The 57269-nt window shown below is 41.5% G+C and overlaps 1 protein-coding gene across 1 annotated transcript; it reads left to right on the top strand.

Annotated features, from left to right (window-relative positions):
- Nucleotides 1-25922: 25922 nt before the first annotated feature.
- LOC308046615 (rap1 GTPase-activating protein 1-like) lies at nucleotides 25923-51860 on the top strand (the record flags this gene model as incomplete). Its single annotated transcript, XM_080354596.1, has 17 exons — nucleotides 25923-25940; nucleotides 30283-30330; nucleotides 31389-31427; nucleotides 31507-31698; nucleotides 36451-36554; nucleotides 38018-38096; nucleotides 38384-38437; nucleotides 38520-38603; nucleotides 38851-38951; nucleotides 39589-39718; nucleotides 39975-40130; nucleotides 45236-45307; nucleotides 45590-45676; nucleotides 46348-46482; nucleotides 48032-48178; nucleotides 49415-49518; nucleotides 51743-51860. The coding sequence occupies 17 exons, from the start codon at nucleotides 25923-25925 to the stop codon at nucleotides 51858-51860; spliced, it is 1668 nt and encodes a 555-aa protein (XP_080210722.1).
- Between the last annotated feature and the right edge of the window lie 5409 nt (nucleotides 51861-57269).

Genomic DNA, 57269 nt, shown 5'->3' with positions numbered 1-57269 from the left:
AGCAATAATATTACTTTAGGTTCTATATATAGCTGGGGTATGTCTGTTTTTGCAAATTGTGGGCATGTATTTGAATATTTGCCAATAGCGTAAGGACTTTCTGTTGATGTGCTCTTTTGCACCATTCTCAAACATGAGAGCACCTCCTGTGCCCCATTCCAAACCCCATCTCTGTGAAAGAGACAACAGTTGTCATTGTGTGCAGTCAATATGCAGTGAATACCAGAGATCTGTGGCATTCAAGAAATATTAATGAGTCATCTTGCATGTGTTGCACTAAACTATATATATCCCACTGTTTTGATGAAGACCCCTTTGAAGAAAAAAAAGCATAAGACAATGGGCATATTTTTCATTAATATGCATCTCCAAACAAATATACAGTTTTATATAGTAGTTCTACGTTACATTGTGTGCTTTTGCACACTAAATGCTTTCCCTAGTTATAGCAAAAAATAGGTAAATGTATAAACTAATATACAAATGCCATAAAAATAAATATGTTCTTTTTCAGCTTATACTTACCAGAGAGAGGTTTTGGTAGGTAGGAGTAGTCATGTTTTAGCTTCTCTCTTCATCAGAAGGAAAAATATGCAAGCTCTTTCATGCCTGCTACTTCCCCTTCTGACCTGAGGATGGGACACCAGCAAAAACTCTCCTTTCCTCTTTTTTTCTTGTATGGAGGCACTGAAGGCTTCTTTTGAAACTAAAAGCCAGAAACTAGTGAATATCAGAAGCTACCGAACGAGTTTTGTGTGGGAAAGTAGAACTTCATTTTTCCAGGTTCTGAATCCAAAGCAATTTCTAGACCATCAAAGACCTTCTGTTCTTTTGCTACTGTTCTAGGTCTGTCCCACAAAAGCAGGAAACTCATTAGGAAAGAGGGCGGAGTAAGCAGTGGGGGAGTGCTTACCTGTGTCAGATCTGTTTGGTCTGCTTTACTTTAAGGAGAGAAACTCTGCCCTGAAAATTACGTTCTCCTCCCCACGTAGCAGAGGAATCTTGATCTCTGCCTCACAAAGCGGGATGGACTGCTGGCCCAGCCCACATCACATGGTCCACACATAAATCTATTTATGAGTTCTGTAGAGTGTAAATCTGTACATTTTCCTATCCTGATTGGGTGCTGTTTGTCAAATGTTGTTTTATGTCCTTTTCTATTTTACAAACAAAAAGAAAAAAGGAGGCAATGGTTCAATGGGTTATTATTTTGCAAAGTGGATTTTACAAACAAAAAGAAAACAGAGGGCTGGGTTAAAATCTTTTTTACTCCCTGATGTGTCTGGCAATGAGGACTACTCATAAGCAATGGAATATATACTAAATTACTTCATGATGTCTGTTATCATCTGAACCTTTAGTGTGTGTCTGAAAATAGCCTAGACTAGACTCAACTAGACCAGACCAGAATAGAATAGAGACCATTTCAGTTGGAAGGGACCTACAACAATTACGTAGTCCAACTGCCTGATCACTTCAGGGCTCACCAAAAGTTAAAGCATGTTATTAAGGTCATTGGCCAAATGCCTCTTAAACACTGACAGGGATGGGGCATTGACTACCTCTCTAGAAAGCCTGTTCCAGTGTTTGACCACCCTCTCAGTAAATAAATGTTTCCTAATTTCCTGTCTGAACCTCCTCTGATGCAGCTTTGATCCATTCTGACACATCCTATCACTGAATACCAAGGAGAAGAGATCAGCACCTCCCTCCCCAGTTCCCCTCTTCAGGAAGCTGTGGAGAGCCATGAGGTCACCCCTCAGTCTCCTTTCTCCAAACCAGACAAGCCCAAAGTCCTTGGCCACTTCTCACAGGACATTCCTTCCAGTCCTTTCAGCAGCTTTTATTGCCCTCCTCTGGACGCATTCAAGGACCTTCACATCCTTCTCAAATTGTGGGGCCCAGAGCTGCACACAGTGCTCAAGGTGGGACCGCACCAATGCTAAATGCAATGTGATAATCACCTCCTTTGACCAACTAGTTATGCTGTGTTTGGTGCACCCAGGATGCTGTTTACTGCCAGGGTGCACACTCCTGACTTCTACTGAGCTGATGTCGACCAGCAGTCTCACATCCCTTTCTGCAGGGCTGCTCTCTGGCCACTCCTCTCTCAGTTTGTACTTCTGCCCAGCGTTACTCTGTCTTAGATACAGAATCTGGCATTTCAGCTTGTTAAATTTCCTCCCATAAATCATAGCCGGTGCCCCAATCTATTAATATCTAGATCCCTCTGCAAGGCCTCTTGTCCTTCAAAAGAGTCAACAGCACCTCCCAGTTTGTTATCATCACCAAACTTGCTGATGGTGAATTCAACTTCTGCATCCAGATTGTTGATAAATATATTGAACAGAAGTGGCACTAGAATTGAGCTCTGAGGAACATAACTGGTGACTGGCCACCAGCCAGATATAGCCCCATTTACTAGAACCCTTTGAGCTCTTCCCTTCAGCCAGTTCTTCACCCAGTGCACCATGAACCTGCTTATCCCACAGCTGGACATTTCGTCCAGAAGGATGCTGTGAGAGACAGTATCAAAAGCCTCACCAAAATCCAGAAAAACTACATCCACTGCCTTCCCTTCACCTGCAAGGTGGGTGACATTATCATAGAAGGCTATCAAATTAGCTAAACAGGACTTTCCCTTTGTGAACCCATGTTGACTGTGCCTGATCATTGCATTGTTCTTTAAATGCCTTTCAATAGTATTCAGTATAATCTGCTCCATATTTTTTCCAGGAACTTAGGTTACACTAACAGGTTTGTTACCACACTCTACAACTGCCTAAAAGGAGGTTATAGTGAGGTGGGTGTCAGTCTCTTTTCTGAAGTAACAAGTGATAGGACAAGAGGAAATGGCCTCAAGTTGCACAACGAGAGGTTTAGATTGGATATGAGGAAAACTCCTTCATGGTAAGGGTTGTCAGGCATTGTAACAGGCTGCCCACAGAAGTGATTGAGTCACCATCCCTGGGGGTGTTTAGAAGATGTATATATAAGTTTCTCAGGAACATGGTTTAGAGGTAGATTTAACAATGTTAGGTTAATGGTTGGACTCAGTGACCTTAAAGGTCTTTACCAACCAAAACAATTCTATGTTTCTGTCACCACTGTGGCCAAGGCAGACACCTACCATCACATCCCACATGAATCGTTCTGTATTCAGAAATAGCTAATCTAGGAGGGCATCTTTCACAGTTGGCTCACTGAGTACTTGTGACTACAAGTTATCTCCTACAAACTTCAAGAATTCCAAGACCTGCTCATCTCAGCAGTATGATATTCACAGTTGATGTCTGGGAAGCTGAAAACTTCCATAAGGACAAGGGCTACTGATCCTGAAATTTCTCTTAATTGCCTGTAGAATAACTCATCAGTACTTCCATCACTGGAAGTAGCCAAACACAATACGAATTACCTCCACGAGCTGACTGCAGTTCATTTATGTCTGTGATACGAAGATGTACTACTACTAAATGCTTATTAAGAGTATTCAAGTGGGAAGATTGGGCCAACAAGAATTGCATGAGGTTTAGCAAAGATAAATGTAAAGTAATTTTTGGACAGAATAATCGCAAGCAGCAGTACAGGCTGGAGTCTGACTGGCTAGGATGCAGTTCTGCTGAAACAGACCTGATGGTCTTGAAGAACAGCAAGATCAAGAGGATTCAGAAGTGTGCCCTTGAAGAAATGAAGGCCAACAGCATACTGGTTTGTATCAGAAATAGTATGGCCAGCAGGACTAGAGAAGAGATATCCTACTGGGTTGAGGAGGGAATTAAAATATACTACAGACCCTGTCTGAGTGTTTTGTTTACTGAGCTATTGTAATAAAAGAGAATCCCTACTATAAGAATTATTTTCAAAGAAGATGGTCCTACTTTTTAAAATAGTGAGTAAAAGTGTGATTTGATGAGGCAGCTGAACCAACCTAATAGGTGAATGCTGCGGAATATGGTAGTCCTTCCTACCTCTTCTCCATCTCCCAGCTGTCAAAGCCTCTCCTCCTTGTGGTGATTCTAGTGCTCAGTTAATCTCTTGCTGAGCCACCTCAGCTGTCCCAGCTAGGGGGAAAGTATTTACATTTTTCCAGATTGAATTTAGTTAACTAAATCCTTCCAACAATCTGACTATTGTTGAATCCCCTTTGTAAGTACCTACAGAAGGTATGTAGGCTATGTAGAGGGAGCTGAGGCACTTTGCTTGTCTGCACATTCCCTTGTAGGGAGTAGGCACATAAAAACTGCTTTGGGGCTAGACCTTTTTGCTAAGTTAGGAGAAAGTCAGAAAGGTGAAGTCTTCATTATTTGGTGGAAAACTACCTCTGTGATTGGAAGCACTTTATTTGATTTGTAGATAGATAGATAAATAGATAGATATAGGTTTTGCGGAAACTTTCTGTTTTGATTGGTACACCCTTTTAAAAAAAATGTTTATAGACATAATTATGAAATACCAGGATGAGAAAGGTTAAAAATGATAGGTATCTCTGCTGCATTAGTTGTTGCTTGTATTACTTCAGTTGAAGTTCAGAGTCCAGTGAGTCCCCTAAATTTTACCCATGGAGATGCATGGATAACTGGGCTGAATCTTTAGGAGTTATTTTTATGCATTTATATGAGTTATACTTCGCAATGCAGCTGTGAATGCATTAGTTGAACATCTTTATTAACATGTTACTGACTGCTTTGTGGATCTAAAGATACAAAGCAGGATGAACTTCCAAGAACTAACCTTTGCAGTATGATTTCTAGCAACACAGTGCTTCTACGCAAGGCCTTTTAGCATTCCTGAAGGACTTCTGACATGTTTATGTGTCTGCCATAGTCCATAGTCTGTTTCACACTGTCATTGGTTACAGTGTCTGGGGAACCATAACAAAGAAAAATGGATCACATCGCTGCATGAAGAAGTTTTTGGTGATGACAAGATTAAGAAAATGCACCGAAGCTTGAGAAAGGCCTACGCAGTGTTTGTAGAATAAGGGGTAGAAGTCAGGGAAAGCAAACGAGGACATTTATACTGCTGTCCTAAACTGTCTCTCTATCATGTGCTGTGGAGATGCTTTTTATAGAAAGAACCATGCCATGAGGATCAGACTTCATTTAACAGCAGATTTCTTTAGTTAAGACTATAGATTTATTTTTCCTTTTTTTTTTTTTTTTATTTTCATTCTTTCTTCCAGTACCTCATTGTTAATCTTAATTTTTCATTCAGTCTCTAGGAAGCATTTCACCTTTCCCCTGTTTCATCTCATTATCTACCTCCTGCCCAAACTGCTACTAATTAACTTAGTACCTACAATAAGCTTGCTTATCAGCTCAGTATGCAGAGAAGCTTGCTTTATTCCCAAGGCCTTGTGACGAACATACCATGGCATGATTAATCTTTCTGTAATCACCATCTATTCTTCCCTATAACCTTGTCCTGAAGCAATTTCTGAGAGCCTGAGCAAGTACTGGGAACAAAGTGCTACTGAACTACCTTTTCCTGTCTTTTCTATCTCTGCTTTTGTCTCCCAGGCTTTGCTTAGTCACCTTTGTGAAATATGACTTTGATTTTTCTGTTCAGGAGCATGATTACATTGTATCTACAGAGGTCATGGAACAGCCCTTACCTGTGCTTGGTATGTTTCTGGTCAGTATAATGTCTTAAGCTGGAGAAAGCAAAACTCCAAGGAAGTTATGCCTGTGCTCAGATGTTCAAGATATATGTGTAAATTTCAAAAGAACAGTTGTGCTTGACTTGCCATAGCCGAATGTTCATACATTTCATGGGAGCTGTCTATCTCTTTTTGTCTGCCAGCTTATTCTAGTTCTTATAGGACAATGGTTTAAAGCTATCATATGTGTAGTCACTGTATGTTGGGTTTTTTTGGCATGGCTGTCTTCTACCTGCGGTGGCTTTTCTCTGTAGATCAGGCTTGAGATGTGTTCCCAGAAGGACTGATATTGCAAGGAGAGCTTCTACTGCTACCACTATTTCCTCACCTGTCTCAGGGATACCTGAAAAGCATACATCTACAGAGACTGAGTCAGAGACACTTGTTATGTTATGCAGAACTAATGGATTTCTGTTTTCTGATAGTGAGTCACATTTAACTCAGTGGAATTACAGTGAATAGTGCCTTGACAAAAGTTTGTAACTATATCATAAAACTTAACAAGACTTCAGTAACAAAACTCACAATGATATTACCCTTATGTGCCTAGAATAAAATTAGAGAGAAAAGAGAGATAGATTAAGATATCAGAAGAAAGGTAGGATTTCACCACTCCAAGGGTCCATTGATCCAGCGACAATCTTTGTAGCTCTCTTGGTGGTGGGTGCAACAAAACTTCACCACAAGTGTCCCAAGTGAGAAGTTTTTTTATACTTTAGTTCATTTGCCTGAGAGATAGGAGAGGGGAGCTCATCTCCTCCCTCTGCTCACTCCTCATGCTACGTAAGGAGATTGTTCCAGAAATGGGTTGATGGCCTCAGAAGTGCCCAGAAGTGAGTTGATTGGTCCTCTAGGGGTAGCTGGTGATTTGTTATTTCCCTTAGCTGGTCAGTGGTTGCTGAATGACCCTGCCTTTGTTCCAGCCCAATTAGTGAGACCTCAAGGAAGAGATACTATTAATGAAGCCTTCATTTTGCAAGGAATAGGTAGGCCTCAAGGAAGACATAAGTCCTGTCTCTACAGCACTTATCTATTCCTTGCTGCCAGAAATTGCAAAAAACAGCTGTTTAAGGCATAACGAGGTGCATACCATGTCCATCACAATATAGGATGAAAACTGGCAGGATGAAAACTGTTTATGTCCTTTTCAGGAAAGACAGGCCAGCCAGGTGTGATGGTGGAGTTTCTTTTTATGTGAGAGATCAACTACAATGTATTGAGTGTTGTCCAGGCACGGATGAGGAGCGAGTTGAGAGTCTGTGGGTGAAAGTTAAGGGGCAGGCTGGCAAGGGTGATACTGTTGTGGGCGTCTATTACAGGCCACCAGATCAGGGTGAGGAAGTTGATGAGGCCTTCTACAGACAGCTGGGAGCAGCCTCGCAATCACAGGCCCTGGTTGTGGTGAGGGATTTTAACTTCCCTGATGTTTGTTGGAAGGACTACTCGGCTGGCCAGACACAGTCTAGGAGGTTCCTCCAGTGCCTTGATGATAACTTTCTGATGCAAAGGGTGGAGGAGCCAACTAGAAGAGGTGCATTGCTGGACCTCATCCTCACTAACAAGGAGGATCTGGTTGAAGCGGTAAAGGTTGAGGGCTGCCTTGGTTGCAGCGACCATGAGATGGTGGAGTTCAGGATCTCATGTGGTAGGAGCAGGATAGCAAGCAGAATTGCAACCCTGGATTTTAGCAAGGCAAACTTTGGCCTTTTCAGGCAATTGCTAAGGGAAATCCCATGGGCAAGGCTGCTTGAAGGTAAAGGGGCCCAAGATAGCTGGTTAGTGTTCAGGGACTGTTTCTACTGGGCACAAGATCAGAGCATCCCGACACGTAGGAAGTCAAGGAAGGGAGCCAGGAGACCTGCGTGGTTAAACAGGTAGCTGCTGGGTAAGCTCAAGTGGAAGAGAAGAGTTTACAGATCATGGAAGGAGGGGCTGGCTCTTGGGGAGAATATAAGGCTGCTGTTAGAGGATGTAGGGAGGCAACTAGGAAAGCTAAGGCCTGCTTAGAATTAAACCTGGCAAGAGGGGTCAAGGACAACAGGAAGAGCTTTTTCAAATACGTAGCAGATAAAACTGACACCAGAGGCAATGCAGGCCCACTGATGAATGAGGTGAGTGCCCTGGTGACTGAAGATACAGAGAAGGCAGAGTTACTGAATGCCTTCTTTGTCTCTGTCTACTCTGCCGGAGGCTGTCCTGAGAAGCCCTGTACTGCTGAGGCCCCAGAGGAAGGCAGGATAATGGAGGAGTTTGCCTCGGTTGATGAGGACTGGGTTAGGGAGCAGTTATGCAATCTGGACATCCATAAATCCATGGGTCCAGATGGGATGCACCCTTGGGTGCTGAGGGAGCTAGCTGAGGTCATTGCTGGACTGCTCTCAATCATCTTTGCCAAGTCTTGGGAAATGGGAGAGGTGCCTGAGTACTGGAGGAAAGCAAATATCACTCCAGTCTTCAAAAAGGGCAAGAGGGAGGACTCAGGTAACTATAGACTGGTCAGCCTCACCTCCATCCCTGGGAAACTGATGGAACGACTTATCCTTGGTGCCATCTCAAGGCGTATTAGGGATAAGAGGGTCATTAGGGGCAGTCAACATGGCTTCACCAAAGGGAAGTCATGCTTGACCAACCTCATTGACATTTATGAGGACATAACAAGATGGATGGATGATGGCAGAGCAGTGGACATGGTCTACCTTGACGTGAGCAAGGCATTTGACATGGTCTCCCACAGCATCCTCACAGCTAAATTGAGGGAGTGAGGTCTGGATGAACAGGTAGTGAGGTGAACTGCAAACTGGCTGAAGGAAAGAAGCCAGAGAGTCATGGTCAGTGGGGCGGAATCAAGCTGGAGGCCTGTCTCTAGTGGAGTGCCTCAAGGGTCAGTACTGGGACCTGTATTATTCAATATATTCATCAATGATTTGGATGAGGGAATAGAGTGTACTATCAGCAAGTTTGCTGATGACACAAAACTGGGAGGAGTGGCTGACACGCCAAAACAACTTCTCAGTGAGGGTAACAGAACACTGGAACAGGCTGCCCAGGGAGGCTGTGGAGTCTCCTACTCTGGAGGCATTCAAGACCTGCCTGGACACCCTCCTGTGTAACCTCATCTAGGTGTTCCTGCTCCAGCAGGGGGATGGGACTAGATGATCTTTTGAGGTCCCTTCCAATCCCAAACATTCTGTGATTCTGTGATTCTGTGAGTACGCACTCTTTTGAAAGAATTTACCCTGGTGACTGTAATGCTACTAAATGGAATACTAAAGAGACTTCTCCTTTTGTGCTAATTCAGAGCTCCTAATGTGGATCAGACAGAGGAGGAAAGAACTTAATTGTCACTAAAGGGAAAGGAGAAGGAGGGCAGTTAAGGTTCTACTGCTAGAATATGGTGAAAGGAATACCTAGTGTGGGAAGAGCAAGTGAGCAGAAAGAAATAGTCTCAAGATGAAACGAAGAAATCAATTGAAAATAGTTAAAAGAACACAGGAAGATAATTTGCTGTAATCTAGACTGTACTAAGTGTCTCTTGAAATAAGAGAAAATAAGACCTCTATATGCTGAGCTGCTTTACTATAGAATAATATTTGCATTCCTTTTCTCCAGACATGATTTCACCATTCCAGAATGGGAAGGTTTTCAGCTAAAGGATATGAGATACAATGAGAAACGTCAATGTGTGATTACCACAGAGTTCCTGTTCCCTATCTTTCTCCCTGGTCCTAGCCATATATCCTTTCTGCTTATGTTGCCAAACCTGTTGTGCGCTGTGGCCCTCCCTGACGTGTTCTGAATTGCTAACAAGGCATAAAAACAATAAAATAAAAAGGAAAAAAGAAGATATTTTCTGTTGGGTTAGTAAACTAATAGTCACAAAAACATGCAGGCAGTGCCAGTATGGCCACAAGAGAAGAGAAAGGAACTGAGGGCCTATTTCTGTGTTGAAGAGTAGGGGATGCCCTTTTCCTTTCAACAGCATTAGATAGTTTTGCTAGGGAAACACACCAGAAATATTTGGGAATTATGACCCAACATTAAAAAATAGCTTCCGTGGGTTAAAATTGAATGTCTGTGTGCAACTCACTGCAATACTAGATAACTGTGGACTGAAAAGTAATAGTCTTGAGAGGAGGAGAAAGAGCTTGACATTACTGTTGCAGAATGTAGCTTCCTGAGCAAGAGTTTGTCCCTTTTTTGCTGTCACTGGTGGGACACAGTGTCCATCCTTGAGACACTCTTGTGTTCCTATTATGTTGCACTTTCTCCACATTCTTTCAGTTAATAGTGGGGTGGAAGAATGGGGGAGGTGTTGCCAGACAAGGAGCTCACTTAACTATTTCATTGATGAGCTGTGCTTTGGAGAAAAAGAGTACACTGCTGTTACTGGTACTGGTCACTTTGAGTGTTGTGCTTTATAGCGAATGTAGTGCAGAATCTCACATGGTCCTTGATGTCTGTTCCCAGCTTAAGGTGCTCATAGTCTAAAACAAATGTGACAAATCCACAGAACAACAATTCAAGTACAGAAGGCTGGAGAGAGATAACTTTCTAAGAAAACAAATAAGAAAGAAAAAAAAATAGTAAAATCTATTTCAATAAAGGCAGCTTTTGCTTGAAAACTGCATCTATAACAGTGGTCCTTTACTGGCTTCATTAGATATTCTCCTTTCAAAGGCAACACTTACTTTCAGGGCTAGTTTTAGCACTGGTTTTCACTGTGTTTTGCTCCAGCCATGCGCAATAAGGCAGCACACCTCAGGGAGGGGAAGGTCAATATGGTTCTTTTTTCTGCCTCTGGAAAAATGGGTGTTACATTTTGGTTATGTCTGTGCAAATAGGCATTCACAGGGTTCAACGAAAGAGCATTTTATTTGTTACTTTATGAAAGCAAATAGATACACGAGTTGAAAAGAATGTAGCTTTTATCTTCCTGTAGTTCATCAATGTGTGAGCTGTCAGTTTGTTTACTGATACGTGCAGGTTTTATCCAGTTCTGACATTGATTTGCATTTCTAATGGACACTGCCAAATTAGAAACAGCACATCATAATGAATTTCTGGTATGTCCCATGATCATGCTCTGTACTACTGCAGTTTTTATGGCATCTGAGGTTTTTATCCTGGCACGTTCTAGCACGGCATTGTAAAAACTTTTTGGATGTTTTTTTCCTGTGGGGTGAACAGGAGGTTTCTGAGGTCAGCCATTAGCTGCAGGAACAGTCTCATAAAGAGCACAATACCACATCATTGCCAGACCAGGCTGCTGTTTGTAAATCAGTGCTGTGAAAGCAATACACCATTTTTGTATTCTCCTGAGGCAGCAGCAATAGTGATACAGCAACTTCTGTTATTTGTAAAGGGAAATTCTGTTTTATGAAGGCTTCTGTTCTGAGAGATAGCTTCCTTGTTCACTGGAGGCAACAAAAAACATGCATGAAGGACATGCAATGTGTGGAATTAGGTGTATATCTGGTTGAACTGATGGCTTTGACAGAATTTATTAATGATGATAACTGCAAGTTCTACTTCATGTCCATACTCATGAGAAGAGCAATGACTGGTTGCAAAGAGACTTTCTGTGAATATGAAATCGCCAATGAACAGAGAATTTCAGGATAGAGTGGTTTATAGTTCACAAATGTCTGCATTGGATGAAGTAATATGTGGTGCCAAAGATCATGCAAGTGATAGTGCCACTGTTTCTGGAGAAGAGTTGTCAAGTCTACTGGCTACTGAAAACCTCTGATTCATAAGAGTGTTATATGAAGTCCTTTGCAGATGAAAGATGCTAGGGTGATTCAGGAGACAGTGCTATCTATTTGAAAAGCTCCCATTGACACTTGGTGCATGGGAGATTGTAGTTGTGGATGAAGAAACTTCTTTGAGTGTATTAGAAATACTGATGATGTATATATTCTTGTCTAGTGCCTCCGCTGTTCCCCCCTGCTCCCTTCAAATTTCGTCTTGCTTCATTAAAGAAAAGGATAATAGTCTCTTCTCAGAATCACTGTTATATGACACTTTACTTCTTACACTTAAAAGTGTGTCAGTGTGTGACACCCTGATCTCTCACAAGTTTCTACTCTACACCTAGTTGTAGATCCATTGATATTGACAAAGTCTCCAAGTCTCCATCGATACTGATGAAGTTTCCAAGTCTTTGATGCATGGTGGTGCTACTTTTACCCTGATTCTCCTGCTCTTCAGGTTACTCAGCTGCCTTTGCCAGCCCTGTGATGAAGTGTGTTCATTGCTGAGGGGAGCTGCTGCAAAGGTGATACAAAACTCTGGCAAAAGCAGCAGATTTTTTGGCACAGGCAGGGTTTTCCTTTTTTTTTTTCCACAACTTTAAACACCATGTGTTTAAAAGACATATAGATAAGGCTCTTAAGGACATGGTTTAGTGCTAGATTTAGGTTATAGTTGGACTCTATGATCTTAAGGATTTTTTCCAACCAAAATGATTTTATGATCTGGTAGAAACCCACGTTGTCAGTGTTATGTAATTGAGGTTTGGAATTTTAGAAATTGTGAATAAACACAGAATAATATATATTTAGCCATTCACACAAGCAAAATGTCTGCCACATTCTTCATTACTAGATTTTCTGGGTATTTAGAGTTAACTGTATGGTTACTAAATGGTAGACATTTTCTTACTGAATATCATGAAGTGATTATTTTTAAGATATTATATATGCTAAATATTTGTCAAAGCAAGTATCAGGTGTTCTCTGCCATCACACATACTTACACTGCTAGACCCTCCTTATTTGTTATGTGTACTTATTAGTTAACAAATAAATGATCCATTATTTTGTCTGCTAATTATCTTCATAAATCATCTTTACCTCTTTCCTGGTGGCCTGTCATTGTGGAATAATTGGTAGGTGCTTTTTGATGAAATTGTCAATAGTCTGCATATTGTTTGTTTACTGTCCTGATTCAAGTACGTAACAATGTCTTCCCTTTTCCATAATTTAAGAAAGGCACTGTATTTCATGCTTTTCTACTATTGAGGAGTGATAGCAAGGAATGGGGAAACAAGGAGACTGTTACCGTAACTGAGGAACTGACCTCTGATTCAGGCAATCTCAGTTAAATTTCTGGATACTCCAAACCTTTTGGCTGTGACTTAAAGCAAATCCCTTGGCTCATTGCAGGTCTCTTGGAGAACGAATATTTTTTAGGGTGGGGACTGACTCTTATTTCGTGCCTTGCAAATAGGGCCGAGATCAGAGTGAGTTATCTTGCAGCCTCCTGCAATGGAGAAAAAAAAAAAATAGAGAGAGAGGAGAGAGAAAAAAAAAAAAAAGACGAAAAAATATAAATGTTTTGCTGAACTACATAATTTCACAACATTTCAGGTGTTGATGGAGTATAAGAAATCAGCCTCACAAACTCTTTCTGCCCTGCCATGTATTCAGAAGTGAACTTTCGTACCTGCAGGTATATGTCCTATTGGGTTTCCTTAACCTTTTTAGGGCATAGTGGGTTCGCGGATGCTTCCTGCTTCCTGCCCGCTTCCGCACCGCAGTGAATCGTGCCGTCCACACTAATAAACAGCTGCTTGCGCTCTTAAAGGGGCCACAGCATTTTTCTGATTTCCCGGAAACCTGCCAAAAGTAGGGGACTCCTGCCAGAGCAGTAGGCTCTGGGCTGATGGTGTTCTATCACCAGGGTTTTCCAGCTTTAGGTGGCCTGACAGGGGCTGCTCCCTGCCACCTCTTAGGATGGAGACTGCTTTAACCCCTTCTGCTCATTCAGAGCTTCAGAATTTCAAGCCAACAGAAGTTTGTGGGGAATAATCCCAGCTAGTTAAAAGAAACTGAGAGCAGTCTATCCCTAATTCTGCAAAAGAAACTTACTTGTGTGACTGCCTTTCCAACCAGGCATTCTCCTGTTGTCCTCACCCACACTGCATCTGTCCAGATCTGACCTCCCTTCCTCCCTATCCTGTCCCAGAGCCAGTTTAGAAACTTGTGGTTATAGCACAAAAATTTTGCATGTGAACCCTGTTGTTCTGTTTGGATTAGAACGCTATTATTCACCTTGTTTGAATACCATTTAATTGCTGCATACTTTTTAAATAGTTGACTGAAACCAGGCAAGGCCCATATCTTCACCAGTGAGCTCTTCAACCTTTCCTCATGCTAATGAATTGCCTCTCTGCTGTCAAATAAGTCTGTCCTTCCATCTGTTTTAACATGTCCCTAGCAATCCTTTTACTTCTCTGCCTTGATTTCATGTGTAAATTCACATGTATGACATGGCTTTGCATATCCATATATTACTGATTTTGAGGGACTGGGCTGACTAAGAGTATAAAGAAAGTTTTTCTTTGTTAAAATTATTAGTGAAAGCCAATTATGAAGTTAATTGTGCAGTAAAGCCCAGGAAAAAAGTCCTTTCTCTTAGGCATGATTATTATATAGATAATGCATTGCTGTTTGCAAAATATGGTCTTCTTAGGGTGACTTCCTCTGCTAGAGCTGTCCTCACATCTCGTATTTTCCATTTGCCTCTATTGACCACCTATGATATACTTCCAGGGCCAGACTCGCTGTATGCTACAAACTCTCTCTGATTTTCTGAATGCTTTCACCTATACCAATAAAATTTTTACCTGCTGACTGATTAGAAAACTTGATGACTTCTGGGTGGAAACTGGTAGTGAAGAATTTCAACTTGATTGTGATCTGACACAATGCAGAACTTGAAGCTCTTACATTTTGTACTGAAATAATGAACTTTGACCTTCGGAACATTTCATGCCACAGGTATTCTAACATGCAGAGTGTAAAATCATAGACTAAGTTGGGATGGAAAGATTTCATCTAGGGCAACTACCCTACACAAAATAGATAACTTCAAAGCTACAACAGGTTACTCTAGCACTGTCCATACATTTTCTGAAGTTCTCCAAGAATGGAGATTACTCAGTGTTTCTTGCCATTTCTTCACAGTACTGAACCACCCTCATAGGAGAAACAATTTTTTCCTTACATATAGCTGAAATTTTCCTTAGTTCAACCTGAGTGCTCCCTCTTGTCCTTCTGCTGTGCACATATGTGAGAACTTAGAAGTCTGTGGAGGAGCTGCTGCTTCTTTTTTGAATCATGGCCATTCCAGTCAACTTTGAAATTAGAAAGTAATTTCATAATTTCTGTTTGTATGGATTTTCCTTGTTGACAAATATCTAGAGTTATACTGCCAAAATCTCCTCCAATTCATACAGTACTGACAGTCAGATAAATTAATAAATATTTCTCATATCATTAAATTCTACTAGCAGGCAGCTTTGCTCAAAGCTTGAAAATAAACTGAGTTGTTATCTATGGGCTGTGCCAGGAGACTGGTGATGCAGTTTCATAGGCTAGTTTAAAGAGGGTAAGGTTGCAAGGTGAACCTCATCAAAGATTCAGCACAAGAGAAGATTCTTGTAAGTGCTCTAGCAGATTCAGTCAGAGTTCCTAGACCTGGAACAATTACACAGAACAAAACCATAGGAAACACAATTTTGTTCACCTATAGAAATTGTTGGTTCCCATGCTCATGTGAAAACATAAAGGTGCTGACTTTTTATTTTTCTTTTTTTCTTTTTTTTCTTTTTTTCTTTTTTTTTTTTTCTTTTTGATAAAACATTTCCAGCCTGCATAGTTGTGGAGAAAAACTTGGCAAAGCTTTATACATGAAGTTTTGAGAAATTGACATAATTAAAGACAACTGTAGATACAAACAATCACAGTATCCTCTTAAAGTGATTGCTGGTTTTCAGGAGTTGTACTCACAATTGGGGTTGCAATGCCAACATCTTTTATTAGGCACTTTATTTGTAACATAAGTTCAGGAAACATTACATCTGATAAAATTCCAGCAGGTGTTTTTGCAAAATATGAGAAAATTTAAATAGGGCAGAAAAGCCAATGATGACCTTCTATTTGAGCACCCTAGTATGCTTTTTTTTTTCCTTTGTATCCGTGGTGCCTCTGCCATGGCTATGATCATGGAAAGAATTAAAAGAAGAAATTACTGTGATGTTCAAGATGATGTAATAGAAGATCTGCCCAGCAGACTGATGGGATTAGAATGAGTCAGGCTGAGTTACTCTAGTACAAAACGGAGTGGTTAGTTTGGCCTGAGAATTAAAAGCACTCACCCAGTTGTAGGTAGTAGCCCTCTACAAAGGCAAAATGCTTTCAACATCTTCACCTAGGTCTGCCAGAACTCATTTTACTGTTGCCTAAGGCTTCCACCACACAGAAAATTCTTTAGTTATCCATAAAAATTGTCACTGAACAATCATTCCAATCCACAGGTTAGTTTCATGGCTTGTGGTTACCAAAACCATTTGCAGAAAGTACCATGTCATCCTGTCCCCTTAGATTATCCTCTTTCAGTGCCTTTGCTATGGGACTAAGTCAATATTAACTAAGCATTTTTCAGATTTTCCAGTCTGCTACTTTCCCTTCCTACTCTGATCTATACACATGAATCCACATGACCTAGTTCACTGTCACCAAATAACTGTCATTATACTTGACAAAGCTAAAAGGAAATGTGCTTTTTTTTTTGTGGGAAAGAAAACAACAACAACAACAACAAAACACCACACCAAAACAAACCACAGCAAACCTCTCTTTTTTTTTTTTTTTTTAAAGGTCATCCCTGCAGATCTGGGATTAGAAGCAGGATGTGGGTGTACAGAGCTGCCTGTGCTCCACCTATGGAGCTGCCGGTCTGGCACCTTCCCCCAGGACCAAGCTTCTCTGCTTAAAAGCACAGCTGCTCCACAGGCTGGCTGTTCAATCAACAATGATCTCTAGTTTCAAGTGTGACAGCACCGACCTGCTCACTCTCCATTCATCTACAGTTGGGGGCAGCGGAAGAGAAAGGGAGGGAGAAAGAGGAGACTGCAACCTATGTGAATAATTGATGGTGCAAGGAAAGGAGAGCAGCTGGGTTCTCTGTCTCTATCCGCTCCCCAGCTGGGGATGAGAGATCCTCACTCAGGTAAGGGATGAACAGCTTAGCTGCTTTTGTTCTCATCTTGCCTGCATTGCCAATTAAATATGTTTTGCATCTAGAAGGAATGGGAGCAAAGACAGCTGGGGGAGGGTTGATCCAGATCTTCTCTGCTGCTTGCTTGGTGTTGTGTAATAGATGGACCTTGGAGCAGTTTCAGCCTCAGCAGGACATACTCTGTATGCCTTTCAAAGGACATTGTGCAATACTGCATTGTGCAGAGAAGCAGTTGGGGAGGGGGAAAGAGAGAGAGGGTAGGGAAAGCAGATGTCTGTGTTGGAAATGTGACAAACTGAAGAGATGGGCAGCATGAAAGAGAGTCTGTCCAGACTCAAAGGAATCCCACCCTGATTCAGAATTATCAGCCTTTGGCATAACATGATGAGTCCAAGTGGGCAGTGAGAGGTGCTGTCTGTGCACACTCAGTAATTTATTTAGAAGCTCTGTACAGAGATCTGTGGAAACAGCTGATGTGAAAACATGTATGTTTCTGAGTGCATCTATGAGTTGTGATGACCAAGTATGAAATTGTAGTAGAACACAAACAAATACAGTTTCTGCTCTGAAGAGTTTATTGTTAATAAGATGCGGTGTTTATGTGGCACTGTGCAGCTTCTGTGGAGTTTCTGATGTTCTTACAATGACTCAAATAATTAATAAAATTGCAGAGATCAGTTTGTGTGTTACAGCTAATACAGACTTTTCCTATGTGAGCAAGATAAAATGCTAATGTAGTTATAAGAATGAAAAAAAAATCTGTTAAGAAAAACTGGGAAAATACATAGCAAAAGGTATAGACAACAATTACTGTATCATATGTTAATGTACCAACAAGGATATCTGAAAGAACAGAACCTTGTGTGGCACTCCCTAAAACACACAATAACTATAAAATGCGTAATGATCTATGCAAATATAGACACATATATGGATGTGAGACTATAAGTACACAGAATTAGTCATATAAGAATGCAAGTATCAATAGGAACTGAATCTACTTAGTACAATGAAAGGCTTATATTAAGTGATACTGTGCATCAGCTGTGTAAATAGTAACAATTGTTAGCTTGATTATAAGTTGAGGAACAGTAAGGGGAAAGGTGGACTGTGATTTACTTACATGTGGAAGTGTTTTATTCATGACTATAGCTAAAGGAAGGTAATTACAACAGTAATTAGGGTATTTAATAATTTTTTGCTGGTTTGCTTGTGGGTCTTGAGAACTTCATACACGAGTGGAGTTGCACAGGAAGTTAGGTAAAGCTGGAGACAGTTAAATGAAAGCTGAGCCCAGTGTGGTTTTGTATGTTAATAAACTTGTCTCTTGTCTGTAATGACAAGCTGCTGAACAATGGCATAAAGGCCTGGGCCTCTCTGTATACTTTGCTTTCACCATGGCCAGGCTTGCTATTGCTGCTTGTAATAACTCTGGGATGTGAGAGGGCAGTAGTTACTGCTTTTAGCCCCCTCTAGCAGCAGAAAATGATGTCTCCTCCCCCTTCTGGAAGCAGCAGAAGTGACAAGCTTGGCACTTTGCCTTGGCTCAGTCACATCTCTGCTCAGAGATTCAGGTGAATGAGTAAGAACTGCTTGTGCAAAGGCCAGCTGCTGTCTTCAGTGCCCTGAGCTGGTCTGGGAGGCATTCATGTTGGGGTGAGCTGGTGGACTGTATGAGTTGGTCCATACTGCAGCATGAGATCTGCTGGGAAAAAAAGAGGAAATGGAACCATCTGCCCTCTATCCAAGTTCCTAAAATTAGCAAGTAGATCCTTTCTGCAACCATTCGAAGTTGTCCCCTACCTTGATTTATTCCTTACTCCTTACAGCCTCTTTCCCTACCCACAGACCACTAAAGCCCCTATAATCATTTCTAGCCAGGTCTTTAATGAGTAGAATTTACAGGAAGCATTGGGATGAAATTACTGCCCTCTTATCCCTAAAACTTTGATGTAGTTGCTTGCTTTCTCTATTTCTTTTTTTTTTTTTTTTTTTTTTTTTCCTCATCTGTATGATGATCAGCTATCTCTTATTTTCTGTGTGGTGTCTCTGCATTGCGCTTTCATGCTTCCTTTGCATCTTTTCCCAACTCTGGCTCCTCTGTCAAATTTTCCCTCTTGTTCTGTTTCCTGCTGTCCCTTTCATGAGTTAGAACAAACCCAGCGCAAGGCTGACACTTGGCATAAAATTTTAGCTGCTGCCTTTATAGGCCTTGATGTAAAGAGGAAACATTACATCATCCTATGGAATAAATGAGGTAATCAGAGAAACAAATGTGTCTGGAAGAGCTCTGTGTTCTCAGTTAAACATAATTATATGCATACTCTTGCAAAGAATCATAGAATCATAGAATGCTAGGGACTGGAAGGGACCTTGAAAGATCATCTAGTCCCATCCCCCTGCCGGAGCAGGAAGACCTAGATGAGGCTACACAGGAACGTGTCCGGGCAGGTTTTGAATGTCTCCAGAGTAGGAGACTCCACAACCTCCCTGAGCAGCCTGTTCCAGTGTTCTGTTACCCTCACTGAGAAGAAGTTTCTTCTCAAGTTTAAGTGGAACCTCTTATGTTCCACTTTAAACCCATTACCCCTTGTCCTACCATTGGTTGTCACTGAGAAGAGCCTGGCTCCATCCTCGTGACACTCACCCTTTATATATTTATAAACATTAATGAGGTCACCCCTCAGTCTTCTCTTCTCCAAACTAAAGAGACCCAGCTCCCTCAGCCTTTCCTCATAAGGGAAGTGCTCCACTCCCTTAATCATCTTGGTTGCCCTATGCTGGACTCTCTCCAGCAGTTCCCTGTCCTTCTTGAACTGAGGGGCCCAGAACTGGACACAATATTCCAGATGTGGTCTCACTAGGGCAGAGTAGAGGGGAAGGAGAACCTCTCTCGACCTACTAACCACCCCCCTTCTAATACACCCCAGGATGCCATTGGCCTTCCTGGCCACAAGGGCACAGTGCTGGCTCATGGTCATCCTGTTGTCCACCAGGACCCCCAGGTCCCTTTCCCCTACACTGCTCTCTAATTGGTCATTCTGCAACTTATACTGGAACCTGGGGTTGTTCCTGCCCAGATGCAATACTCTATATTTGCCCTTGTTATATTTCATTAAATTTTTCCCCATCCAGCTCTCTAGCCTGTCCAGGTCTCGCTGGATGGCAGCACAGCCTTCTGGTGTGTCAGCCACTCCTCCCAGCTTTGTGTCATCAGCAAACTTGCTGATAGTACACTCTAGTCCCTCATCCAAGTCATTGATGAATATATTGACCAGTACTGGCCCCAGCACCGACCCTGGAGGCACTCCACTAGAGACAGGCCTCCAACCGGACTCTGCCTCATTGACCACGACTCTCTGGCTTCTTTCCTTCAGCCAGTTCACAGTCCACTTCACTACCCGATCGTCCAGACCACATTTCCTCGGTTTAGCTATGAGAATGCTGTGGGAGACTGTGTCAAATGCCTTGCTCAAGTCAAGGTAGACCACATCCACCGCCCTGCCATTATCTATCCACCTCATTATATCTTCATTAAAGGCTATGAGGTTGGTCAAGCACGACCAAAGGAAGATTGTGCACTCATCCTCAGTTTTTATTTGGAATGATGACTTATTAATGAGTGAATGCAAATACATGTAATTAAGAGGTTTCTGACCCTTCAAAATTTGATCTTCCCTAGAGAATAGCTTACATATTAGATCAGTGAGCTATTTCATAAGGGGGATGTAGAGACAAATCTCTGTAGTACTTGATGTACCAAATACCAAAAGCTAGTGGGTTTGGTATCTTCTTAGTCTTCCCTTGAAGGGAATGGAAAGTTGTGGAGGATTGCTATGATGCTCACTTTCCCCACTGGATACGGAGAGCTTGGGGAGAGATTCTACAGTATGTTAAAGTTGAATAAGGGGTCCCTCTGTTGTCCTTGTCCAATACTGCTTGTCTTACCATCACTACAACTTGGAGTACAGTTTCCTTGGCTCAGCTATCGCAGCAGAGCACTACCCATGGATCACCCAGAAAGGGGGAATCTTGGGGGAACTGATCTTCCACAGTGGAGGAGGGACAGAAGTCATCGCCCCATTCCTCGTTGCCTCATCTTCCTCCATCTTTTCTTCTCCCCCTCCTCTCCGTCCTTCCCTGTGCCGCTGCCACGGCGTGCCTGGGGCCGGGTCCCAGCTGTGAGGTGCCCTTTGCTGGCTCTCCTTTGAAGCTCGGCTTGGAAGAAAGAGGAGGGGTGGGGGCGGGAGCGAACCTGTACCATTCTCCATGGCGAGGCAGGAGGAGAGGAGGCTCCTGAGGAGGGAAGACGGGAGCTGACTCAGCGAAGCCATACGGCATGCTTTCCAGGAAGCACTGTTTCCCTGATGGAGCCTGCGGAGGGTATGTAATAGTAATGGGACAGGTACCAGGCAGTCCCGCCTCGCCTCGGGTGCCTGGCTCCCTGCCTTTCCCCTGGTAGCCCGGGGACAGGGCAGGGGACCAGCTACCGGCGTTTGGGGCGAAGCACTGGAGCGGGTCCCACACCCGGCTGCGGCCGTGTTGTGGGAACAGAAGGAAGAGCTCTCGCGGGCTGAAAGGGCAGGGAGCAGAAGAGGAGGAAGGTGATGGCCATGCCCCAGCCCAGGGGGGCGGCTTTGGGGCTGGTCCCACTGCTAGTGGAAGGGCACAGTTGCAATCCCTCCTGTCCTCTCCCTGGGCATCGGTGAGAGGCGGGCGAGTGAAGCTGGTGGGTGCTCCCCTTACTGAAGGGAGAGGACAAGAGTGACTCTCGCTTGCTTCTTTCCTGCCTCCCCGGGAGTGGATGAGTTCTCTCTCCAGTTTGGAATTCTCAGAAGGTAGGACTGCAGCTGCGTCGCGAGATTAATTTCCCTCGGGAATTCTCCTTTTTCCTCTCTTGCAAGGCAGTGCCTGGTAGTGGCTGAGACCTAGTTGGGTTGTCTGGGCCTTTTCGATGCCCCGCCCACCTTTTTTTTCGGTGCACGTAGAGACGAAGTCCTGAGCAGAGAGCATGGATTGCCCTCACCTCCGAACAGAGGCTCTCATGGGAGGGGCAGGAGCTCTCCAGCGGCCAGAAAGGGGAGTGCAGCTGCAAGTGAGGTTCTGAACTGGAAGTCAGAGTCTATAAGCAGAAAAGTTTGTGACCAGCTGAGAGCAAATGGTGTCTCAACTGTAGCAGTTACTTCCTTTTCCTAGTTCTGTCTTGGTAATAACTTCTCTCAGATTTTTAGGAGTCTGTGTGAGTAAAATTCAAAGCTGTGAAAGTGTTAGTAGAGTAAGGCAATTTGTGTCATGTTTTCAGCTATCTTCACTGAATACCTAAAAATTGTATTTGGTAGAGCAAATGTGTTGTGTAAGGGAGAAACAAGGGAGTTAAAGAGCAGAAGCTGTTGCTCAAGGGAAGTGGTAGCTCAGAATTTTCCTATGAGCATTTCAGGTCTGTTCTTGTTTCATATTATCTTAAGTTCTTCTGAATTGCCTGTGCTTTCTAGTGAGGGATTTGAAAAAACATATCAATGTCTTATTGCAAGAATCACTCATCAGGCTGGGATGCCAGTTATTATACTGACTGTTGTTCCATAACTAGCTGCAAATTGTACAGTATTGTTTATCCTACTGGAAGACCTCCATATTAGCAAAGGTTTTTATGATGGATATACACCTGCTTCCCTGTGAACTTTCAGGAAAATAGTTACCTGAGGATTTGGGTTACCTGTCGCTTCTGAGTGCAACAAATCCCCTTTACCTCTGGAATACATATGAAATATGTATGAAAGGATGTATGAAATCTGTCAAGGCCAATTTGTATTTTTCTCAGAATAAGTGTTTGCATTGACTTGGTTATTTAACTGCTATAACTTGGTTATTTAACAGCTATAGCAGATGGAATGATTTCGAGAGAGCCGCGTAGAGAGATCCCAGCACTGAAATAGCAGAGGATGCTGCAAAACAGGAATACAGGGCGTGAGCAGAGTTGTGTGTGTGGAGACAGTGGCTTAGAGCTCTGCAAAGGTGCTTCTCACACTGTTTCAGAATTGAGACTAGGGTCTAGCAGTGTGTCAGCAGTGCCTACTTTTAGTTTGGCTACCAGCTTGAAATTAATGTACTGGTTGCGATCACTAGTAAAATACTAGTTTAGTCTTCAGCATTTTCTAGGCACTCTGCTTCCCCTGTTGCTGTTTCCTAAAAGTAAATCTTCAGCAAGTGTATATTTGCACATAAGTATTCTTCTCCCAGTCTGCAGGATTGCTTTTTGTTTTCGGAAGGATGATATTCTGCTTTTCCATGGTCGAAGTTTGAAGTTCCAATTTGAAAATAAGTATGTTCTCTTTCTATAAATGACACTTAGTGCTTTTCATTCTAGTTCAAAACTCACAAATGGACTTTCAAGCAATAGTTACAATGGCCCCAAATTTTTTTTATATTTTGTAAAAGATAACATAGAATCTAAGTAATTCTCCCAGATTTTTAGAGTCCCTCAGCACATTGGAGAACATCTCCAAATGTACGACAAGATTGGTGATTTTGACATCTGCTGGAGTGATTTTTGACAGTAGAACTGTAGTAGGATTAAATGGTAAGGGACAGTTGCTGCACGAAGTACTCTGGTCAATCCAAAGTGCACAGATGAATTTCTGGTGAGGGAACAGGGGGAGGACTGGCCACACTGATATTAAACAGGATCTGCCTGATTTCCATGATGTAGACGTATATTTTAATCTCTATAGAATGATTCAGGATTCAAAACAGTGATACACCAAAGAAAAACACGATAGCATGCAACAAGGCCTCAAGGCAGCCAGATGCACAAAAGCTTGACTATTACACTTTTCTAGAGATGGCTAGTTTCTGAAAACAAGATTTTATCGAATTAGGCTCTTACCTTTTTAGGGCTCACAGAACAGAAACTTCCAGATTTCTGCCCAGGGAAGTTGTGTAGTCTCCTACTCTAGAGGCATTCAAGACCTGCCTGGACGCCTTCCTGTGTAACCTCATCTAGGTGTTCCTGCTCCAGCAGGGGGATTGGACTAGATGATCTTTCGAGGTCCCTTCTAATCCCTAACATTCTGTGATTCTGTGATTCTAAAAGAAACTATGAAAATCTTTCAGGTACTGCCTTGGACATAAATTTTGTTAGTCCAAGCATGTTTCAAGCAAATGAATAAGATGATAAATAAAGCATGTGTTGGTATAATAGTAATATTAATTTAAAATACATTTGCCATCTAACTAGTCCAATATTTATTTGAGCATGTCAAGACAAACTTTTACACTTTCCTTCCCATATACAGTATTGATTTAATCTTTAGATGCATTACACAGATCTCTTTCATTTGAATTTTAGGAGGAAATTGTTGGATGGAAGCACTGTGTTACTTTGTGTAGATCAGCCTATATACAATTTACGTGACACCATCGAGTTACTAAAATAAATTGTGAATTTTCAGTGAATTCGTGAGCATATGGATTCTTAGAGCTTATAACAGAGTGTATTTTCATTATATCAGAAATGCATTATATTCTATACATCAGGGAATGTAGCTGCCGGTTTCAAAGCAGAAGTCTCCATGACTTACAGATCATGGAAGCAGTAGGAGTCATGCATCTAACAGGTAGAGGATAGCAATAATAATTACATCATATCATCACATAACAAATATATTTACGATTGCATTACAAAGTGGATGAGTCTTGGCTCTTGTATTAGAAACATGGGCTTTGTTCCCAGCCACACCTGCGTGACCTTCACCATTACTTAAATCCCAGTTGCAACTGCTAGTAAAAACTGTGAATGGCATGTGAAGTTTATTAAATAACAGTAGGAGAGCTGCAGGTAGCAATGAGATTGTCCATAGTGCAATAGGCAATGCAATATATGTCTTCTAAACTACAGTGTATTGATTGTGTTATTTTTTGTTTTCTCTTCTATGAAATCAGGTACATGCTGCTGCTATTTGTATGCACTGCTGCTCCAGCAGAGACCAAAATAATAACATACTTTCAATAGAAGATGTGCAGACAAAAGCCCATCTAACATGCACTCTGGCTTTACCAGCAGTGGTAACACAGAATTGTGCCTACATCTCTCCTGCAGAGTGTTATCAGTTCTGTTCTGGCACCATCTTTGCTTTGTTCCTGTCTTGGAGAATAATAGCCAGGCTGTGGCAACTGGGGCTGTCCTTTTGGTGCTGATTTCAGCAATATTTAAGAACTTTTGGCTCTCTTAATATGGCTCAGTTTTGATATCTGACCCAAAATCTTCCTGGAAGACCTGTCTTTACTCTGCTGCAAGGCTTTGACAGAGGAGGAACTTGGCAAAAAGGTTCATTCGGCACTTACATTACAATTTTGGGGAAAATAGCATATGTGAACAGAGAAAGCAGTCAGGGCCAGAAGATTTTTGCTGTTATATCCAGGATGTTTGCAGGTGGCAAGTGGTAAGTTAAGAAAGTTCAGGGAATCTCACAGGGAATGACAGCTCATCACAGGCAAGAAATGGTCTGGGGAGAGGAAGAGTAAGCAGAAGACAGCTGAAGGCAAAGGAGGCACTGCAGGCAAGCACTGGCATCTTGAGTTCTCAAAGAGTTAGTAGGGTTTTGTTTTTGTTGTTGTTGTTTTGTTTTTCTTTTTTTTTTTTTTTTTCCCCTCTCCATTCTGCCTCTGCTTCTTGCAGGAAGTCTGAGGAGGGGGTGTGCTGCTTCAATGATGTTATAGACTCTCCCACCCAAGGCTTTCCATATGCTCGTGCTTCTGCTGTCCCCAACAAGGTAAAGGCAGTCTGTGTTCCTCTGGCTTGGAGTTGGAATGTGCCTTGAACCACTGAGCAGAAGAAATCACTGAAAGCAAGCTTGTGTTCATGCATGTGTTATAGTTGTCTACTTCTGTGAGAATCCTAAACTTGTTCATTTAATAATTTCCTATGCTATACGGTATCAAGTCAGTAGCCTGACCCATTGAAAGAGATAAATTCGTGATTCCTGTCTGATCAGGTTCCAGGTCAAGCTTTTGCAACACAAGCTGAAGACAACTTGGCTAGTTGTATTTTCCATGACATAAGTCAAGGAAGAAAAATTTCATCTTGTCTCCAGCAAGCAAGTAGTTTCTGTGCCAAAACATGGAAGGAGCTGTTGGCTCCTTCAATATCTGGGTTACCACAGAAGATAACATTAGCTTCTTCAAATGTTAAATTCTTTTCCCTGTTGTCTTTTCCTTTTCACAGACTGTGGACTTGTTTGAGATGATTGAAAAAATGCAGGTAAGGAGAAGTTATTCTGTCAGACTTTGGGATCTTTTGATTTTTCATATCCAAACAAATAATCAGCTGCCAATTTTCTTGTCACTTTATTCCCAATACCTTTTAATTTGGGCTTGTAAAATATTTAGCTCTTTTAGGCCCAAGCTTGTATACCTACTCTTGAAAGGAGTTTCAAAAGTGTTTCCCTGTATTCATTTTCCAACTGGCATGATGGAAGAAATAGACACAAATTATTATTATTCTGTCTGTTCTTTGCAAAAGTGTGATTCTGAGAGAAAATCAAAGTTGCATTAAGGTATTTCTGGCATCTTCTTCAATAAACTATGTTTCTGCTGGGTAGCAGCTGCTAATGACAGGTGATTAAAGGGATGTTAGCATAAATGCATTTAGCAAAGTCAAACAGTTTAATAAATAACTACTGTAGGCTCTGTCTTTAACTTGCACAAGAAAGGTCTCTGGCTTAATTCTCTTAAGAAAATGCATGCATTTAGTTGCATATATTACATTATAAAACTAAAATAGAGTTAAAGGGAAGAAAAAAACAACCCTGCCCTACCAAACAGATAATAATATAACAATTTATTATATATGTTATAGATGTAGCAACAAAATCTTTAAAATTTTTCAGATTATCCATTCTCAGAGCACTCTGACTACCAATATTTTCTCTGAGTGGTATACCTTTACAAGGCTGTGGTTGACTTTGACCTAACATAACATGTGACATGGCACATAACACTTGCCTTTTATTACGTGCAAGAATTAAACTTATAAGAAACAATTAACATATTTTCTGAAATTTGGGTGATCAAATTATGGATATGAGGAACACGCAAGACTTTGATGAGACTATAAAGTTGAAGAGGTAGTAGGCAAGAGCAAAGTGCAGGGTTATGAGGCTGAAGTACTATTTGGCAGACTAGAAAGGAGGGAGTGGGTGAAGGAGGGGCTGAAGGTGTATCTTCTATATATTAATGTGTAGACAGACACAGACCTTGAAACCACTGTACTAACACCCAAACCAGGTTTGGGATATATTCTTGGTGCTTTACAGTAACAAAGTCTGTAAGTGTGTCTGGCTCTTTTAACTCTGTGCTAGAAAGTAAGGTTGAGCCTGCACAATTTCCTGTTCACTTCAAGCACATGTTGAAAAGTGTGACAATCCTTTCCAGGTGTTTTGACATCTGGATAAAGAAGAATCTCTAGAAGTTGTCCCTGACTGGAAGACTCTTGCTTAAGATTCTCAGTGTTTCTCAGGTCCCAGTTTACCAAATGAAAAGTGTCTCTCATGAATTTGGGCCTCTTTAGTTAGAGATATAACAGAAGGAGCTGATGACAATTGCCAACATATGCAGGCCACCTAAATTTGCATCCATATTGGTTTCTTAGCTGCCCATTGTTAAGACTGTATAGTGTATTTTTTTTTAATTTAGCCTCATTTGTCACCTGAATTGCACTAGGAGAATTAATAACAGCTGCTTAAGTATGACAAAATTTTTTTTAAAAAAGGGAAGAGAGGTGTTTTCCAAAAGAAAAAGTCTCCCCTCCCCTGATGTTTATTTTTATTATTTGTTGTGACCTTTCTTTAGATTTTACTATTTGTTTGTTTGGTTTTGCTTTCCCTTTCTTTCCATTTGACTCTGGCTATCCTTTAGATTTGTTGAATCATTCTTGAAAATTAAATATGAGATTTTCATTAGCAATCAAGTGAGTAAAAGGCAAAGCAGGAGACTTGGACATTTTTCCTATAAAGTAATTGAAACCTGTCCATGAGATCTGGGAATGAAGCTTGTTTTGTGTGTGTGCTTTTTTTTTAATTTTTAATCGTTACTTGAAGTAAGTGGGCTACTGGCTCTTGTTCTATATGTACAGATGTAGTGAAGTCACAGTAAATACTTTATTAAGGACACTTAGGAATACATTGTTCCTAGATTGCTCTGCAGTGCAAGCATTTGAAAAGCAAGCAAATCTTATTTTACTCAATAAACCCCGATGTTCTAGGTCTTCACGTACTTGCATAAGCAATTCTTCTTCACTTACCTGATTTTGTCTTTTATGATGTTGCATTCGTACATTTTCAACATATCCTTCGGTCTTATTTTCTCACAATTGCCTTCATGATGTGTGGTGTGGTGTGGTGGTTGTTTGGTTTTTTCTTTCCCTTCTTCTCCTGTGTTCCCTTTTATATGTAAATGGTCTGTTTTGAACTAGTCCCCTTGACACATTGGTTTTTCCCCACAAAAAAACATGTTATCATAGCATTGTTATGCCATGTTTGACCTGACTGTTGGTCTGGGCAACTTTCTCCTCTGCTGTCTGTTCTTTCATTCTGCTCAGGCCAGGTGCTTCCCTGGTACAAGACCCTGGCAATATCAGATTCCTAGATCTATGCTGTCTCTAGTAAACTACTCAGGGAAACAGTGAGGGACGATTTTTCCTTAAAGGCAGTGCTGCAAGCCAAACTGGACCCAAACCAGAAGGGTGTCTCAACGGAGACTGCTGTAGGTTATGCCTCTCCCTTTTGAGGAATGACAGTGTTCATCAACCAGTTGTTTTGCCTATGCTTCGACACTTCAACAGCTTATGCTGCAAGTTCCCTGTGGTCCTGCTTACTCTTTAAAATAAAGCTTTGGACTGTGCAGCCTAGGGCTGCATTAGATCTTTGCCAGTATATTAAGCTTCACTCCAGAGGAGAGGTCAGTAGATTTAGGCCTGCGTCTTCTGTTGCCGGCCTACCAGGAGCTGCTTTAACTGTGCAGAGTCTGGCATGGAACATGATGGCACATTCCTCCGTAGATGCTCCCCTGTAAACAGCAGCTCCTTTGCAGCAGCCCAGGAAGTTTTCCCTCAGGCCTCTCTGAGACCCTAGTCTCCTACTAGGACCTCCTATGAAACTGGAAACTTTTTGCAGTTATCAGATCTGCCGAAAATGCCAAGGAAAGGAAGAGAGATCTTACTAAATTGCAGTTTCCCAACCTCCATTTCTGTGTGCAGAAATTCCCCATTGCATAGGAAGTTTGTCCTGGTAGTTTCCACAATATTTTCTAGAAAGCAGGGGCTGCTTTATTCCTACTTGTCCCTCCTGTCTCAGTCCTATTTTGATAGAGCATAGGACTTTTGTGTCCCAAAGAACTGTTCCTGAGACCCCTATTTCAGAAGTCTAGTCTTCCTCATGAGCCCAAACACACTAGGCTGACAAGTGAAACTCCAGATCGCATCAACAAAACATCTACGTGCATTCCACTTTCTCAGCTTCATGACTTCCTCAAATGCAAAATGGTTACTACTACCTCTGCAAAAGGTAAAGATCACTTGTCAGCCCCTCTGTTTCATCTTAACTTCACAACCCACCACATCCTGGTTAATTTGTTCATTTTGTCAGTGCTTCCTGCTGACATTCAATTTAAAACAGATTTTCTGATGTTTCCATATGAAGAATAATTCAAAGCTGGTATTTGTTCAAGCTTCTCTGTTGAATATACAATTTTTTTTTTTTTTTTTTTTTTTTGGGGGGTGGGTAGAGGGTAACTCTACACTCAGCTTTTATAGTTTGATCCTGCATCTCACTGTAAACATTTGGCAACCTCCTTGCTCCTAATACAGTTAAGGAAAATATAATTTTTGCTGTTATCATGTTATCTGCAGATTGTTCCTCACTTGTTTTTTGTGTTTCTATATTTAACCAACTAAAATTTGTTGTTATTTTTTTGTATTTGAACTCAACTTCAGACTTAGGAAGAATGCCCTCATACATCTACTGCTAGTCTCCCTTACTCTGAAGTTTAGCCATACTGATTTACTTATGGTGTTTCAGTCTTACCTCCAGGAGACAGATTTGTTCCCTTATGTGGATGGAAGCAAGGCACGTCAGCTGCCCAAAAGTCTTATTGCCTAGCCCTAATCCTCAAAACGACTGTTTGTTACTTCTCTTAGCCCTAGTCTGAGGTTCTCAATGCTCTGCCTGACAGTATCTTTAAGGGAGAGGGAAGAGTAGAACAGGAATGAATGAGCTGAAATACTGTTCTTTTGTGTTCTGTCTTTACCTCTTCCTTCTTTTATTACTTGGGATAGGAAGTAGAGTAGCAAGAATAGATTAGGGAATTAAATAAGAAAATCAGTTTGGGAGATTGCTTTTGATTTCTACCACCTTTCTGCTTTTTAAGAGTTTTAAAGCCAAACCGGTCGAGTTCTAGCTTTATTTCTTCAGTTGGTCCAAAATTTGTGTAAAAAAGAATATTACAGAGAGACAAAATATGCATATTTGGGATATGGAGAAGAACACAGAGGGTGAAGCAGACATGCTAAAACATAGGATTCACTATCTGTGACTTTCTGTTCCCAGGGGAGTCGTCTGGATGAACAAAGATGTTCCCTTCCAGCTCCTCTCAAGGTCAGGCGAAGTCGTTGTTTCCTCCTAAGTTGCTGAGAATGGCAGATAATAACTGACCTGACTTGGAGTGAAGAGGGAGCCTGCAAACAGCCCAAGAATACATACATGCTTGTCTTTTTTTTTTTTTTTTTCTTTTAAATTGGTGCACAAGAAAGTGAAACTTTGTAGCTGAAACAGAATCAATACTTCCCTTTTTCAAATTTAAGTGGTTCCAATAAGCATTTAATATTATTATTTATCTTGGTTTTGACTAAATAATTTCTTAAATTTTATTAAATTTAAAAGCTACAATAATATTTATGAACCCACATTGCACTTATTTCAGTAATTTCCTTGAAGAATCAGATGCTACTAGAAAGCTGATCTGTTTCAGTATTTGTCCAATAATAACAGATTCCCATCTTTGAATTCTCAACTCTTTCTCTCCATTCTTTCAGTCTCAGCTCAGGCACAGTAATGTTGACCTTGAATTCAATCTTGAAAAGACCTTAGGAAAAAAAAGAAGCTGCAGAGAGAAATGATACAGCTCAGTTCTGACAGAGATAGTCAGTGCTCTTTGTGGTGATGGAAAGGACATCCAGCTGGTATGAAGTGGCTCAGATATTCCTCCTTTTCTTGCAGTCATTTTTCAGCACTGCTCAGTTGTATACCACAGGTATACACAACCTTGATCTCACTGTAATTACAGTACTATTTCTACCATCCCTACTGTCATCTTTGTCTGCAGCTGTCTCACACTCTGTGGAGGCAGAGAGGCTCTTAGTCCTAACTTCATCCAGTTTGCCCACAGTTTGACTACCTCCTCATTTTTCATGCCTATATTCTGTGTAGTTTCGATGAGGAAGGTGAGTGAAATCTGCCTCCTAAATTTATTGTTCCCAAAGTTCTATGTTATAGTGCTGAGACCTGGAAAATGGAGTCTAACCTGAAGTCCTAAAGTAAAACTCTAAATATGGACTAGGGCAGGGTGGAAGTTGAGGGCACAGCTGAGCTGTCATGAGAGCATAACACTTTAAATGATGTCATGCATTTTTACTCATGGTCTCTTCTGATTTCAGACAGAAGAGGAGTATATTCCTTACCCCAGCATCCATGAGGTGAGTTAGTACTGCTCTCCTGTTTTTCCTTTCCACTAATTGGCCTTTAAACTTTAATGTTCTGTGTCCTTCTGAATAGGTATTACAGAAAGGATGGCCATATCCTCTCATCATCTTACCCCAGTTTGGGGGCTACTGGATTGAAGGGACCAGCCACAACTTCTCCAGCTTGAGTCCAACTCTGTCTGGTGCCGCATTTTCCTGGAGTGGAAAAGTGAAACTGGAGAGTGACCCTACAGCCAAGCTGTACCGCAAACATTTTCTGGGGAAGGTAAGGGTGATCTTCAGACCCTTCTCTGCCTGGTCAGTCTCAGGGCTGAAATGTACCTCAGGTTTTTTCTTTTCCTGATGAACTTAGAAATAACTACACATCCATTCCATTTCAATTCCCCATGATGCCTTGAACTAGTGTAAATAAGGTGCATATCACCGTATGGCTAGTAGTGTGTTAGCTTGGTCCCCTTGTGATATGTACATCATCCTGTGCATTAACAGAAGAGAAAGGATTGCACAGGAAATGCTTTCATTTGGTTAAGAACCTCTTTTGAGGCTCCTGAACAGATACCAACCTTGAGATAACAAGGAGAAAAAAGTGTAATAATATTGGAAATGGATATGGTATTATTTTTAGAGGTGACTTAAGCTTTGACAGTGCAAGCCCCTCAGTAGTAAGAAAAATGGTCCATTTTCCTTGGTGTAGATAAGTATTACAGGAAATATGGTTACCACAGAATATGTATGAAGAAACTGGACAATGTGTTTTATAGTTGTTTGATTTAGTTAAGTTTGGTGCTTTCAAAATTTCAGTCTGACAGGTAGAGAGGCAGAGCTTGGCCTCATTAGGTGGGTGTTTGTTGGCTGGCCATTAAGGTCCATCTGGGTTGGCCTGTTTAGGGAACTGATTGATTCCCAGACTGGATCTCAGGTTCATATTAACTATCAAGAACAAGTGAGAACAAACCCCTGATCTTTTCTGAAGTTGATGGCACAAGGAAATAAGAAAGCCTGACAAGTTTAGTGGTCTCCCTGTATGACTGCTTAATAAGTTTAAAACCAGGAAGAGGTGGAGCTTTGAGCAGTGCTGGGGACCTGTTTTGCAGTAGTTGGACTTGTCTGAATGATCTTGTGTAGTATTAAACACTAGCAACCGATATTAATATAATTTATATGCAAAGTACCCTTCCTGGAGGCTTCCTCTCTAGACTGACAGATCTGCTGTCCAGTCTGTTAATGGACATTTATCCTGTGACATTCCGGAAGTCTTCAGTATGTCAACTGTAATTATTTTTCTATCATGGTAAATTCAGGTTTGTGCTTGAAGGTTTCCAGAACCAACTAGGATGAGAGGCAAATTTGGATATTTTTTTTCCACTCCAATTGTAAGGTTCACTGCTGACCTGATATCACAGAATCACAGAATGGTTGAGGTTGGAAGGGACCCTCTGGAGCTCATTTTGTCTATACCCCTGCTTAAGCAGGACCATATCATCATTATTCCTTCAAAGTGAGATCCAGGAATTCACACACCATCAGATTCTATACATTTGCAAAATTCTCAACCATCAGTTCTGCAGTACTACAGAAAAATTCTCACCTATATTCTTCCTTTTCAGGGTCCAGTGTTTTATTCTTTGTTTTAATTGACATGAATGTGTGTCCATATTCTATTAAACATGCAAGTTAGGTAATGAAAAAGAGCTCAGAGCTTTTCCCCTAGCTGAGTATTTCAAAGTAGTTCAAAGTTAAGAGAGACCAGTGACTTTCCTGTGTGGATCAAGTCTTTTTCTTGCTAATAATGTGGGAAGGTTATTTCAGAAAGGTCTTTTGCATGCTTTGAATAACTGCAAATGATTCTTAGCTGAAGATGTGTGATGGACAGCATCATGAGACGGGAGAGGCATAGCCAGTGATTTAGGGAATATCCTTTAAGCAAATGGGAGATTAAAGTATATGTGGTATTACAAACTTAATATGCATGTCTGTGTTGTGGGTACACATATATTAGGTCACTCAAGCTTGGACAATTCTGAGACACTTTTTGCAGAACAGCTTATAGCAGATTCTATAAAACAACCACAAAAAACCTGCCAGGACATACAAGCCATAGCTCAATTATTTTTCTTTGTTTCATGGTCTATATTTTATGACAATTACACAATAAGATTCAATTTACCGGTAGGAAGAAGGCTGTAAAACCTTATGTCTTATACTGTGGGAATTATTAAATGTCTACATTGTTTTTCAAGACTATAATAAACAGAAGTAGCCTGAAGCCAGGGAGAATTTAATAAAGGTATACATTGGAAATGCCAGTCAAAGAATCTTAGGTTATAGTTTCACAAACACTTGAAGCTGGCAGTGCTGACGAGAGAAGCTTTCTTGCCATACCTTCGTATGTGGTCATGTATTTCTCCATTATGCTGGTTAAAGTATTGTTGCTGCAGTGCTGTGGACTGTTGGGGAACTGACTCAGTGGAGTCCTCTCAGTGGAAAGAACTATGTCTTAAGTTATTAGTATAAAATTCTAGCTTAACCTAGGGCGAAGAGGTAGAAACTATTTGAAGCAGTCAAAGGACATTTTTATTATTAGGTGTAACTGTAGTGATGATTTGTTTGTTTGTTTGTTTTGTTATGTTAAAGTGTCTCTAATGTTGTTTCATTACTATGAGTCCATGATTTTAGTAAACGTGTTCTTTGACTTGCTGACACTGCAGGTCTTCTCATATTCAGGATCATTTTCCTCTCATATGCAAATACCTGTGTTTTGGAGCTTGTTACTATTTTCCTGTCAGGATAAGCTAACATCAGCCCAAGGTTGGGTTTTTTGGTTGTTGTTTGTTGGTGGTTTCTTTTGTTTGTTTGTTTGTAGTTTTCTCCATGCAGAGATTAAATATTACATGTATCAATATATATGCCAGACATATATTGATATATCAATATATGGAGTGCCATGCAGTAGAAGAGACACGAGAGTTATAGATATGTTAGATACTGCAGAAGAACCTGAGAATGGCCACAAAGCAATTAGGGCTTCTCACTGCAAAAAGGTGGTGGGGTCAATAGCACAGCTGAAGTGCATCTATACAAATGCATGCAGCATGGGCAACAAACAGGAGGAGTTGGAAGCCATTGTGCAGCAGAAAAACTACAATGTAGTTGCCATCACAGAAACATGGTGGGATAACTCCCACAACTGTAGTGCTGCATTGGATGGCTATAGACTCTTCGGAAGGGATAGACAATGAAGCAGAGGAGGTGGGGTAGCCCTATATGTTAGGGAGCGTTTTGGTTGTCTGTATCTTGATGAGGGTGATGATAGGATTGAGCGTTTATGGGTAAGAATCAAGGGGAAGGCCAACAAGGCAGATATCCTGGTGGGAGGCTGTTACAGGCCATCCAACCAGGATGAAAAGGCAGATGAAATATGCTGCAGGCAGCAGATCACTAGCCCTTGTTCTTGTGGGAGTCTTTAACTCACCAGATTTCTACAGGAAATACAACACAGCAGACAGAAAAAAGTCTAGGAGGCTCCTGAACTGTATGGAAGACAATTTCCTGACACAGCTGATCAGTGAGCCAACTAGGGAAGGCACCTTACAGGATGCAGATGACACCAAGTTGGGTGGTATTGTTGATCTGCTGGAGGGTAGGAAGGCTCAGCAGAAGGATCTACACTGTCTGGATCATTGGTTTGAGGCCAATCCTATGAGGTTCACCAAGGCCAAGTGCTGAGTCCTGCACTTGGGTGACAACAACCCCAGGCAACACTACAGGCTTGGGGATGTTGATTGACAGCTGGCTGAACATGAGCCAGCCATGTGCCCAGGTAGCCAAAAAGGCCAGCAGCTTCCTGGCTTGTATCAGGAATAGTGTGGCCAGCAGGACTAGACAAGTGATCTTCTGACTGTACTTGGCACTGGTGAGGCTGCACTTTGAATACTGTGTTCAGTTTTGGCCCCTTCGCTATAGGAAAGACATTGAGGTGTAGGAGAGAGTTCAGAGGAGGATGATGAGGCTGATGAGGGGCCTGGAACACAAGTCTTATGAGGAGCGGCTGAGGGAACCAGGGCTGTTTAGCCTGGAGAAATGGAGGCTGAGGGGAGACCTTGTCACTCTCTACAGCCATCTGAAAGGAGGTTGTAGCATGGAGGGTGTTGGTCTCTTCTCCCAATGTAGCAAGTGGTAGGATGAGAGGAAACAATGTCAAGTTGCACCAGGGAAAGTTCAGATTGGATGTTAGGAAAAAATTATTCACAGAAGGGGTTGTAAAGCACTGAAACAGGCTGCCCAGGGAAGCGGTGGATTCACCATCCCTGGAGGCCTTTAAAAGACATACAGATGAGGTTCTTAGGGACATGGTTTAGTGCTAGATTTAGATTATGGTTGGACTCTATGATCTTTAGGGTCCCTTCCAACCAAAACAATTCTGTGATTCTGTATTGATATAGCCTGGCCATTGGAACATAGCTGTATACCCAGGAGGAATATATGGCCACAGCCACTTCTTTATAGAGCCTGTGAGAATGTTTGCATTACGTTTCATTGTTTGGCTGAATGACTCTGTCTCTTGAAGGCACACTCCACTAAAGCTCAAGCAGTGTTAGTGGCACTGCTGAGAACAGTCTTCATCTGCATAGTTACCTGGAGCCCTGACTGCATCCTGTCTGAGTTGTCAGTACTTTCAGAGATCAATCATTTCGTATAATGATCCTGCCATTATTGTTTGTGTAGAAAATTCTCATGACCACATCCTGTTGAATGTGTTGGAGACCAATACTTAGTCATGTAGGGTCTAAATGGATACAGGGAGAGTCCATGAAAGATTAAGTGGATGAACTTTGACTGATATGCTCATGCATTGATCACAAAGTGGGCTGGGAGACAGCATATGCATATCTTCAAGCATGCCATGCTAGTTAAAGAAAAAAAAATAATCTTGAGTAGACCGATTGTATGCAAAAACTCTGGTAAACTTATTTGGGAAGTTTGTTGGGAGTAATGCATTTTGGCTTCCTGTTTTCAGGAGCACCAGAACTTTTACTCCAGTGACATGTCCTTGGGCTACCTGGTACTTTCTGTGAAGTATGAACAGGTTGACAAACAGGAAAATCTACGCCTTTTGCTGAGGTAACAGTGTCTGTATGCTACCATGCTGATCTTACGCTGATCTTCTTCTGCATAGATATGGGTATGAATCACTGCAAAGTGACATTTGAGCCTTCTTTTATTGCCTTCTCATCTCAGTTCTCAATCCTCAGCCATTTCCTTTAGGAAGCTGAAGTGGTGTTTGCAGGAACATCTTTATGGTTCCCATGTGAAAAACATCTGTTCTTCCCTCAAAATGAACATTTTTCTGTTTATTCTGTTTACTTAGAGACATGTGAGTACTCTCTAGCAGAATATGGATTCCCTGATGGAGGGCAGCCTAGCTTAGGCCTGTCTTTGGATTTTGTTCTTGAGACTAAGGCTCCCTTGAAGGGAAGCTAGAACATTCCTTAGCTTCCCAGGACAGCCTACAAAGTGCCATAGCCTTTAAGGCTTCCACAGAGAGCCATTACCCAGAGAGAGAGCTGCTGAATGAAATAGAGGAAGAACAGAGATGGATCTGGCCTAGGTGAAAGGCACACTGCAGAAAAGCTTTTTTACCATACTATGGGCTGGGTTCACATCCAGTATGCAATATGTGACTGGAAGCAACTAATGTGCAGTTGCTGCTGACAGGGATTCATCCAGGACTGAGGAAAATACTGGTTGCATAAGAGTCAGCTACAACAGTATCACTGGTGGGTTTTCTCCATTGTATGCAGAGAACACTTGAGAGTGCCAAGCTGGGCAATAATCTGGGGGAAAAAAGAGCCTATTTGTGAACTGTGCTAGGGAGTGTTTATCTGAGCCCAGAAACCCTCCTACATGTAAGAGAATGGTGAAGAACAAAAGGTAGTAATTCCTTTATTAGGATATTGTATTATATGCAGCACCTGTTGTGCAGTAGCTTGCTTATAGTGGTTTGAAGAGGACTTTGACAGCCTAATATTTCTTCTCACCTAGAAAAACATCTCTCCTTTAATATATTTATATATATATATACATATATAAAAATATATATCTATATAGAAAGGAAGCTTTTCTCCATCAGCTTTCTGGAACAATGATGCACCAGTTTCTACCTCCTATACTTTGCATAGATCAGCTTTTCTAGGCTGTTTGTAACAGCCCTTTTAACAGTCTTTCAAACCCTAATTGTATGATCTTATGAATCCATTATAATACTGTGTCCATTAATTGTATTTCAACATTTAGATTCCTGTGAAAGAAAATGTTGGGATGGGGGAAAGAGCAAAATATTTCTTCAAGCAAGAAAAGAATGCAAAGGAGCAAAAGACTAACCATTCCTTTTTTGTCTTCTGCTCCCCACAACAAGTGGGCAATAAGAAGTGTAAATAGCTTCCTTTTCCACTGACGTTATACACCAGGCTTAAAATCAATCCTCTGGAATTAACTGCTTTGATTTAAGGAATGGCTAATCTTTCTTTAAGGAGCTAGTGTTGCTTATGTCTCCCTTCAGCCTTGGCTTTTTTGTTTTATGCCAGGACTCGAACTGGCACCAAACATGATCTGATCCCCATTTCATGTCTGAACGAGTTTCCCAGTGCTGTCCAGATGGCAAAGGTGAGATTCATGTCTGCCTGATTGCTCTTGCAGCTTCATTCTTCAAGTTATTTTCACCTCTGTCCTCCCATTTCCCTCTTTTTTTACTATTCCCCCAATAGTACTGTCATATACATCCCCTTTACCCTTCAATGTACCTTTTCTTTCTCTCCTAATTTTACCTCAGAATTTTTACCTGAAGGTACTCCTGTCAGATAATTATAAACAGTGCCTATGCTCTCATGCCTGCAGCAAGCTAGGTCATGAAAATCACACTTCTGTTTCCCTCTCTCTCTCTCACTCGACAGCTGCTTTGTGAGGATGTGAATGTTGAACGCTTCTTTCCAGTCCTCTACCCCAAGGTATAATGTTCCAATATGTCCCTTTTACATCAAGGTCTGGCTAATGATGTCCAACTGATAATTTGTATTTTCATTAACTCAGGCTTCACAGCTCATTGTTGCATTTGATGAGCACGTTATAAGCAATAACTTCAAATTTGGGGTCATCTACCAGAAATCTGGGCAGGTAAGCTCCATCAGATCCCATGATAATTGAGGCAAAACACAGAGTCAGTTCTCTTAGCTTAAAGGTAATCACAGGGTCTGTTGTATCCTGAAAAATACAGACACCGCAAAGAGAAAGGATTGAAGGTTGTCTTATATTGATCAATTTGTTTGTGCACGTCCTCAAAGCTGTTTGAACTGTGTATAGAAATCACTGCCTGTTCTTTGTACTGCTTTTGCTCCTTATGACTTCTTCTTTCCTTTTGAAGACAACCGAAGAAGAAGTCTTCAGCAACACAGAAGAGAGTCTGGGTTTCCTGGAGTTCCTGGATTTCCTTGGAGACAAGATTCAGCTGCAGGATTTCTGTGGGTATGTACCCAGTGCAGCTGGAAAGCCACATTGAGTGAGGGAACACCACTTGTTCAGGGGCTCCGACTCTGTTAGAGCCCTGCTTTCACAAAAGTGCTGTGTCCTCTGAATCCCAATGCAGGTGGAGAAGCTCAGAATGCTTTTATCGACCATCCTGTCTGGAAACTAATTGGAGCTTAGGTCTCTCCTGGTATTTTCATTAAAATGCCTTCTGGTGTCTCAATCTGACCCACAGTGTCAGCAGAGAATAATTTTATTTGACTGTGCGAATGTAAGTTTGTTTCACAATAGTAGGGGTCAGTATTGTTTCAGTCTCTTTCTGTGGGGTAGCCTGTCCTTTTGGTAGTTCAAAAATATGGTTTGTGTTTCTCAGAAGAATGCCAAATAAAGTAGCTCCTTTGAGGATTCCTGGTTTAGCTTCATAGCTTTTAGCGAGCATGTTCATCAGCAGAAACATTGTGCTGCTTCAGGCAGTGCATTTGTTTTGGGAAGATGTGATGCCCCACTATCAGTGATTTCTTAAAATCACCTTTGATAATATTGATGTACCAAGGTACTGTTACTGATATATTTTCATTTCTTTCCACTTTCTCATCTCTGTCCTGCCTTATCTATGGTGTGGTATGGATTTGCTCAGGTTTCGGGGAGGCTTGGATGTCACTAGAGGTCAAACGGGCACTGAGTCAGTGTATACAAATTTCCGAGGCAAGGAGATCATGTTTCATGTGTCTACAAAGCTGCCCTTCACAGAGGGAGATTCCCAGCAGGTATTGGAAGGGGAACTAAGGAATTCAGTTGTGTGGCTAAGAGGGGAGGGGTATTCAATGTGGGGCTAGTTAGAGGGGCGAATGCCTAATTGCATAACAGTGGGAATTATAGCTGGAGTAATGGTAAAATTAATTGATGAGGGGTTTGGTTCAACAGATGGACTGAAGATGTTAAATAGACTGATATTTAAGGGCCCATTGTACTGTTCTACTCTTTTTCACCTGCCTTCTCACTTTATTATTTTTCTGTCTCTAGCTTCAGCGGAAGCGTCACATTGGGAATGACATCGTAGCCATCATCTTCCAGGATGAAAGCACACCTTTTGTCCCTGATATGATTGCTTCTAATTTCCTACACGCTTATGTGGTAGTTCAGCTCACTCATGACACAACTGGGGACACTTTCTACAAGGTGAACAGAGCCAATAGATTCCTCTGTACTGATATGCTGATATTGATCCTTGAAGTGGAAACCTGTTCTTGGGCTTTCGGAAGAGGTGCGGATTCAGCCAGCTGTCATCTTAACAGCTCTGCTTGCACTTTTAGCAAACTTGATCAATATGGAATATTAATGGTATTTATTTCTTTGAATCAATTTTCAGTGAAAGGCAATAATTAGATCTATTACCAGTAGACCTAGAAATCCAGTAGCTGCCACCATCTCTCCTTGCCCTTCACACACTCTCTGTTCTCTGACCAGGAGTCTCCAGTCTGCTATGCTGTTCTCTATTCTATAGGTTCACATAGGTCCTCCCTATTTAGTGTGGTTGCTGCTATTTAGCAATCTCTGTTCATGTTTGTTGAGTATTCAGATTTCATAAATACATTTTTATCTGGATGGGGCTAGGAGGTGAGGCTGACAAAGACCAAGATTCTGGAATGCAAGTGTTTTACTGCAGGACTGCTTAGTGCCTCTACCTAGCAAACAGAAAATGAAAGAGTAATTCAATCAATTTATTAAGAATCTACACATGGAACTAGAATATACTTGTATGTTTTTCAAAGGGGCTGATGAATTTCTGAAGCTTAAAGCTTGGGAATTGAAGCAGGACAAATTCAGATTTTTTTTTGTTGTTGTTGTTTACATCAAAGAGCACAAGGAAAAATTTATGCCATTTTGGGGGATGTATTGCTTGCATCATATAAGTCAGGTAAAACTCATTCACCTAACTGAAAGCTATGTCTGCATTGCTCATGCTGCAGAGCACAGCGCTGAGAGGTTGCCCTGCCGGAGACTGCAGCTCAGATGCAGCTGGTTGGCCTAATCTATGGAATTCAAACCAGCTACATCTGCTTCAGGGGATCCCAGAACAGGATTCCCATCTGTCAGGGAAGTGCTACCTGTTTGGGCCCTCCAGTTGAAAGAAGCTCTACTAGAAAACCAATTCCCTGTCTGCAGCTTTTGCACACAGCTCTTTCACTGTAACATGACTCTGTATGGATGCCTATGTAACTTTATGCTCAACTTTCAGTCATGCTGAGAGAGAAGAAAATATACAGAAGCTCAGGTTCTGTGATGTTTCTATTGTAGAAACATTTTAATCAAAGTGCTATGTCTCATATTATGTAGAAATGTTGATTTGGTCCTTATGCCTTGGAAATCTACAAGAACACCGAGAATATAAAAATTTGGACAGGATACCCATCTCTTTTCCCACCAACAAGTGTGCTGGGAGTGGAGTAACCACCTTCTATTGTTCCTTGTGCTATGGGGAGCCTGGTATGTATGATAGCTTCATATTGATCAGGGACATAGCACAAGGAACATTGATAGCTTCATGTTGATGAGGGGCATAGGGTCCTAGTTCTTGTCTTGCTTTCTGTTTTATAGGGCACAGAAATTTACTGGATTTCATTTAATGACATGAGAAAGAGCTGGGGAAGGTTACCGTTTGTCTTGTCTCTTCCTACTATTGTTTTCATCTTTGCCTGTCTGCAATGCCATTGTTTTGGTTACTGTAATAGGGTTGCCTGTATCATTTAATGAAATAGTCCCAGTCAGGACCCTAGAGCCAATGCAGGATTTTCTGTAAAGGCTTTTCAAAAGGGCGTTTAACTCCTTCTGCCTGGAGAGTATTCTAGTACTTAAGAGACTGAAGGAAAATTTTTTTCCATCCATTTTCCCATTTACTTAAGCTTTAGTGCCTTGTGGTTAAATTGGAATATTAATGGAATTTATTTATTTGAATCAATTTTTGCAATGAGAAAATTAAAATCATAGAATGTCCTGAGTTGGAAGGGACCCATAGGGATCATCGAGTCCATCTCCTCCTGTTCCTGCATATGACAACCCCACAGTTCACATTGTATGCCTGATGGCACTGTCTAGTCTTTTCTTGAATATTGACAGGCTGTGACACCTCCCTCGGGAGCCTGTTCCAATGCTCCACTACCCTCTGAGTGAAGAACCTTTTCCTCATGTCCAACCTGAACCTCCTCTGGCACATCTTCCTGCTATTCCCTTGGGTTCTGTCATTGGTCACCAGAGAGAAGAGATCAGTGCCTGCCCCTCCTTCTCCCCTTGTGAGGAAGCTGTAGAGCCTCCCCTCTGTTCTGTCCCAACAGATGGGATAAGGGATGAGTTAACTCTGAATGCGACACACGCCCTGACTCAACAGATGAGACCAGGTGTGAGTTAACTGTCGGTTAATTCTGTGCGGTTATGTGAAGTGAATGACAGACAATCACTCCAGGGGTCCAATTCAGTTATGAGTTTTACTAAAAGTATGTGTTGGAATACTAGTTACAGCAAATAGTGGCTTTGCAAAAATAGTTTATGATATCACAGAACTTATCAATACATTAACAGCAAGAGTCCTACTACGAGCGATGTATTGGCAACCATTAGTAGCTATAATATGGGACTTAGAAGAATCCAACAGCAGAGCTTAAGATAATGTTACTCTTATATGTTCAAAAGGAAGAGAGAGAGAAAAAGAGTGGTACAGAGGGAAGGAAAACTAAGGTGTAAGAGAGAGAGAAAGAGAGTAATATATCACCATTCACAGAAGGAGAGACAAAGAAATGGGGGTATAGAAAAAAGGAGAGGCGGAAAGAGCAGAGAGAAAGGAAGAAAAAAACAGATGAGGGATCCAGTCACTCTTAGGGCTCCACAGCATGGATGATGAGATGTGTGTATGCCCTCCGGTGTCCCGCAGCGAGGATGCTGGGGTTTGTAGTTTAGGAGGGCAGCATCCTCCGATGTCTAGTCTAGTTCCCGTGGTGAGGCTGGTGGGCTGAGGGTCCTCAGGGTGGTGGATTCCCTATCAGTGCTGTTTTAAGCGAGCTTTTTTTATAGCCCTCCGAGTAGAGAAGAGTCTGCGGGGGAAAGGGGTGATTGCGAAAGATCGACAAGTCTCGACAAATCCGGGGCCATGTTGAAGGGTCTGAGCTTTTCCCCTTTGTTTGCCAAGCTGTGCATATCAGAAGATGGAGCTATGTACCCTCCAGCTCATCCCCCACCTCCAGTATTGGCCAGCTGGCCTGGGCTGTGGCTTGTTAGCTTGTTGTTGATATGTAAATCGCAGTTCACCCTATACTGAATGTGTCATCTCCTGTGGCTGGATGAACTAGTTTCGCTACAATGTTTTCAGCCATGATCCTTATCAATACACAACACCCTCCTCCAGGCTGAACAAACCAAGTGACTTTAGCTGCTCCTCATATGGCTTCCCCTCCAAACCCTTCACCAACTTTGTAGCCCTCTTCTGGACACTCTCCAGTATCTTTTTTTATACCGTGGTGCCCAGAACTGCACACAGTGCTCCAAGTGAGGCCACACCAGTGCAGAGGAGAGCGGGACAATCACTTCCCTGGTCCAGCTGGCAATGCTGTGCTTGATGCAACCCAGGACATGGTTGGCCCTCTTGGCAGCCAGGACACACTGGTGGCTCATGTTCAACTTGCTGTTGACCAGAACCCTCAGATGCCTCTCCACGGAACTGCTCTCCAGTATCTTGTTCCCCAGTCTGTATGTACAGCCAGGGCTGCGGTGCCCCAGGTGCAATATCTGGCACTTGCCCTTGTTGAATTTCATGCAGTTGGTGATTGCCCATTTCTCCAATTTGCTCAGATCACTCTGCAGGGCCTCTCTGCATCTGAGAGTGTCAACAGCTCCTCCCAGTTTAGTGTCATTGGCTAACTTAGTATTCCCTCAAGTCCTGTGTCCAAGTCATTTATGAAGACATTGAACAGCACTGGCCCTAAGATGGATCCCTGAGGAACCCCACTAGTGACTGGTCACCACCTGACATAACCCCACTTACTAGAACCCTCTGAGCCCAGCCCATCAGCCAATTACTCACCCACAAGTGTTTTTCCAGCTGTATGCTGGACATCTTGTCCAGGAGGATGCTGTGAGAGACAGTATCAAAGGCTTTACTGAAATCCAAAAAGATCACATCGACAGGCTTCCCTTGGTAAACTAGGTGGGTAACCTTGTCGTAGCAAGAAATTAAGTTTGTTAAGCAGGACTGTGTTGTCATTCAGATGTTTTTCAGTAACTTCTAGAATAATCTTCTCCATAATTTTGCGAGGCACAGATATGATGCTGACATGCCTGACAAAATGCAAGGCAGGATTTTAACTGGTAGATATCTATTGGGAGGGTGTGAGAGGCCTTGTAATTAAGGGTGCTGGCCTATGATGTGAGAAATCTGAACTAAATTGAGGGCCCCGTTCCCTCCTCTTCTCATTAAACTCATGCCTCTCATTGCCTCCCTGACATTTATGCTGGAGTGTTACTTTGAGGCAGTTGCTGTTAACATGTGGCATTGTTCCTTGTTGTATAAAATGGCAAATAATGGTATTGTACCACATCAAACTTGGCGAAAAAAAGCCTGTGAAATATTCTTAATTGCTGTGTGTATCTGGTAAGATAGCTGTGTATAATTACAAGTAAATGGTGTGAAGAGCCAACTGACTATATAAAAACTTCATTACAGTTACTTTTTTGGCATTGATATGTCGGGTAGGAGCACGGTTAAAAAAAAAAAAGACAAAAAAACACATGGATATCCTTATCTCTTGCTGAGAAAGTGCTTTTGTATGTGTACCATATGTGTCTCAGAGAGGTGGTGTCACTGAGATACTCCCTTCACTGTGCAGTGTAGTTCCACTGAAAATTCTCTGTCAAAAAAAAAAGAAAAAAAAAAAAGATCACTATAATCACATTGACAGAGGTTCTTCTAGTGGAGGTAAATCTTGCCGGCTGAATAGAAGCTTTTTTTTTTTTTTTCCAAATACACTGCTTGTTATTAAAGATTTCTAAAAACCAATTCACTCTATTGGTTTTGTTGCTTTTACTGTGTGCACATCTAGCTGACTGAATTTCTGGAAGATAAATCAGCACATCTATTCACTGAGTTCAGAAAGAGCTGGATGCATGGGATAACATATTTGAGTTCTTTTCGATATGTGAATTATTCAGGAGGGATCAGATATACCATAGTAGTCTGAAGGCTTTGATAGTCTCACTTGTGTTATGATACTTATTTTTTCCCCCTTATATTTTTTCAGGTTTCAGTCACAGCCCGAGATGACGTCCCCTTCTTTGGACCCCCTCTGCCAAATCCAGCCATATTTAGAAAGGTTTGTTTCTCTTGTCCACTGTTAGATGGCAGGGTAATATGGTAATATGGTCCCCTTCTTTGGACCCCCTCTGCCAAATCCAGCCATATTTAGAAAGGCTTGTTTCTCTTGTCCACTGTTAGATGGCAGGGTAATATGGTACATACCCTTGAGTTCTGAGTCAGTGTTGTCAGTCTGGCCACATGACTTTGGAGGTCTAAAGAGCAGAAAGGCAGAGCTTTTCTCATGTGATATTTTTATTATTGTTTTCATTTCTAGTCTAGTCTTCATCCTGTTTTGCAGAGTGCAGAGTTTCGTGAATTCCTTTTGGCCAAGCTCATCAATGCTGAGTACAGCTGCTATCGAGCTGATAAATTTGCTAAATTAGAGGTGGGTCTATTACCTTGTTGTTTGCATTAAAAATTATAAAATTATATTACTGCCAGATTAAGAAAATACAGTATAACTTTTTACTTCTACTTCTTATTTTGTGTTGCTTAAAAAAGGAAGATGAAATGTTATGATACTTGGCTATGTGATACTTCCTTTGTATTTCACAGCAGGTGTGATAGAATATGAACAGGTACCTCCTAATGTAAAGATCTAATCCTCAAGTAAGAGTGGGAATATGATGCATGCATTTTGCTGGAGGAAATTCTGTTTTAGCTGAGACTCAGTATTGTGCTGCAGGATGTGTACTGATCTCACTGATTTTGGTTCAAGGTACTAAAATTCTGTTCCAGACTCTGCTGCTTACCTGATCTAGAAAAAAATGCCCTCAATTCATGCCTCTTTTTCATCACCTGTAAAAAAAGTACCAGTGTCCTTTATGACTTGCTTTAGAAAGAGTTTAAAATGGCTAGGTACTATTGTAATATGTTCCATAAAATCTAAACCACTAAAACCACATCTAAAACCACTTCATACTGTTTAAAATAATCTTCATGATGTTTGGTTTTGTTTTTGTTTTTTTAAGACAGACGTGAGACATTGCAAAAACAGGAAAAATAATCCCTCCGCCCCCAATAATAGTTGTGTTTTCATTCCTAATGTTGACGCAGGAAAGAACTCGGAGTGCCCTCTTGGAGAGCCTTTTTGAGGAGCTGCAGCTTCGCAGCCGCAGTATGATGGGGTTGCCCATAGGGGAGGATGACAAGATAGAGAATGGCAGTGGGAGCTTCCTTGAGAATTTCAAGGTGAGCCATAGTGGATTGATTCCTTTACCCAGTTGCTCATAATTTTCTCAAGCTCATTGTGTGTCCCTCCAAGGAATATTCACCCTGCTGGTCAGCTGTGCTTAGGGTGAGACAGAAGAAGTCTTTCAATCCAGCAGCCTTTCTCTAGAGCATCTTCAACTGTCCTTTGCCATATGTCTCAAGAAAAATTTTTCCCCTTCCTGTGCGCCTTTCTACAGAGCTACAGTGTGGCTTAGGGTGGAATTCCTTATTGTCCCTAAGAAATGAAATTCTTTATGCTTCATGCTGTCGTCTAATGTTAGACGAGGTGTCACTCCATGACTTACAGAAAAAGGAATGAGTGTTTGCAAGAGGAATAGTAATACCTAGTAGCAAACAGCTTTCAGTTCCTACAGCATATCTCTTTCACTTAATTTTCCTCATAACTGAAATATTTGCAAGAGCCACTGCAAGAGCGTTTCTAATGTATCTGTGAGTGTACCATCTAGAGAAACTGTGATGCTTTACTTACTCTCTAAAAGCCAGAGATAATTTACTTTCTTTTGTTCAGTGTAGATTACACTTTGTTCTTTTTCTTTTTCTTTCTTTTTTTTTTTTTTAATCAGGTGGCAGAACTTATTTTAAAAGTGATCAAGATGATACGAGATAGGAAAGTTTTTGTACAAACAGGAAAACTGAGTTTTGAACTGAGAATCTTATATCATTTTCCTATCTACTTTTCCTCTCCCACTTCTGTGGAAGTGCCTCACCACTTCTTTTGTGTAAGTTAGCTGTCTGGACAGAGAAATACATTATTTCTTCAGATGACCATGGTGGGCTAGTTAGAGTTGTTAAGGGCTGTCAAACTAATCCATTTACATATAGTTATATGCGTAGCTTTGGTCAGAACTGGGATGCTTTGATGAGGTGTGTTTTTACATACAATCAGTCTATCCTGCCTTTGCTGCTAAACAGGAATTTCCTACCCATCTGGGTCTTACACTAATTATCCCAAAATGTCCTTTTCTGACTTATAGCAGATGCTGTGATTTGCATGTCATGTAGACATATGACCTTTGCAGAAGGCTGGAAAAGGCTGAGTAAACTCAAAAATAGCTTTTTCAGATGCTGCAGACTTTAGTATGGCTCCTTTCCCTTTGGAACCAACACCCAAGTTCATGCAAGACTGAACCTTACAGTCTTGAACAGGAGTTTGATTTTCTGTTTTGTAGCCTGTACTGGGTAAGAATTCTTCAGATTATGCTGTCTTATCCAATCTGCTGGGATACTGGTAGGGAATCTCTATTTTTTGCAACAGGAAAAGGGAAGTGAAAGTAGAGAATAAACTTGAGGAAGAGATCTCCACTGGCAGTGAGCTCCATGAATTGGCTAGGACCAAAAATGGGTAATATCTAAGATGCTGTCTTCTAGGAATTAGGATTTCTGTGGTTTTGGTGCTGGTTTATCACACCTTTCCACCCAAACTGTGGTACTTTTCCTACTGCTCTACTGTGTGCAGGTCTATATGTGTATCTGTGTTTGTTTGTTTCCCTGCTTCCCCACTGTTCAGCGGGTGATTAGAGGCCGCAGCCAGAGCCTGGATACCATGGGGATATCCATGAGAAAGCAGCAGCCAGCCACCCTGCCCAGCCGCCCAGCTACACCTGGCCTTGCCCTCAGCCAGAGTGTCACCGAGGGCCCTAAGGCCATTGCTGCGGTAAGGTATTTGAGTGGGCTGTAAGAAGAAACCTGGCATACCTTTGTGAGCCATCCATACATTTTTAGTTCTCTTTCCCTATTAGTTTGTCCTTTTGTCTTTCTGTGAATGTCTTTCTGTTGTACAATCCCATCTCACAAGTGGTGACAGCACGTGTTGCAATCTGTTTTGTCTGTGCCTATCTCTAGCCTCAGTTCATGTGTAAACTAGAGCTGAGATTGATGCAGACTGGGAGGAGAAAGCCAAACATGATTCTGCATCAGATATCTATCCTGGATTAGATCCTGTATGTTGCCATACCTTAAAAAAATGCATGTACTGTGGTTTGACTAGAATGGTGCTGTATTCTCATATGGCAAGAGCTGAGAATATAAAGACACTAGATCTGTTCCATTTTCTTCAATTTCACCAATCAGATTCTTTTCTGTAATATAAACAGGTGTGCAATGCTTATTCAAGGTGCGTTTTTGCTGTAAACATAATTTGTATGTTGGGAACAAATAGCAGAGTTAATAAAGTTTGGGGTGAGAAAGAGTGAATATTTCTAGTCACTATCAAAGGCTTTCTTATTTGATAAGGATACCAAACATATGTGATCAGTGTGAGCATAACAAATCCATGACAAATGTTACCAGAAAAGGATCCATGTTTCTGATACTGGAATTATGGTCACTTTGGCCAAAGTGCATCTAGCTGATTATGGTCTTTGCACTAGTGATGTCAGTATACAGGCAAACTACAAAAACACATCTCTGAGTAAGTCAAGAAGGTTCCTTTCAGTATGGAAACTTATTGGTGACAGTTTCCTCAGTTGTATGCATTCCTTATGTCAGCACAACTAATTCACAGCGTAGTAATGATGAGTTTGCTGCCTCCTTCTCTCCTTTAACTTCTATTTTTCTCTGCCTTCCTGATTCTGCCTCTCCTTCTCTCATCACATGGGGATACCTCCCTTCCTGAGCCTCTTTCTCTGTATAGTGGCTGTGTATCTTGTTCTGACTTTGTTTCTGTATCTTTCAGTCTCTTTCTTGTACCACCTTTGTAAGCCCTAGATTATGTTTCTCACTGACAGAAAGTACTCCTTGCACCAGTGGAGCTGAGCTGTTCTATTGTATTGCAAAGCAAAGGAGAGGATCTGGATCCACATTGCAAACTCTCTTCCATGCTTTCAGTTCTCCACAGTGTTTCCCGTCATGTTTCCCGCTCTCTTTTCTGTCACACTTTCCTTTTTTCTAGTCTTTTGCCTTGCCTGGTAGGAGCCCCTCACGTACTCGAGCTAGCTGGTTCCATGGGCGACGGAGTAGTGCCATTGGCATTGAGAACATACGGGAGGAAAAGAGGTATGAGCCGTGGGAAGATGAGACAAAGACAGAAAAAAAAAAAAAAAAACATAGAAGGAGATGAGAAAGGGGAGATAGAAAGGCATGTATAAGGACAGAAAGGTAATTGACAGGAATGAGTATGGAAATGGAAATGGTTGGAATGGGAAGAAAAGCCTCATTATGAGTTAATGGAGAAATGGACAATTGACAGAAACAAACAAAACAAAAAGGGCTCTTTGTAAAGGAGAATAATCAATATGAGTGGAAGAAGGGAGGAAATGGGTGGAGGAACATAGTAATGTCACTCTTAAATATTGTGCAATATGTTCCAGGACTCCTGGTTCTCCTGTTCTGTATTCACCACTTTCAGATAACAATCAGATTAAAGGCTTCTATTTGGCAAGGGAGAATTGGGTGCTTGATTGTTTGTTTGGTTTTGTGTCAAAAAGTTCAAATAGACAAAACTTCTGATACCTTGAAAAAAAAGGATTTTTTAAAAAAAGCTTTAAGTCAAAACAAATTAGATGGTGTGAGAAATACTTAAAGGGTAACATACAGGTTCAAGGAGTGATTTGGCATATTTGACAGAATTTTAACCATTCAAAAGTTGTCTGTTGGTCACAAGAGATTTAGTTAAATCAAATTTGTCTCAGTTCTTGCTGAGGCTCCTTTTCAAGATTATACAGAGTTTCAGAAGTCACATGAGTGCTCTGCATCTAATATACATTTTTTCCAGGTGCAAGAATTCCAGGGGACAGCTTACAGACTCAGCGTAAAAGGGGGAAAAAAGCTATCTTTAATGTGGAAAATAGTGATTTCACAACAGGAAGAATTACTACATTTTCCCTTCTAGGTATTCCCTTGGACCTTTCTTTAATGAGATGCCTAGGACCTAATCTGAATAAAAATAGTATAGAATACAGTATAGAACCTTCTTTGAGAAAAATTAAATCTGAGACAACTTCCATGTAACAGTCTAAGCCAACACAGTAGCCATAGCTCCTCACTACTTTGAATAGTTTTGTACCTTATGCAGCTGCACCTGCCAACCCATTACATTGTGTACAACATTATTCACTATCCCCTTAAAAGATCTGTAAAAGTTTTCTACAATAAGGAAAATCCCTAGATTTCTTTTCTTTCTGTTTTGTTTTTGTTTGGTTGGTTTTTGTTTTGGTTTGGTTTTTCCCCTGGCCTTTGCTAGGAGGGAATTGGTAAGTTATTTGGTTTATTTAGCTTTCCTTTTGTTTATTTGTAATCGTATTATAGATATGAGGAACAGTGAGCCTTATCTTGTGTTCTGTGAAAAACTATTTGGTTGATTCTTGAAGGTGCAGTTTAACCAGCAACTGGTCTGTTCTAATGGTTCAATGCCACTGAAAAGCAGTCCCACTAACTCTTTCAACTACCCAATCCTGTCCTATTCCTTGTGATGGCTCAGATGTTCAGTGAACTCTTCATGGAACTGATTCAGCCCATTAATCTAACAGAAAAAGTATCAACTTTCACTGGATTGTCTGCCAGGTTCTGCCATGAACTGGTTCATGGATGAGTCTGATGGGTACCTGGGCTGATGGGAAGTACACTCAGCAAGAATGGGGGAGACTGGAGCAGTCTCTCTGGCAGAAGAGAGATTAACACACTGTGTGTGACTTCACCCTGAAGCTGTAGTTTAATGGTATGCAGGCTCTGACAGCAGAGCTGACCCAGGAGGAACTTTGTGAGCTCCATCACTGAAGCCACAAAACTCACCCAAAAAAACCCTGAGTTTTCCAATCCTTAATTAAACATACCCCACTTTTCAGTTACTTACACAGACAGCTTGCTTCAGAAGTATCTTGACAAGTACTAGTAGCAAAAATAGTAGTATCCTCTGACAGAATGTGGACCTTTTTGATGTGCAATAATAATTACTCTAAAATGCCTAACTTTCTAAGCTCCATTGAATGGGAGAGTAGAAGTTAAAATTAATTTCTGTACAGAAAAAGAGGAAGAATTAAAAGAGAGTACAGAAATTAATTTTAACTTTTATATCAATTCAAAAGGAGCTTAAAGCTGGCCATTTCTAATATATTGCCCTCAACAGGTCACATGTGAGGAACCTACTCTTCTCAACACAACTGTACTTTCATGTGTATATGAAAGATCCAGCTTTGTAATTGTGGCTGGTAAGAAAGTGTTAGAATAGATAGTAGTTAACTCTGACCATGGGGTACAGCTGGTTTCTATTTTTTCCCAACAGAGGCACTGCAGAGAGGATACAGAAGGTGCTGGACAGTCCAGGAACTTTCTTTGACCTGAAGTCTGATGGATCCTCCAGTCCCAGCTCTCCAGAATTCCCCAGGAGGATAAGCAAGTGAGTTGAAAATAATTTTAGTATTTGAAATACACTCACTGTGTCTGGTATTGACTTAAGCATGGTGCATGTCTTGCTCTCTTGGAGGATTTACTAAGATTGCCCACATCAGGCATTGCAGTATCTTAAAAGTTGTATGTCTGGCCATGGAACAGTAATTCAAGCATGCAAGTAAGTAAGTCAGCTTTCTTAAACAGCCAGTGAATAAAGATTGAACCATTTAAAGGTGATTTGGCTATATCTTTACTGTAATGTTAGTTTGCATCCAACAGGATACACAAAGCCCTAGCAGTTCAGTTGTCCATGCTTACTCATGTATTTTTTTCCTCTGTAGTTTGCTCTGGGTTGATTTTGGAGCTTCATGGAGAAGCTTGGACAAGGGTTTGTTGGAATGTTGAGTTGTGTTCAAGTTCTGCCCCTTCAAGCAGGATTCACGCTGCTGCTCCAAACCAGTCTGAACTACTAGTCTGTTTTCAGTCCCCCCAAAGTGTTACAGTGGGGTCTCATGTGTTGCACCTAAGTTTCATCGCTAAAGTACGCCATACCATACCTAGTGTACTCCTGCAAAATACTTCACGTGGTAGTCTGCAAAATAGTTCTTCAGTTTCTGGTGGTCAAAAACTATATAAAAATGTACTTTCCTGGTAGTGCATCTTTGGTGTTGCTAAGCTGCATTATGCTGGGATGTGATCCTATCTAGGATACTTCAGGACTTAATGGAAACTATACATTTACATTTACAAGATTCCAGAGCAGCCTGTCTCTAAATCCAGGACTGCAGCTGACTTTCTGGAACAGCTTGCCACACCTGATTTTTTTCATGAGAACTTGGATGAGACCTGTGGCAAAAAGGGCACTGAGTACTTTGTAGTAAGGCATGTCCCTTTCTCAGGACTGGGGCTGCTCTAGGAAACTTTCGGGAAATGCTCTAGAGCCAGGCCTCTGTGTTGCTCCAGGTGCCAAGTCTGATAAGGAAGGGCCTTCCTTCCAGGTAGATCCAAAGCTCCATAAGAATTGCAGGCTGGTGACTATCTGCAGTAGTTCAGCTGTGCGACTACCCAAAATGTTGTCACAGCCAAGGTGCAGAGTTCTGGTAAATATGTTTTTGTGATACTAGTTTTTGGTTTAGGTGGGTGTCCAAAATTTTGGTGGAGGATGAGAGCACAGCTAGGAGATATAGACCATTTAAGATGCTAGCTCTGGCAGCAAAGGATAAGAGAGAATGCAGGACATGGAATCACTGATTGGTCAGCAACTCCTTCCAGCCTTACCACATTATTCTACCTCCCCATCCTCATACTGCCTGGGACCTTGTTAATGAATTAGAGGTTCACACGTGAAGGACTCTTGCTCTGATTAGGTAGATGAAGTAACCTTGCATAATCAGCAAGAATTTTGCCTAGTAAGAAAACATCTCATAATTTGGTTAGTCCTGGTTAGCATACTGTAGAATGTGTGCATGTCCTGGAAGAAAATGATGAAGCTTTCTTGACATCTGTTCCTGATTTCTACATTTGATTGCGGGCTTCATCCACTTCCCAGCCCCCAGTGTCTATTGATCAGCTGAGGTGAACCAGATGCAATGGCTGTTTCAAATTGATATGACATGCTTTCAGAGAGCAAACATACCATGAGATTTCACTGACAATACTTGCATGAATATTGTTTATGCACATGAGGCATGACCTGTACGATTTGGCAGTCTATTTCTGTCACCAGGATTCTCTCTGAGCATCTTTTTCCAGTCCTGGATCCAAAACCACTTGTACAATCACCAGAAGAAGTCTTTTCACAGTTGTGGTAGTTTAGCTCTTTCCTGGACAGTTTGTTTACAAGGTGGGATGTAACATGGAGTTTAGTACAACTGGTGATTAGCCAGAGTTAGAGTTGTAATTTCAGAGTTAGGGACCAGCCCATATACAAGTCATAGCTTCTGCATCATAGCTGGGACAGGAATCAAGGACATGGAATTCCACCACATAGAGCGCACTATTTTCACCAAAACAGTATTAGCACATTATTGCAGTAACAGTCTAGGAGTTTAATTCTAACAGGCTATCTCAAAGATAGTTCTACTGAAATAGTATTGTTCATTAATTGTGAAGCCACAAATCAGGATTGTGATATAGGCATATTTCTAATGCAAAAAGAGTTCCAGCTGGTTCTAGAGCAATTTCTGCAGCCCATATTAAAAATGTCATCCCTGGCAGTATGTCAATCAATCCGCTCCTGGTTCTCCCCAGAGAGTAGTGTCACAGGAAATTTCTCTGTCACAAAAATGTTCAGCATGTTGCTGCTGGTCTTAAATAATAATTACAGATTCTAGACCAAATCAAACCCTTAGTCCATGTTGTGCTAAAACCAAGCTGGAAATAATGTAAAGGGAACACAGATTAATTCTTTTACAGTAGCGCTCTCTTTCCTCACATGCTGATTGCCAACACACCATTCTGCAGTGATTAGCTTGCAGTCCATGAAACTGCATTGTTCAGTTGGGCTTCTCTACCACGTGCAGGGACAATTACCCTTAGTTTTTCTGCTTTACTGTCCAGGTAGGCTTCCAAATAATCCTTCTTCCCATGGGACGGACTTAAAAGAATGAACCCCGCCTAAGTAACCACATAGCAAACCTCCTCAGGATCAGATGGCTTTCTGGGTTGCATCTGAAAAATCAAGCACTGTACTGTGTACACCCAAATCCTAGGAAAAGTTTTTTTGTGTTTTCCATCCTTAGACTCATCTGAGTAGGGACATCAAGCCAATCAAGCGCGGACCAGATGCTTCTCTGTCATTGGTTACCTACTGAAGATACTGGCAAGACTTTTGGGGTGAAATGAGAGCCTTGGCTAAGAGGAGCATGAACTTACTTAGAGGACCTCAAGGACTGTGGAGAGACCAAGTGGCACCATGTAATGCTCCACTGGCAGTTCCAGGAGCAGGAGTCCTGGGAAAGGGACGTGTCCAGATAACTTCTATTGGAGCATTTTGGCTCTAGCCCATTCCCATTGCCCAGTTAGCAGCCATTGAAACAGCCTCTACTAGTGATGAGGGAAAGAGGCTGCTGCTGAGTGCCTCTCCTTCTCTTCCCCTCCCCTCTTCTCAGATGAGCCAGAAGAGAACAGCTTGGCCTGCAGAAGGCAAGAGCAGACAAACATCTTTCCACCTCTGTCTCTACTGTCTTTGGATGACATAGGTCAGTAGGTGAGGATGGAGAAACCTGCTGAGGAAGGATGCTGAGAAGGAGATACTTTGTAAAAATCTGGGCTCTAACTCACTTAAATTCATGTTATTGATTTGCTCTGCCAATAGAGAAGCGTGTTGGTCTTCATTTCCTCCAAAATATATTTCCTAACCTCCTGAGGAAATACCTTTGGCCTATATTGGCCCTGTCTTTACTGTTCTCCCTGTTGCATGCTGGCATGTGATATGCCTGGGACTTTAGGTTTCATTACTGCTTGTAGGTCAAGATTGGCCACATTTTGCAGTGTTTCTGAAGGAATAAACATATTTAGTATCTTGAAGGTGTCTTATCTTTCTTGCCTCTCCTAGCTTTTTTGGGTTTCTTAACATTTTTAAGCACTCATCTCTCTCTTATTGGCTGATCTCTTCTGCAGGCAGTGAGTATTTCACCATAAATGTTAGGTTTACATGCACAGTGCACCTTCCACCATGTGAGCTTATCAGCCTCATGAACTGCTCTTTCTCCTAGATGACTGTAAGCAGTGGATCTCAAATTCTGAGCTGGGAGAAGCTGACCTAAAGGGTCCTTTTTGACAGATATGAAACATGGTATATATCATGGCTATCTCAGTGACCATGACATTTGAGAGAGTGGCAGTCAAGTGATCCAATAGATTTTGCTTTGAATGTTCCTATTGTAATGGCCCTGTGGGAGCTAAAAGTCTAGTGGGATGGACCTACAGGAGCCTGGCTACTGGCAGCTGTGCACATACAAAATCACCAGGAAGGGCATCCTCACCTAGGTATGTTCCTATCTGTAAGCAGGAGGACCTTTCTGACATGTCTGTGCAAGAGCTTGACACTCAATCCTAATGGCTTGGCACTGAGACATCCTAAAATAATGCAGATCTCAGTAATTTGTTTGTGCCTTCCCATTGCTTCCTTGAATTTTCTTAGTTAATAATTCTATAATACTGGTTAATGTCTATAAGTTTTCCTTACTCCTCCTGTTAAAACTGTCTGGAAACATAGCAGTAACAATTCATAAGCTCTATGACATGAAAAGTGTGCTTTTATAGCTTCCTTGTACTGTCTGGAATTTCACCAGACCAAACACAATAGGCTGAGAGTGGATGTGGGTGGCCGAGGCTGGGTAGTGCCTTGCCTTTATACTCAGTTTAACACCTCAACATGTTGTATTTAGGCTTCTAAAATCTCTAATCTCCAAAGTGAAGGCATCTGTTGATTTTAATGAATGTCTAGAGGTTAACAGTGCTTAAATGCAGGTGGTTTGACTCACTCTGCTTGAAGACACTTAGGTCTGTGACTTAAAAATTCAGTCTTGTCCTTTGATTATAGTTATCCAGCATGGAAACAAGAAGTGGTGTTTCTACTAAATGAAGTAGCAACTAGAAATTAAGGAATGCAAGCCAGTTCACCAGAATTGGAAAAACTAGCTGTGGATGAATAATTTCCTGTTGCTGACTACTATATGATAAAGTTATGTCACAAAAAGTGCAAGCCTATGTGTAACAATAAGCCTGATAATGTTGAATGCTTACATTTCACAGAATGCTCAGGAGTCAGACTTCAGGATACTGCGTGATGCAGCCATTCTCACGTTCTTCATCCAGTGTAAGCAGTTGCTGTAGTAGTTTGAGGGAAAATGAAACATCTGAGGAAGAGGAGAATGACAGGGTGGGTGTATGAACTCTAACAGGCTACCCTCCCTGATTTTACCAAGTGCTTTATTAAAACACGTCTTCTTTGCCCTCTCCAGGAGCTGAGGTGCTCTCTTAAGGGCCTTCCAAAACAGGATTCAATGGTTCAGACTATGTGGCTGGATGACAGTGACTGCACACCCAGTACTTCCAGCTCACCAGGTAAAAAAAAAAGAAAGAAAAACAGAAAAAATCCTCTGGTTATGCTTCTAGAAACATATGTGATGTTGAGCTACAATCATTTTGGAAAATCTTTCGTATGCCATCCTTGAGATTTGGGAAAGCATAGGTAGATAATAGGCTGAGAGAAATGGGAGAGAAGCCAGCATGCAAATCCTAATGGGGAATGGAGAATGGGAAGTGTGTTCCAGTAGCATGAATAAATATTGCTGTACACACTGCAGAAGGAGCTACAGTAGATTGCAAAGAATGAGTGTGTTCCTGTGTGAGTGTGTTCATGTGTTTCTATGGAGAGCATATATCTTTGTTGCTTTTCTGAATGCAGTACCCAT

The sequence above is a fragment of the Nesoenas mayeri genome (genome assembly GCF_963082525.1).
Source record: "Nesoenas mayeri genome assembly, chromosome: 1".
Taxonomy (NCBI): Eukaryota; Metazoa; Chordata; class Aves; order Columbiformes; family Columbidae; genus Nesoenas; species Nesoenas mayeri.
The sequence above is the reverse complement of the archived record's forward strand: the minus strand, read 5'-3'. Positions and strand labels throughout refer to the sequence as shown.